Here is a 53,592-nt window from a genome sequence, read left to right on the forward strand (position 1 = left end):
AATGACTTATCGTTATGAAGGTTAAGAATTTTCCTTTAAGTATGGAATTCCTTTTCAGTATCATAACACGCAAGACATTACATATTCAACAAGATCCAAAACCTGGTATGGGAGTGTAGCATCTCTCTCTTCGAAAATGTTGGCTTGATTTTGACACTTTGACAACTGTCTGGTTTGCCAGTTGTTTTGTCATGGTCATGCATTCATCAGCTGAAGGCTGTTCAGATGTTGAGCGTTCTTACGGAGTCTTTGGGCCCCTTTCAAAATTACATGGCAGCAATATGCAAATCCACTGTGTATTTTTATGTATTTCATATGGTCAGTTATGGTAACGCAACAGATGCCGCAGAACAATGATAACGTGCATGAACGAGCAACACAAAAACTGAGGGATGAGGTGGATATTAAAATAAACGTAAAGGCAGATTTTTATGAAATTAAATTAGCAGCGCCCTACTGAAAGGTGCCAATGTAAGATGCCACAGAACAAGTGTATGAACATATGCACAAAACTGGAGCGATAACGAGGAAGTTTCAAAACTACCAACATTGGCCTAGTTACGCTCTCAAGAATGTCACACGCCAAACATCTGGTTTTTTTTGACCTACTGAAACTGGAATAGTTTTTTATGTTTGAAGACTCGGGACTGTTATATTGTGGGTACAGCTGCATCGGGTTTAATTGAGTTGTCGAGTAATTAGTGTGCCTTGATTTAAAGAATACTCAAGGATTTTTTTAGTGCCGACAGAAAGACAAGCCTGCTGCAAAAACACTCGTTATTAATATGGTAATGCGAAGCCCAACTTCACAATAAAATCCATCCACATAATACATAGCAATAGCCTTTGTGAGATTTTATTTTGAAGTTGGCCTTTACAGCATGTGGCCGCCTGTTTCTGAAATCATTGTTGCGGTTGACATGACTTATCTCCGTTACTGCAATTAACGCCCATTGAATACTGTTCAAACGCTGAATCTACACACTTACATTTGAAGGTGATAACCTGACAAAGTCAAAGTTCCGACTGATCTTCTTTATGAATAAGGATGAAGGGACGATGATGGAAAGGTGCCCGGAATGGAGGATGGAAGACGGACAGGCAAAATAGGGTCAAGTGGCCATCTCTGATTCCCAACCATATCCACGTATGCTTTTTTCACCAGCTCTTTGTCCACTTCTTGAGACAAGCTGTCCAGGACGTACATGTATATTACTGGTGTGTATATCCTATGCATGCCATATTATTGAAGGCTGATGAGCACATGCTGTATCCCTACTAGACAGTCATTAAAAGGTTTGTTCATGATGGACAGCAAGGGTTTATGATTTACACTTCTGACCTCTGGCCATAGATGTATTGATAGAAACGCTCAAACAAACCTGGAATCAGTACTTGTCAAGGCTCTGGATGCATAGAGGACAGCTGACCACTGCTTGTCATGTTGCTGCACCAGCACTGCTCCCAGGTCGTACTGTGATGTAATTGCCGAAATCCCGGCGCTCTTCTCTGGGTTGTAGAATTTTCACTCAGGCTACTGTGTCACAGTCTCTTTCAGTTTTTTTTTAAACATTGTCCCAGCTCGTGGGACCATAGCCGTTCATTCGTTTGTTCAAGGAGAATCGTGAGAGCTGCTGACTGTCTTGACAGTTGAGTGATGAACTTGGTGCTATTGCTGACCATCTCTAGGAACTGTCTGACCTGATCTTTGTTGCTTGTTTTTTCCATTTTGTTGATTGCTGAAGTTTTTCTCAGGTCAGGCCAAAGGTACCGCTAAGTGACTCAGTAACTCACATTTGTCTTTATTTAATTTCAGGTTCACCTCACCTCCTTCCTGTTTTGTCCAGCTCTTGTCCAAGTCTTTTCTTCTAATCGAGTTGCGTCTCAAACAATGATGTCATCCCTCATTGCCTTTACTCCAGGTATGTGCTCAAAAATCATGCGAATGGTCTTGTGGTAGACTTCTGGTGCTGACAAGATCCTGGCAGATGAAGAAACCTGCACGAGCCCTCCGTGAAATGTTCATTTTAGTATATGCCACGGGCCGCAAATGGCCCCTGAGCTGTAGTTTAGACACCACTCGTCTATATCGCGGACCCATACTTCACAGGCTAATTTTTTTATTGTGTGGTCTTAATGCAACATTGACATTCTGTTTTTAACACCATCTTGGAGAACACAGATCTAAAATGAAGGAGATATCATATTTTTGAAGGAAAAAAAAAATACAGCAAACATTCTGGAAACCGATAACCGTTTTCAATGTGACGTGTTAACCGCTGCAATGATTGGTGGGTTTGGCTTAATGCGTGAGAAAAGCATGAAGAACTCTTTGAATTATTCATTTATACTAAATTCAAAGGACAATCTGACCTGGTTTTGTATGATACTGCTGACAGATGTTATTTACAAATGTGATTAATTCTCAATAAATTACAATTCTCGCCTGCTGAATTCTCATTTATTCCATTTAAAAAACACACACACGGTAGTTCAACTTTATATTTAGGTTTTTATTCAAATGATAAAAACGTAACTTTTCTGTATTCTCCTTTTCATCTTTATTTAAGATACATGTTAAATTCTCTTACTTCATACATTCTGAACTGCTAAAAATGCATTACATATTCCTTATTATTTTTATTGTCCCAACAAAAGGTTCAATTAAAAAACAACAACTCATGATTGATACATAAGACGTTAGTGATGCGCTTCTGAATAAGAAATGAAGACATTGAAAATGTTCAAATGTAGCATGTTCCTCAAATTTTTCTAAGAATTTTAGATTTGAGAAGTTCTGTCCGTTACCGAGTAGACAATGTTAATGAGAAGTTTGCAGTGCAGACAAAGGAAACGAAAATGAGGAAGAGAAAACTACTGCGTGATCGTTTCATTAAGCGATTGTAGTGGTTTAATCAATCCACTCATATCCTATAGCCTAACGTTCATCCACATGAGGCTCATGGGCACCTGGAGCATATCCTGGCTGACTTTTGGGCAAGAGGCGGGATGCACCCTAGATTGGTCACCAGTTAGGTGGCGAATGCAAATAAAAGTTGCAGCGTCTTAGAGCTCATCTATAAATTTACTCTTGAGACATGGATGTCATTTTACTTTCAGTTCCTGAAAATGGCATTTTGTTAATTTTGCGGTATGGTTTCAGATCAGAATCAGACTCTAAAAAGTCAAATAGAATTGAACAAAAATGTTTTTTTAACAAAGAAATACATGAGACCGAAAAAGTACATCAATGGAGGCTGTTACAAAACCAGGAAAACGAGACAAATCAACAATGCTTGCAAAAAGCAAGGATACACTACCATAAATTGCTTATCATAAAAAGACAAGAAGGCAAACGGAACGAATTGTCTACTTTCATATATTTAACAATAAATAGGCACTATATGATCTTCTGGATCTATTTGCTTTAAGAAATTTCTCCATCCGGTGTACCCCTGAATACCCGGTCTCCTGCCTTAGGGCTCCATCAGTCACCTGAGCCAACCTGTGGTACAGAATGCGGAAGTTGGTCGCAATGATTCAACAAGAAAATTGTAACATGCAGAGTAGCTAGTTGCTCTTGGAAACCGCTAGTCACCATGACGACGGAGCAAAAAAAAAAAAAGGAAATGTCATGCACTGTTTGTGACTGATTGTTTAATGTGTTATTCTATACAGACCAATTGTAAGATACAGTAATTACACCTCTAAATGAAAATTTTCTGCTTTTTGTCATACATGATAGCAACTTTTGGAGACACCCTCAAAAACAAAGATAAAAAGAATGGCCTGCATGTTGTACACAATGTTGAGGTGTATTTTCTAGGCTTGGAAAAGGTGGTTTTGCAGTGCAGTTGGCAAGTCAAAATTTACATTTAGCACCTCATAAAAACACAGTGGAAAGCAAAATTGCGAATCACAGATTTTTAAGTTTTTCCCATAATTGAACCGACAAGATGATAAGATGACCAGCCCAAAAAGCTTTGCTGGGCTGCTTGCATGCATGTTAACATGGAGCAACGCACTTGTGCAGGGACATACTGGGCCAGAAATTCAGTCCGGGAATTTGAGTTGTGCAAAGCCAAAGGCTGGACATTTTTTGTTTTTGTGCCACATGTCGCAGCGCCGATTATCAACCAATGACTGGTGACATTTTTTGCAATACAATGTATAACACAACAGTCCACAGTGTGTGACCCTGACATACATCTCGACCCATCTGGTTATTCCTGCTCCATTCTCTTCCTTCTCCTTTTTTTCCCCCAATAATTCCGCCACATCTTTCTCTTCCTACTTTTCCAAGATCAGCGGCTTTTCCTCATCACCTTGGGGTCAGTCAATAACCCAACTGCTAGTGACTTTCACTGCTGATGTTACTAATAACAATTACATGTATCATGTATTATGTTCTTCCAAAAAGGTAATCCATCTAAGAATGGACAAGCATCACAAACTCACACGGATGCATACACACTCACACCCTGTGGGCCCTTTTTCATGCCAGGTGTGAGTCTAACTGGGTGCACGGGTAGAGGTTGTTTTTTTTTTTGTCAACGGGCACAGGTAGAAAGGACCGTTTGAATTTGTGCCTTTGTGCGAGGGAACACGGCGGACTTGTTCGCCATCCAATGCAAGTGGCTCCCTTCATTCCCGTTAGATTCTGCATGGAACACGCGGTCTTCATGACGTTTAAAAGAAACTCCATGATGATCTCCACTTGGGGACTTGTCCTGAATTTCCCAGTACCAATCAGGGTTCTTGTGAACTCAAGCAATACAATGTTTTGGCTCCGAAGTATGTCTTTCAAAGATTTTCCATGGCACACTTAAACGTAGCAGTACAGGTCCAGTGTGTTTAGGGGCCCCAAAAAGGGGGGATTCCATGTTGGTTCTATCTACTACCAAGATGGGCAACTTAAATGCTGAAGAATGCCACAATTTTTCATCAGTGCTACTGGGGAGCCACATTGGACCATGCACTTTCTACCAGATGTATGACTAAAATGTAATTTTAAATAAGGACAAAATACATGTATACGTGCAAAATACGTGCTCTTAGAATATTTCATTTTTGATAATGTGAAGATGCAATATATGACGAGTTGAAGTTGTGTTTATTTTAGTCTCCACACAAAGCTGAGCTCACAGAGCTAGCAAAAAAGCCACTGCCCTTCAACCCTTTGATCGATATTGTCCCTCTGATCCAAGAAGCATCACACTCCCACCCCTTCCTAAAAGATACAGGTCCCCGGAGAATGTCTATCCCATGTGGTTCACCACAAAACCACTTCAGACTTCATTCAAAGTCCCTAACTAATCAGGTAATCATAAACAATGTCAAGAAAAACTGTCAACGCAAACCACATGTTACGCGACATTCTAATTTTGCACTAATTTGTATTACACCGGATGGAAAGGTCTTTGTTACAGTACCAGCAATGTGCTATATCAATAAAGTTGTATGGTATTGTATTGTATTGCACAGGGTGGCATAAACAGCCAAAAAGGCTGCACTTATCAGGAGGCATGTCAGGGGCCAGTGGTGGGTCCGGAGCAGGTGCAGAAATGGAGATCACAGAGGGTGGGTGAGACACAGCATGATGAGAGGCAGCAGCCCAGGGGACTAACGCATCCAGGAGGGAGTCTCGTTGGACACGGAGTACAATGTCAATACAGGCCATTCTGATTCATATTCTAGATGTAGCCCCCAACAGCTTAGTGGAAGCTTTGAAACCCGTGTGGTAAAAATGGCGCCTCCAGCCAGCAGGAACCCTGGGGTGCGGTTGGCCAGTGGAGACGTCACAGAGGAGTGTGGCATTGGCGTTATAAAATGCGATGTCCTCCAGATGTATGGTGGACATATGGTTAGACTGAATGTCGCCCATCTCTGCCTCGTGAGTTCCCAAGAAAGGTCCGCCTTCCCATATAGAATTGAATCATGCCAGGAGGAGCGTTGCTTTTCCATCACTATTGTATGTATACATTGAGATTTAGAATACTTTTCTTTTATAATTTCATCTGGGTGGAATAACAAAAGTGTATCGAGTATTACATACAGCATCAGGTACATTCGAATGATCAATTTGATCCCAATTATTCTGTTCTGGCTCTGTTCAGTCATTTTTTGTGCTGTTTTATTCCAAGATGGGTTCAAAGTGTCTGTGTTCTTAAAAAAAAAAAATGGACAAGTAATGAAGATAAAATGAATACCGTATTTGTACGGCCATAGCCGCATCAAAGGGCGCAACACCTGGTGAGGGTGCTATTTCCGTATTTAATGCATATACTAGTATTTAATGCATATACAAGGCGCGCCGCACTACAAGGCGCTAGCCTGAGCAGCTGTTCGCGCGAGCTAGCTCAGCTGCTAGCGTTAGTTGATGCCAGCTCACCCGGACTCAATCCCCAGCTCACCCGGTGTCACGGTCGCCTTCCAGCCGAAGCTGGAAGGCGGAAGGTGGACTCTAAAAACGCTGACACGAAAAGATGATGTTGTGGCGGACATTAGGACCATGCCTCTCACCCAGCAGGCATCCCATTTGGGGGCGTATTCATGTGAATGTTTGTTGGCGCGAATTTGTGATTGTGCGTTATTCTGTTGTTGGCAGTCTTGGAATAAAGACGTGTTCACAGTCAGTCGTGTGTGCTCATTTCAACTGCCACATTGGTGACCCCGACGCTGAGTATGTTTCAAGTCGTAGATGAAGAGGTGTCTTCCTCGGCAATGCCGCCCCAACTCCCTCATCTTGTAGCCGTCACCGCTACCGTCAGGCTACCGGAGTTCTGGCAGAGCGATCCGGCTTCGTGGTTCCAGCATGTGGAAGCGCTTTTCCACCTTCGTGGAATCACCTCCGATGACCCGAAGTACTACATGGTCGTGGCGTCCCTCGACCAACTGACTACACGTCGTGTTATGCAGCTATTGCGAGCACCTCCACATGGCGGGAAATACGACGCGCTCAAACAGCTTCTGCTGAGGAGGTTCTGCTTGTCGGACTCAGAGAGGGCAGATAGGCTCCTTTCCCTGCCCGGTTTGGGCGATGGCACGGCGGTGGATCTCATGGACAATATGCTGTCGCTCTTGGGTTCGGATGAGGGCGGTTTTATTTTCCCGCACATTTTCCTGCGACAGCTACCATCTCCGGTGCGCGCAGTGTTGGCTAACTCCGCTTGTCTGGCGACCGGCGATCATCGAGGTTTGGCTGAGGAAGCGGATCGAGTTCTGCTGGCTACGAGACGGTTCGCCGTGCAAAGTGTGGCGGCCGATTCCACCCTTGGGACGACACCAGACGTGGATCCGTCAACGGTGGCCGCAGTGGTCGTTCGAAAGCGTCGTGGGAAGGTTCTCTGCTTCTTCCATCAGCGGTTTGGCGCCAGGGCTCGGCGTTGTGTTCCCCTCTGCACCTACGAAGCTCCGGGAAACTCCAACGCCGGCGTTCAGTAGTGGCTGTGGGCGCCGGCAAAGAGAGCGAGCTGCTTTTCCTTACAGACTCGTCCTCTGGAAGACGTTTCCTGGTGGACTGCGGGTCGCAAGTCAGCCTGCTTACACCCTCCGCCGTGGACAAGGCGGGCGGCGTTTGCGGACCACCCCTGTGTGCGGCTAACGGCTCGCCCATCATCAGCTTTGGTTCCAGGTCGGTGACTCTGTGCTTCCATGGACGTGATTCCCAGTGGAACTTTCTTGTTGCCGCAATCACGGTTCCCATTATCGGCGCGGATTTTCTGTGTGCACATGGACTGCTCGTTGATGTCGCAAACCGCCGTTTGATTGACGCTGTTTCTTTTGCTACTTTTCCGTGTGAGGCGGGGGGACTCGGGCCAGGATGGCCGAGTGGTCTAAGGCGCCGCGTTCAGGACCCAGTCTCCCCAGGAGGCCTGGGTTCGAATCTCGAATTTCCCCATTGTGGGACTAATAAAGGCAATATTAACGCATGCGAATTATTTGGCATCGGGTGACATTTATCAGCGCCTGCTGACAGTCTTTCCCTCCCTAACGACTCCAGCCTTTTCCACCGCATGCACTAAACACGGGGTGGAGCATTTCATACCCACGGTCGGCCCGCCAGTTTTTGCTCGCGCGCGTCGCCTCGACGCGGCCAAATTAGCGATAGCAAAAGGGGAGTTTGCTACAATGGAGCGTTTGGGGATTGTGAGGCGTTCTAACAGTCCGTGGGCCTCGCCTTTACACATGGTGCCTAAAAGGGATGGTTCCTGGCGGCCTTGTGGTGATTTTCGTCGCCTTAACAATGTGACTACGCATGACCGTTACCCCATTCCACACATTCAAGACTTTTCCACCCGTTTGGCGGGCACCACCATTTTTTCAAAAGTGGACTTGGTCCGTGGTTACCACCAGGTGCCTGTGCAGGCGGAAGATGTGCCCAAAACCGCGGTGATAACCCCGTTCGGTCTTTTTGAATTCTTGCGCATGCCTTTTGGACTGAAGGGGGCAGCACAGACTTTTCAAAGATTGATGGACTCTGTGTTGCGCAACCTCGACTTTGTGTTTGTATATCTTGACGATATTCTGGTGGCCAGTCCTTCACCAGAGGAACATCTGTCGCACTTAACAGAGGTTTTCAAGCGTCTTGATTCGCATGGTCTGATCGTTAACCCAGCGAAATGTCAATTTGGTCTGGCTGAGATTGATTTCTTAGGCCACCGGATTTCAGCACAGGGCGCGGTCCCCTTGCCCGCCAAGGTGAAGGCAGTGGTGGACTTCCCCCGCCCGGCCTCAGTTAAGGCGCTGCAGGAGTTTTTGGGCATGGTTAATTTTTATAACCGGTTTCTCCCGCGTGCGGCCCACCTCCTGCATCCTCTTTACAATGCCTTGAAAAATAAGAAAGCTAATGATACTGTCGAGTGGTCTGCACGGCGGGAACAGGCTTTTCGACAAACTAAGGACGCCCTGGCGAGTGCGACTCTCCTGGTCCACCCGATTGTGACTGCGCAAGTTGCCTTAACTACAGATGCTTCTGATATAGCTGTTGGGGCAGTGGTTGAGCAGCTCGTGGCAAATGTGTGGAAGCCTCTTGCGTTTTTCAGTCGTAAGCTGCGGAATAACGAACGCAAGTATAGTGTTTTCGACCGAGAGTTGTTGGATTTGTACCTTGCGACGCGCCACTTTCGCTTCCTTCTTGAAGGACGCCGTTTCACGGCTTACGTGGATCATAAGCCACTAACGTTTGCGATGTCAAAGGTTACTGAACCATGGTCGGCCCGTCAGCAGCGGCACTTGGCGGCCGTTTCAGAGTTTACGACGGACGTTCGGCACGTGGCCGGTAAGTGTAACCCTGTGGCTGATTGTTTATCGCGCGCGATCGTGTGTCCAGTCCAGCTCGGGGTTGATTTTTCGGAAATGGCTGCCGACCAGTCCGTTGATCCTGACATCCGCAACCTCAAGGCAGTGAGTACGGCTCTTAAGCTTGAGGAGGTGGTGTTGCGGGGCGGTCGCACTGCTCTCCTCTGCGATGTGTCCACGGGCCGCCCTCGTCCTGTAGTTCCGTTGGAATGGCGTCGCCGGATTTTTGATTCGATCCACTCCCTGTCACACCCTGGCATCCGGGCATCGGTCAAGCTGGTTGGGGCAAAGTTTGTCTGGCCCGGGCTTCGTAAGGACGTCAGGATGTGGGCAGCGGCCTGTGTAGCATGTCAGCGTGCCAAAGTCCACCGACACACCAGGTCGAGCCTTGAACCTTTTCCGATTCCGGCCAGGAGGTTCGACCATGTGCATGTGGACTTGGTAGGTCCCCTTCCCCCTTCGCAAGGTTTTACTCACCTACTCACTATGGTGGACCGGACGACTAGGTGGCCAGAGGCGGTTCCTCTGTCCTCCACGACCTCGGTGGATATAGCCCGTGCATTTCTGTCGTCCTGGGTCGCGCGTTTCGGCACGCCGTCCGATATCACCTCGGACAGGGGCCCCCAGTGTGTATCTGAGCTCTGGTCAGCCTTGGCAGTATCGTTGGGTGTGCGCGTGCACCGCACTACTGCCTACCATCCGCAGGCTAACGGTTTGTGCGAACGTTTTCACCGGTCACTTAAAGCTGCGCTGCGAGCTGCGTTATCGGACGGTAACTGGGTCGACCGTCTGCCATGGATTTTGCTCGGCTTACGTTCAGCGCCGAAGGAGGATCTTAACGCCGCTCCTGCTGAGTTGGTGCTCGGTCAGCCGCTTCGCGTACCTGGTGAATTTCTGCCAGACGGTTTGGACGCTCCGCCCTTTCCCTTTTTGTCGGGGGGGCCCCTGAGCCCTGCACCGGTTCACCACTGTGTTCCCAAGGTATTCGTGCCGTCCGCGCTTATGTCAGCCCGTTTTGTTTTTGTGCGCCACGATGCCCACCGCTCGCCCTTGCAGCCACCGTATGACGGCCCGTTTAGGGTGCTGGAGCGCGGCGATAAGAGTTTTGTGCTTGATATGGGTGGGCGAAGGGAGTGCGTCTCGGTAGATCGGCTAAAACCAGCTCATTTGGTTGCAGGCGATGTGCTGTTGCCGGCCCACGTCCCTCGCCGCGGTCGCCCTCCAAAGTCCACGCCCTCACTTCCGCGCGACGACGTTGTGTGTCGTGCTCCCGCTCCTGTCTCGCCTGACCCCCCTGCCCACCGGGTTTCAACTGCACCACTAAAGGATGGCCTGCGTAGTCGTTGTGGCAGGCCGGTGAAGCCCCCTGTGAGGTTTTCGTTCTGAGCGACCTTCTGGGTGTTCGGGGGGGGGCTGTGTGGCGGACATTAGGACCATGCCTCTCACCCAGCAGGCATCCCGTTTGGGGGCGTATTCATGTGAATGTTTGTTGGCGCGAATTTGTGATTGTGCGTTATTCTGTTGTTGGCAGTCTTGGAATAAAGACGTGTTCACAGTCAGTCGTGTGTGCTCATTTCAACTGCCACAATGTAATTGAAGAGCGTTTATTGTGACCGTCTATGACACAATCAATCAATCACTATAATCATATATTTAGTAAGGAATTTGAAAGTCTAGAGTTTATCTATAATTACAACCGTCGAAGGTCGACAAGAACGGAAAACGCTGGCGGACAACCCACACCAGGAAAACAATAACGAATAACAAAAAACGCTTGCAACGCAAGGAAACCGATGAACGGAAAATAGCTTACCACCAGAGGATAAGGATGAACCCAAACCACGAACGAGAACAAAAAGCGAGCCGAAGAATAGCTGGAGCAAAGTACAAAACACAAATACGCAATAGCTATACACGGAGTAACCAGGGCAAGGAATAAGTAGGTAGATCATGAGCATGAGCAAGGCAGGATAGGCAGGATAATAATCCGACGCGGACTGGTCCGCGACGGTGGTTTAAGTAGCCCGTAATCAAGGGCGATGATGCGATGCAGCTGTGCGGATCGTGGGAGCGTCTCTCTCTCCCGGCCAGGTGACGAGCGAACGGGAACGAGAGCGCGGAGGAGGAAACGCCCACTCAGCTGCAACAACAAACAGACGGACGGATCGTGACACCCGGACTCAATCCCCAGCTCATGAAACTATCAGGAATCACTGCCAATAACAGTGACTCTATCCAATCAAAGATGCCTTGGCAACAGTCTACTAGATGACTGTCAGGGGAGGCGGTTCACTGGTCACCTCACTCCTTAGAGTCACGGTTTCAAATCAAAACAAAAAAAAAACTCAGCATACAAGCAAACAATGAAACAAAGAAATAAGATTAACACAAAACATGTATCTCTCATGCCATCTATATACCCAAAAGAAATAAAAATAACACAAAAAGATTATAGCAATGGCTTCTTGGGAGCCACTCAGCCTTAGCCAATTACAGCAATGGCTTCTTGGGAGCAACTCAGACTCAGCCAATCACATGGCTGTTTAGAGAGATGTGCTGTTGTGCTTTGGGCTTTTTGCAGTCTGTTGTCTAAACCTGGGACGTTTTTTGCCTTGAAATTACATAAATGATAAGACAGACTACAACATTGTGGACAGCTGCCCTTTTGTCCAGCTTTCTCCTACACCATAGTCACATAATGTATAGTCATGGTCAATTAGAAGCAGAGATGACTCAGACATTGTTCAGCAGGGTGTGCTAACATGCACTCCGAACAGCCCAATGAGTAAAAGGGTTGATGGTCGCGAGTGATGCTTAGTCCATATAATGGGCGCAAGCGAATGATGCTTAGCGTCGTTTTACAAGGCGCTTTGTTTGTTTTGGGGAAGATTGGGGACTTTAAAGAGCGCCCTATGGCCCGAAAAATACGGTACAACTATGTATACCTGTGTGCGGTTCTCTCAGGTACTCCATCCCACACTCGATTACTGCCATTAAAAGATTCTCCGACATATCACTCATTTGCCAATTAAAGATTTAAAACATCTGTGGTGCCGAGTCATGCATTTGGGTCCAAAATGAAAATATAACACAGGGCATATTTAGCATTTTTATTGGTTAGGTCATCCAGCTACCTTACCTCCAAAAATTAAATTAAAATATTCCAATTTCATAAATAGTGTCTTTAAAGACAAAAGCAAAACTAAATGCAAGTCATTCACACATAAGGAGTTGGGGAAATACTTCAAATCACAAAAGAGAAGAAAATAAAAGCTACCACATTATAAACAACTAAATATATGAATCTTTGATAAACAGGTGCAACATGGGCCAAAAAAAAATCAAAGACACTGGCACACTTGTTTTTATTTCTCCAGGCTGGTGAGCAGGTAGTCCATCTTCCTGTGGTGTTTTCATTGGGGTTTCCCAGGGGTTTCTCCAGGGGCCAAGTGAGGGCTATGATTAGATGTCAGCAGGTAAGGTTGGCTCACTATCATGGCTGCTGCTTTTACAGGCCAAATGTGTTTTCGCCGCTGTAAGCCACATATAAAAACCCATCTTCGTCTTTCTCCTTTTCATAGAGCTGTCCCATTGTGATGCTGAAACAAGAAATAGACGCATAATCAATACCGTCAACTCCTCTGCTACGCACGACGTCTGTTAGGTTTAACAGTGGTAACTACATATCAAGGTTATTATAGTTAAATAGAACTAACAGAATAACTAAAACTAAAATTGAAGAAACTTTAAAAAATAAAATTAAAGAAAATAAAATTGTTTTAAAAACATAAAATAACTGAATTTACATCTATAATTATAGATCAATCATCTATAATGAATAAAGAGACATTGATAATGAATGTACAAAACTATAATTATTGCAAAAATGTCCATCCTTTTTCATCCTTGTCAAAATGATCATACATGAGCTTTCATTTTAAAAGCATTTATTTCAATATCGATTTACATCCATTCTAAAGAAGGATGGTCCAACAGTCATCGTCGTAGTTTCATTCCATAATACTTACGAACTTTATTTTTTCTTATCTTGCACTTGACAAATACTCCATAATATTTAAAATAAAATAATACTAAAACTAATGAAAACTAGAACAAAACAAAGCATTAAAAATGTTCCAGAATGTCTATAAATCTGACTTGAGTTTGTGTTCATGCCGTCCTGAGTTTGTCATCCTTGTGGGTGTGACTGGTGTATCACATTTTTTAATATTGGCTTTTGGGGCACAAATTCTTGTGCTCAACAGTTACACTAAACAATTCATGGCACTTCCATGTATAACTACGACAAATGACATCCATGCCATGTTTTTAAAATGAAGACTATGAAATGTATTAGCCATCCAGTTCCTTTTAATATCAAAGAATGAGCACTGTGAAAGTGCAACTACCATTTGTCTTGTGTGTGGTGAGGACTGTGTCTGTTGAATAAACCCAAATGCAAAAATATGCCACTATCTTGCAGGTTTCTTATTCAAATACCAAATATAAAGCACAAATCATGTGTGACTTTCCCAAAAATAAATAGAAAGTTTAATTTGCATACCATACAACTGTTTCTATCTGAATAAGTCAACTGTTTTGTTCAAATCTGATGAATAAACAGAATTAGCTGGGTCCAAGATCTGTAGTAGATCTGTCAAATATTGTTGTTCTAACCTGGACTGGGGGACTGTCTTGTCCACAAACAGGAAAATGGCCTTCTCCGAGGGCAGCTGGATGCGTTTCCTGATGATCCACATGAACTGAGCCACTGTGATGTCAGAGGGGACCAGGTACTTTCTCTTGTCAATGTCCACTATCTGGGACCCAGACACTTTCTCCACAATCACCTGCCGCACAGTGCACAGGAGGCAAACAGTCCGGGTTACAACAAAGAACTGTTGTAAGAACAAAAAAGTGTTGAGGAAAACTTCACTTACCGGGACCCTGTCAGGGTATTTGTTGCGGATTTTGGCAGATTCTATGCATCGATGTTCTGCAGGATCAAGTAATATTTGTGTTATTTTTTTAGAACTAAAGCTGACACAAGAAATACTTCATCTTTGGTGTAATGAAGTTTAGAATATAGATTAGCCATTGATTCAACAGACTCATGACATTATTATAATACACATTAGTATGGTAGTGGAGATGGGGAACAGATCTTGTGTTGTACTTAATCATAAATAGGTAAAAAGAAAAGAAAGGCCACACATTACATATAATTTGGAAACTGACGGGAACAACTATTTGTAGCAAAAATATACTATACTGTACTGTATTTATGATAGCAAGGCTTTCCAGCATGTAGGAAGAATGGATTATGGGTAATGTAGTTTTCATATAGCTACTTCAACATATTTAATTTAAAAAAATATTAACAAGTTTGCGGATAAAATAATAACTTGTCTTTCTTTTCGGCCGCCGATCAGAGGCGAGCGTCACGTTATTCAACGGTGAAACCGAAACTATTTACGTAATTTTCATCTATCAGAAGTTGTTATGCAAATTTCTAAAGGCCACCCCCTGTAGGCCTCTTCAGGATCTGCCAAAACAACCGTCTCCTCCCAGCTCACAACGCTGCGCCCCGATTTCTAGGAGATGTACAATGCTGACTGTTCTGATAGAGTCGATATAATCAAATCAAGCTTTTGCCAATGGTGCAGAATCGAAGGCTTGATAGTCCAGGGGCTCTTCGTGTCACCACCATTAGCCCAAGTGCAATGCTAAAATCGTCGTGTGCGTATGAACAAAGACAGGACGCTTTCCTCGCAAATACCGGTTCACAACAACGCCATGCATTGGAGGAAGTATAGTACATTAACACACAATGCATTTTTGGGGTGGGGTTGAAGTGACAACAGTATTTAAGGTGCATGTCCAATTGAAGGGGTAAGCTAAGCCTCCCAAGCTAGTCAAGCCATTTGAGGACAGGCCATCTGTAAACCCTCCATCCTTTAAAACGCTTTATCAAATAAGTCATCCGAATCCACATTCAATTCGCACACAATATGGAATTTATTTTCAATAAACCATCTGAATCGACATTTGAATGATATTCCCGTGTCTTGTGTCATATTAACGACACCTCCCTCCTCCCTTACCCAGAGAATGATCCTCTTTGAACATCCATTTCATGGTTGACGTTTTCGGGCTCTCTCGGCTCGGTACAGATGATTGTAAGAGTCACGCGAGGTTAGATCTGAGAGTAAAATTTCGTTCTCGGACGGTATCGTTTAAATTGCAAGTGGAAATAGACGTAAAGTAGGTCCTCCGTCGTCTCTTTAAAGACAACACTTCAGAAAAACAACAAACAAGCACCGCCCCCACACTGTCAGCCAACAGGGAGCCGCCTTTACGATGACGTCATTGTCGACTTGTTTGATTCGGCTTTAGTTTTTGGAGGAGGGCTTCGAATGGGCGAATATTGCAAGCTTAGTCACCAGATAATAAACGTAAAATTAACGTTTTTTTCGATTACAGTTACATTTAACTCTATTTTTTAAGTAAAAAATACGTTTGACATGAAATACGTATGTCATAAATTCTTACTTCTTTGGCTCCAAGCAACTTTCTTGCGTCATCATTCTATCGTCGTCAAATGTCCCTCTGGTGATTCGCTGCTAAATTTAGATAAGTTAAAAAACGGACCATTACCACCGTCACAGCTAGATTCAGTGTAGGCCTTCATTTATTTTCGTATTATTATTGTGTTCATTTACCCGCAAAGCAAATGCCCTTTGTTGGCATTCTCATAGTGAGTCTTTCAAAATATTTCAATTTTGATCTTTTCACATTTTCTGATTACATAAAAGTGCAAATGTATTTGTTGTAGCCGAAAAATCGCAGAAAGCACAAATAGTAGGACTGGATATGTAAGGTTAAATGTGTTTGGCAGTTTAAGGTGGAAGCACCCAGATCCACTAAACCACAGGTGTCAAACTCGAGGCCCGAGGGTCAAATCTGGCCCTCCATGCCGTTATGGGAGGTCTGCAAGTGCTTTCCACATGTTTTAAAAAAATAACCATACAAAACCACATGCTGGGGCAATTATTTAGTATTGTAATATACACTTCACAGTATGCTTTGTGTTTAAATAGTAGATAAGGCACAATATAAGTGCACTCCATTTGTTTCTGTTCACATTGATATGAATGTAGGTTGTTCTGGGTAGGTCTGGTGATTGATGGTTGTGACCTCAGCAAAGATGAGGAAGTGAAGATGAAATAGTAGATGAACTTTTCAGGTGGAAGTCTTGTCAGCCATTGTGTGGAATGAATGAATGAACGTGCACTCTTTTACTGCTCACTTAATGAAGCGTCTAAAGAGCATCAGTGACTAAGTCATCTTTAACCACATATGAGGGCGTTACATTATTATAGGGTTATTATTAGGTAAGGGACATGACCAGTTTGTGAACAAATACAGTGCAGCTCAGTGACTAGCTAGCGGACATCAGGGCTAATCCTGTTTTTTTTTGTTTTGTTTTTTTTAACTAGAGCAGCACAAAAGCAACTTCAGTCAGCATTTAAACAATACAATATTTGTGTTTTTATGGCACATTAATTGGACAATTCAAACTGTTACTGTAGCACTTGTCTCCAGCTTTGATTTCCTAAAAAGAAAACAATTACTGTTGCACTATCCTAAAAAAAGCTTCAAATTTGTCATTAAATATGTCATGTCATGTCATTATCCAGACCACTTATCCTGTACAGGGTCGCGGGAGGGTGCTGGAGCCTATCCCAGCTGACTACGGGCGAAAGGCGCACTACACCCTGAACTGGTCGCCAGCCAGTCGCAGGGCAGACATAGACACCGTTACTGAGTGGGAACTGAACCCACGCTGCCCGCACACGACTCAGTGACTCATTAAATATTTTCTTGTTTAAATATATATATATATTACATTTTTTTTCTTATACCGAATGTGAATTAATTTGTAAACTAAAAAGCAACACATTAGCGTTGCATTACTCCACTAACATTTGATGCATTTGTTCATGTGGGTTCATTGTTCTAAGTGGCCTACAGAGGGCGCCCTAACTATGAACTACTAAAAGAAAACAACAATGTAAAAGCTATATAATTGAAAAAAAGTTTAAAAATTACATGAAACATTACACAGACATACAAACAGCATTAAGTTGAGTATGAAGATTGAAATATGGTGATAACTATTTTTTTATTAATAATTAATTCATGAAATATATTCCAAAACATATAGTATAGTACAATAGCAGTTCAGTACAATACAATACAACTTTATTTCTATAGCGAATTTCACATTAGATGGAGCTGTAACTTTAGCCTTTGGCTGAACATGAGACTGTCGCTGTTCTGTTCTTCTGGTATCTATTGGTTATGTGTTTTCATTTGTGTTCTAATGTGCGGCAAATTTATATTACACCAAATGGAAAGTACATTGTTACAGCTCCAGGTGTTGTGAAATGCGCTCTATAAATAACATTGTATTGTATTGTATTGTAGCAAAGGACTTTACGTACAGAATAATATAAAACATTGATTAGGGCAATTCTGGTACTCTATTTTAATTTCACATTTTGTTTACATTTATTTTATAGCTATTTGTGCGTGAATGCAGGTACTGACAAGCTCTTCATCTGTGAGTTGTGCTTTGGTCTGGTTGTCAGGGGGAAGTAGTTTGCCAAGATGGTGCCCTGTGGTGATCCCGTACGCATTGGACTTCTGCTCCTCCTTCACCTTTTGCTGGAGCAAGAACCCCTTTTCAAAGCTGAGGTCAAACCATTCACAAGGGGCAAAAGTCAAACACTTTTCAGTCAGCAGTCCTTTGAGACGCGCACGCCACTCTTTTAGCATTGCAGTTCGAACTACAGCAGAGCAGTGAGCTGGACTCCAGAAAATCTGAGGAGCAAGGATCTGAAATCCACAGAAGTGCAGAGTGCCATTCTGGGGGGAAAAATAACAACAAAAGACACAAATGTGAAGTGAAGGAGAAACAGTGTTTTCTGTTTCCTGTTTGCCATGTGTCTGTTTCCCAACAGTAATTGAGACAACCCACCCATTTTAAATGAGAATTTTTGTAAACATTAAATAAAGTTGACAAAATAATTTCCTGTGGCACTTCAAAGGATGTGTCACAAAACAATCTGATGCCAGGTACCCCAAATGGAAAAAGCATTTGCGAAATGGCATGTAGAGTATATTTGTTTTGTTGGTATGTGAGTAGCCATAACAACAAATGATCCTCACCTGTAGAGGCCACAGTGCGACGTTAATGTCTCCATTGATGCCATCGGGACGAAACATCGATTCTATAGCTCCAGTTGTAAAGGATAGCATTGCTTTCTTGTTCTTAGGGGAAATGTGAAATCACATATATTAGTAGTTGTGCTGATGGCAAGGACCTGATCTCCCAAGCACTCTTGTAAATGAGTTCATAATTTATTTTCATTTTAAACATGGACAAGTGGAGTATACTGATCTGCTGATATTGTCATTATAGCCTCTGTATACTCTTTAAAAAAGTTGAGCACAGATAAATTTGAGCATAGATGCTAGTTTGTAACAATAATAATATAATAAAGAAATATATATCCAGGATACTGTATTTCAGATATACCGATTGCTTTTCAATTCTGAGTCATTTGCATTTAAGATTTTCAGGTGGCACGTCCGCCTCACAGTTCAGTTCAGTTCACTTCAGTTCACAGGTCAAAATCCAGCCTTCCTGTGTGCAGTTTGTATGTTCTCACCACCCTGTGTGGCTTCTCTGCGGGTACTCCGGTTTTCCCCCACATTCCAAAAACATGCATGGCAGGTTAATTAAAGACTCTAAATTGTCCACAGGTGTGAATGTGAGTGAAATTGTTGTTTGTCTCGATGTACCCTGCAATTGGCTGGGGACCAGTCAATCGTGCACCTTGTATCTCACCCAAACTCAATTGAGATAGACTCCATCATGTGACCCTTGAGTGGATGAGCGGTACAAAGAATGGATGGATGGATGTGTATTCATCGTACAGTACTACTCAGGCAGTTGTAGTACATGTGTCATTATCACAATTCTATGAGACAAACCTTGAAAATACCGTTGTTGTACATCTTTTCCAGGGAGAAAGCAAAGCCCTGAGTCAGCACTCGGTCCATCCATCCCTTCATGATGGCAGGTACACTGAACCAGTATAACGGAAACTGCAAAAAGATGTATTTTTCATTGAACAAGTTCCCTTACCTTTTGCATAATGCTCAAATAAGACATGTTTTTAATTTTCACAATTTTAAACAGTTCCTAGGTGTGGTATGCTTTTGTTAAAACAACCCAAGATCATTAAAATATTCTCACCATTATTGGCATGGTTAAGATGCTTTCTAAAGCTTCCAATATTTTTTTTCTAAAAAATATAGGACCATATTTGATATAATCTCTAATTATTCAGAGATATGTTGATTGAAGGCCCAAGGTTCGTATGTTTATGGTACATGGATCCGTTTTTTTCTGCTAGTTTCAGTGGGATTTAAGATACATAGAAAACTTTTAAAACCAAGCGCTTGCAATTAAATTAGCATTTATCACTTTGTGAATTAAACTGAAATTTCTTGGTGAATCTGCAAAGAGAAACAAAACCACAGTTAGCCTAATTGTATTAACAAAAACCCATTGTTCTTCCTTGCTCGTAGCATTTCATATTAACCTTTGACCAAGCTTGTTGGACTAATTTCACCACCACAAGTGACTCCTGACCTGGAAGATGATGAGCTCAGCCTCTTTTACTTTGCGTTGTTCGGCCACAATGTCGTCACTTAGGCGACCCTCCATCCAGGCATGCATTGTCTCCTCTCCATACTGAAAAAGCTCTTTGTTTTTTAAATCACCTGGACAAGATTGTCAGTATTGAATTGATAAATCAAGTGACGTGTTTAATTTCTGATGGCAGCAATTATTGTATTTGAATGTGTCTATAATGGCTTGAAAGGTATTCATGAGTCTGAAACATTTTCCCATTTTGTGACCTTACTATCACAAACGCAAATATATTTTAATTTTAGATTGTATGTGATATACCAACACAAAGTAGCACATAATTGTGAAGCGCAGCAAAAATGATGTACAGTTTTGAAAAATGTAGAACAATTTTAACAGCATCACAAAAACCAAGAAACTCACCAGAAAAGTCAGGGACATTTTTTTTGGAGAGGTTTAAAGCAAGGTTAGATTATGAAACAAAATATCTGATGATTTGAACATCTCAAGAAGCACCATTCAATCGATTATCAACACATGGAAAACAGTATGGTAAAAATGCAAACCGACCAAGACATGGTGGTCTACCTAAATTAACAGAGAAAGGGAGGAGAGCACTGGTCAGAGAAGCAGCCGAGAGGCCCATGGTCACTCTGGAAGACCTACAGACATCCACAACTCAGTTAGCGGGAGCACAGTACAACCAGAAACCATTCACGCCACAAATCTGGCCTCTTATACAAGAGTGGCAAGAAGGAAGCCATTGGCGAAGAAAGGCCTAAAAGTATTTTTTGCCATGTAAGGGACACTGTGAACTAGTCGAAGATGATTAGCTCTGATTAGACCAAAATTGAATTTTTTTGAAACGCGCTATGTGTGGCAGAAAACTAACACTGTTCATCACCCTTAACACAGCAACACCACTGTCATTGATGGTTGTAGTAAAATGGTGCTGTGGGGTTGCTTTTTGTGAAGTTGGTCAGAGTTGATTGGAAGTTAGATGGGGCTAAATGCAGGGCAATCCTGAAAGGAAACCTGTTTGGGTGCTGCAAAAGACTTGAGACTGAGAAGGGAAGACAAAGACCCTAAACATAAAGCCAGAGCTACAATGAAACAGGGATAGCTTCAGGATTTTTTTTCTTTCCTGGGGCTACAAGTGGGCAAAAAAAATCAATGAAAAATATATTTTAGAATTTCAAGTAAAATGCCGGAGGGTCTTAATTTTATCCATACAGATTTCTGATTCGGATATATCCCCCACCCACCAACCCTGGTGTGGTGCCATCTTTGCACGGGAATAGTTTACGTTAAAGAATATTTTGTTGGAATGGTCCAGTCAAAGTCCGAACTTAAATCCCATTGAGCATTTGTGTGAAAGACGTGAGCTTGAACTAGTTTGCGAACAATTGGATATATTTCAGTGTCTATATGTGCAAAGCTGGTTTCGACCAAATCCCATACGACTTGCAGCTGCAATTACAACAAAAAATGGCTCGACAAACTATTGAGACAGGGGGACTAAATACAAAGGCACACCACATTTTTATTTAATTAAAATTTTGAAATAATTTCTGTTCCACCCAACTATTATATTCTACTTTGTGTTGGTTGATCACAAAAAATCTCAATAAAAACACCAAAAACTGCTTGTAAGTTGGTAAAATGTGAACAAAGTTCAATGGGTTTGAAGACATTTTCAAGCCACCCTTCGTGCAAACTGTGTGGAAACGAAATGAGAAGCAGTATCTCAACCCTTAAAAACCTGGTCTTTGAGACCTGAAGATGACTATTTCTTGCTGCAGATGAGAATAAACTGCAAATAGTTGGGCAGATGTTTTTCTGCATCTCAATTTCTGATCACCCCTCACAACCTCAATTCAATGGCACAGCACCGTTTGCACGCCCCATCTTTTTGCCTGGTTCCCGTGTAAGCGTGGTCTGCTTTTTTGTGTGGTGAAAAACAGTACAGTAAAATGATGCACAGTGGAAAGTAGTACAGTGTATTAAATACGTCAGCTCACCAATTACATCACTTTTTGTGGCACTGGCTTTGAAGTTCATAGCATAAAGATCTGACACGATGACCCGGTAGCCTTGCTTTGATAGTTCCTTAGTAGCCTCGTCCCGGACAGCTTCGTTGAATGAGCCCACGCTTTGGTGAGCATACACGATCAGTACTGTTTTTTGAGCTGTGGCACACATAAATGGGGTTTAATAGCAAATATCCTTCCAACCATCCATCTTGAACAACGATTTTCCTGTTCAGGGTCAAGGCAAGGTAGTCTATCCCAGCTTTCATTGTTGTCATATTGTGCGTTTATGCATGTTGCTCATGTCATGTCATTATCCACACCGCTTATCCTGTACAGGGTCGCGGGAGGGTGCCGGGGCCTATCCCAGGTGACTACGGGCGAAAGACGCACTACACCCTGAACTGGTCGCCAGCCAGTCACAGGACAAGACATAGACACAGTCACTGAGTGGGAATTGAACCCACGCTGCCCGCACACAACTCGGGGGGGGTGTACCACTACACCATCAGTGACTGTTGCTCCTGTGTGTTCTTTATATCCACAATCTATCTTGGTTTCATGGTTGTCACTAAGTCATTAAGACGCACCTTTCTCTGGCTAGTATTGAGGTTAGGCAAATGAAGTAAGGTGCCGGTGCCGGTACTCAATGGACTCGGGCTGCCAGATTGTATCGGGGTCCTTCGATTACCTGCGCACCTTCTGATGATGTCATGCTTTAATCACGTATTTCTCAAATATATTTCTTTGCGTCTGTGATTTTTCTTTTTTTACCCCTGGCTGTTTTATTGGCATATTCTGATTCACTAAATAAAAAAAATGCATTAGTCACATTGCAACACAGTTCCTACATCACTTCCGCCTACAAGAAGAGGCAGCTGTCCTTGTGAAACGTTTACGTTCCTCCTGTCGAACTTGCAGCAATGTCGTGGTTCACTTGGGGTGCAAGATTTTATGAATATAATGTCTGTATATAGTGTGAAATATTCCTCAATAAAACATTTCCATGTTTTCCCTCGTACCAGTAACCACAATCTTATTCCCAAAACCATGCAACATTGACGCAATTCAGTAGGCATGCAGGACACCTAAGGATGATCCTCGCAAAAGTAGCAGTAAATGCACTTTATATAATTTTTTTTATTATTATTTAGTAACTCAGAACACCCAAACACAACAACCAGGGGTAACAAACATGGAGGTAAAGAAATTTATTCCAAAAATGATAATATAAAGTGTGATGTCATGTGCAGGCATGCAGGCCACCAAAGGACCCCCATACTATCTTGCAACCTGATCTCATCTAGTACCCACACCGGAATACCGTTTTGCATGCTGGCTTGCCGCTTGCCATTCCTGCATTGTTCCTGCCCCATCTAGATTTCTCATTCTAGTAGAACTTGAGGTCTGTGTTGTTAAAATGGACTATTATTTTTGTGGTTCCGTTTTACTTGTCATCGGGGTACCAGAAGAACTTAACGTTTTTGATACACCAAATAGCTCTTTGGCCCACTCTGCTGTTAGTTTTCTTTCTCTGAGGCACCGTTTGCCATCGTATGTAAGTGAGTAGTACCGGTTTTGAGGTACTGTTCTTTTGTTTGCTTGTACTAACTTGTTGGAATAAATCCTATGCCACTGCTCTTGAACACTTTCATCTGTATGGTGGTCTATTCTCTGGCTGAAAGGCCACCCGATATAATTTGCCTTCATCTTACCATAAGAGAAGATCAGAACATTTGTGACACCAACAACATGCGTAATGTATTGCTTAAGTGTGTTGAAAAGAATTGAGAAGAGGGCCATGAAAAAAAGGAAGTGCTCATTAAATTGCAATATTGAGAGGGGAAAAAAAATGTAATTTTCAAAATCATTCATCCTTGGACTAGTCGCCGTCAATTTATAGGGCACATTTGAGGCAGAGAACCATTCACACTCCTATTTAGCAGAGTGAGAAATGAACACTGTCAAAAAGGGGGAGTGATATTTACTTGAAAAAATCTTGTCAACTTTTTTCACTCAGACATTCTAAGAAAATTTTACAATAAGAGTTTTTGAGGAAGTTTCACTAGTTTATTGAATTTAAAAAAAGACACTCGCAGGAAGTTCGACTTTACTTTTTCACATAGTTCATTTCATACACAAGGTTACTCAATGTGATTGAGGATTGAACCGACAACCCCCAGATTTGGAGACGGCTGCGCTAAATCTGGCATAAGGCTCTGCGACTTGCTGAGGATCAAAAGGAGGCAAAAAAAAGGTCGCTTAGGATTCCAAAGTTTGCACTTGACACCAATAATATACTAACTGACCGTATCGGTGGCATGGCTCAGGTGTAGAGTGGCCATCTCCCATCCTTGAGGTAATAGGCTCGATCCTCTGCAGCTTTGAGCGCTGTTGTGTAAGATGTGTGTACAAAACAAAGTGGGTCCAACCTTGGAGAAACTTTTTAAATGTAACGAACTTGTGAAATGTGTTCAAAAACTCTTCTGGTAAAAGTTACTTAGAATTTCTGAGTGAAAAAAAAAAACTTGACTAGGATTTTTCAAGTAAATAGCACTCCCCATTTTTTACAGTGTACTTACTATGACCGCACAGAGGTCAAATAAGGGAACCACTACATCGCCAGTGACCTATTGTAAATGGTTAACTGAAATCAATCATAAAATTACACTTTTTTTAAGACACCCATTTGGGTAGAGCAACGTGGAAAATATTTCGAGTGGTGCTGGGAATTTTGCGTATCTTTGGAGATCTTAGATACAATGCGCAAACAACAAATTATATACTATAGGGACAGCCTTAATGTAATACGTCACATTCATTGAGGTTATCGTTTGCAGAACTGCACAATAGAGACAATTAAGAGAGGGTAAAGTACATGAAACGGCAAAGTTTTATGGCTAATTCTTTGTATGATACATCGCATTACTAGGATACCACAAACTGCTGTCACAATCATAAATATCTGCACTGTCGCTTTCTAAACTTGCAGGCTTACTTGTTGTGAGTTTAGAAAAGCAGAGGTGGCAAATGCAGGTCCATAAAGTAAAAACTCCACAGCAGCTCATTTACCTGCCACTTAGTAGAAGTACCTGTTTTTACTTTGTGGACCTGGATTTGAGACCACTGTATAATAGTGAAACAAAGTAGGCTGGGCCCAATTTTTCAAAGTATTAACTCTTTAGGTTTGTTTCCTCTCACAGGAATCAGACTGGAGAAACAAGAACATTCCTTTGTGGATGCAACCCATGATCTGCAGCTGAATATCACGCTGCTCATGCTGGGCACCAAAGTTGTTGTTGTTTTTTTTTTAATTCAAGACAACCACAATGATTTGGGTTATTATATAAAAAAATATGTATATCTTAAAAAATGCCAGTAAAAATTTTCCTTGTCAAAAATGAACAAGACAAAACACGAAGTTTGCACAAATGGGTAATTTAAACTGCTAAAGCTGATGCTGCACAGCATTGGCCTCCACTATCACTGCCTGACAGAAACGTGCCCAGTAATTCTCAGTTTAAATCTCAAGTGCTTCCATAACACATAATGTAAACAAAAAAATGTGTTACAGTACATATCAGTTTCATCATTTTAAAATGACCAATGTAACTAACATTTTAGGCTTCAGTGTTTGGAAGAATGAGTTCACATAATGAAGAGACTTTGCTCCAGACAAATGTAATGTTGACTTACGTTCAACCTTTTCTGTCGCAAAGATCAAAGAGTCTTCTGTAGCTGGCTGCGGTTCATCTTCTAAATTCTGCTCCTTGGAGACCACTTCCATGATGTGTCTGCTGGATTAGTTTACACAGCAGGTCAGCTTCTTGTGGCTTTTATACACCCTGTAGCCTGCTTTGCGTGAGAAACGTGGTTAGATTGGACATGAGGTGGGTGGAGCAAACATATCCCCGACGAAGATATGAGCGCAAGGGGAAAAAAAAGGGTTGCCACACTGCAAGACCGGTTTAGTTTTTTTTTTTTAAGGCAGTGTGCGTGTGTGTGCAATTATTCAGACTGTAGAATCACTGGTGCAGGTGAATAAGATTGGTTTCACTTGGCCTGGAAAAGAATGTATGGGACACTTTCAAGGGATTATCCAACAGACATTCGACAGTCATGTGGCCCAAAACCCTTTAATCCGACTTAATTCCACTTTCTTAGAAGTAAAAAGTGAAGAGGGGCGTGCATTTGTTAAAGTTGAAGCAATTCAGTCAAGTCCCATTCTATAATGTCACCGGTGACTAGTTTCTGCGTGAACAGACAGACAGGCTGCTTTTAAATTGGCTATACTGCAGCTTTCTGTCGTACAAGTGTTTCGCCTATAAATTATATAAATGAAAATGTTTGGATTCCATCACAGCAATTTTAGTTTACTAGAATTTAATCAAAGTGTGTGAGTTAAGATCCAAAAAGCCTTTTTAATACTTGTGAAAATATTTTTGTATTATAGTTATTTATTGTTTTAGTTTGTTCACATGCTTGGATTAGTTTAATATTCTACCAAATAACATTCTATTGTAATCTTTTTGAAATACATAGTAACATTATTTTAGCGTTGTTAAATCAAATTGAAATACTAATTGAAATTGTCTTTTTGTTTGTTAGTGTAGTATGGAACATATGAAATCTTCAGAAATATAAAATGTGTACCTTTAAAGTGCCGGTAAAAAAAAGTTGTGTTTCTGATTTGTCAATTAAGTAATGTGGGAAGCTGTGTCAATCATAGTGTAAGAATTTTTTTCTGATCATTTTGGCTTTCTAATGTGTGTGAGGTGTATCTGGAATATCAAGAATGTGAAAATGTACTTTTTGTCACAATCTTTGCTGTGTTGGTGTTACTCAGACACCGTTAACCAAAGGGTTCCTGTCAGACTGTCAGACGCTGCCTTTGGCTTCACAGGCTGGAATGTGGCAAGAATGTGACTTGCTTACATCTTACATCTGCTGATCAAGCCTTGAATCATTCCGTAACAAAACATTGCTCAAACAGCCCCTCTAAAAGAAATGTATGGAACCCTATAGAGGACAATGACATTATAGTCGTTCATTTTCATTTCTCATTCTATAAAAGGCCCAAAAATATTGCGACAAATTCTAAAGTACCGTAATTTCCGGACTAGAAGCCGCTACTTTTTTCCCAAACTTTCAACCCTGCGGCTTATTCAGTGATGAGGCCAATTTATGTAATTTTTCGAACGGCCGCCAGGGGCGCTCGGGTAGAAAAGATAAGATTAAGACCGGTGGAATATATGCGTCGAGGAAGACTGCAACTTCTTGTCTTGTGCATAAATTAAATTAGCGTGAACATACCCTCATCATGGAAAATGCAAAAAGAAAGGCATATGACGCAGCTTTCAAGCTAAAAGCAATCGAGCAGTCCGATAAAGAAGGAAACAGAGCTGCTGCACGTAAACTTGGCATAAACGAATCGATAGTGAGACGCTGGAAACGGCAGCAATAGAACTGGAGCAATGTAAAACGACGAAAAAAGCTTTCAAAGGTTATACAGGCAGGTGTCCCGAACTGGAAAACATTCTAGAAGATTGGGTGAACACACAGAGAGCAGATGGCCGAGGTGTTTCGACTGTGCAGATCAGACTGAAAGCAAAAACAATCGCCACCAAAAAGAAAATTCCGGATTTCAAAGACGGCTTACCGTGATTTTTACCAGTATGTTCTTTTACCAGACCTGTTATACTGTGTTGCTAGCGTGTTGCTACCATGTTGCTACCGTTTTACTGCTGCCTCACAGGCACCATTTGGGAAGAAAGTTATATTATTATTATTGTTAAGATATATTATTAAAAGTTTGAAAACAGTCTCTGTGTACCGTCTTTCTTTGTAAGTATGTTTACATGTTTTAATGTGGGCACGTGCGGCCTATATGCAGGTGCGGCTTGTGTGTGTACAACATCGGGCTCCTCTTAAAAATGTAGTGGGTGCGGCTTATAATCAGGTGCGCGCTATAGTCCGGAAATTGCGGTATATAAAAATGGCAAACTCCCTGCTAATTTTAGCACATGGCTTCAAAAGACTTTTTGGTAACACTTTATTTGAAGTTTGTTCATAAGACTGTCATAATCATTGACACCTGTAATGAACATGAATGAAGTGGCATTTGATAAATTATACAAGACAATTTGATTTATTTCACAAGTCACTTTTGATGCAAAAAATCTGTCATTAAGCGTCATTTGGTAAATTATGTAACTTTTGACACATTGGTCAATGCCAACTTTCTCCAGGTTATCATTTCCGAACTTCCTGGTACACAGAACACCTTACCACATGGTGGTTGAAGGTTTCGTCATGTATACCACGTTTTGGGCACATTATGGCCGGATACATATACATACATACATACCGTATTTTCGCAGCCATAAGGCGCACTTTAAAGAAGGAGCGCCCATTATGTGGACCAAGTGCACCGCTGGGCTGACTGCGAACAGTAACTGCCTGCACACTGCTTATAAAGAGAGAAGGCGGGCGTGGCTAACGACAGCAGGCGGACGTGAGAGGGGAGATGGGCGTGAATGACAACGTAAAGGCACGCCCCCAGTGCAAAGCAGCCCCCAATGCCCCTATATGCTCTGTTGAAAAAGAAAAGGTTTGACGCGCTGTTTCAGGTGCTTACGACGCACTGTGTAGTTCATGTTCTTTTGCTCAAACATCGTCTTTATGGAACCCGAAACATTTCCAAACGACAGATGTCGAATTTCTTTTTGGGACAAGCGCGACAGGAACAATTTCAACTAACGTTATTTCGTCTGCAGCCGTGTCAGCCGCTTCAGGATTTGAATCGCCAGCTATGAACTTGTTTTCTGTTTACATTCTTCTACAGCGCATGAGTCACGTGACTACATGCGCTGTAGCCGTCTTAAAGAGGCATGAACATCGCCGCAGACATAAAATTTTTCTTTTTCTTTTTTTTTTTAGACACCGAATTTACCGACATGGGCAAAATTATGTCGTCATTGTAATACATTTCGGTAACGGTAAATTTTCGGTTTATCGCCCAGCCCTAACCAACAGTCTCTCTCTCTCTTTCTCTCACTCGCACTCCCCCTCCCCCTCTCTTTCTCTCTCCCTCCCTCCCTCCCTCCCTCCATTTCTCTCTCTCTCTATATATATATATATATATATAAGTGCTGTCAAGTGATTAATTTTTTTAACTAATCACAAAAAAATTAGATGATTAATCATGATTAATCACATTTTTCAACTACAATTTTTTGCGAAGCTTGGAACAGATATTTACTTGAATAATATCTCGGAATTGATGCAAAATCAACAAATATGAAGTATATTTAATTCAAAGACTGTTCTAATAGGTTTAATTGATTCTTGAATATGCTCTAAATGGAGACATATTTACAGGCATTTTTCTTCGAGACATTTCTCAAAAGGGCCCACAAGCGCCACACTCCAGCAGTGTTGGTTTGCAAGGCCCAGTGGCATAACTTGCAAAAGATGTACAGCTAATATGGCGCAATATTTGCAAAGTATGCAGATTATTTTTTAAGTAAATCAAACTGAGTTAATTAAGTTAAAATATTTAACTGAGCTAAAAAAAAATATTAATTACCTGAGTTAATGTTTTGATTATGACAGCCCTAATATATATATATATATATATATATATATATATATATGTGGCATTATTTTAAACATTTATGGAACAGAATGTCAATTTTTTAATTTAGCAGGTTTATATTTACGGAATGTTAAACATTGATTAGACAAAAAGCATTTATTAAATAAAACTAGAAGCACCATGCACAGTAATGACTGGGATTGAAGTGATGGTGTTTTCTAATTATTATATTATTCTCATTTGCTAAATTTATATTCGTTTAAATGTATGAACTCTGTTGACATTTTCAGTCGTAGATCTCAAACTTGCACACAAAGTATTTTCATGACCTACACTCACATTCACAGCAAACATATTCAGTCTGCCCATTACAAACTGATTACAAACCAAACAGCACTTAATGGACACAAATACGATAAAGCACATTTTCCATATATGTCGTAGAGAGGCAGCCATACCATATTGGGCACTGGAGGGGGTCACAAGTGACAACATTGCTTGCAAAAGCACACACACACACAATTGCATACAGACAAGATAACAGGAGACTCCCCGCTGGAGAAGACCAGCCTTGGAATGCCAGTCCTGGGAACCAGACGGGAATTAACCTTCCAGGCAGGGCCCTGAGTCGTCACACGACAATGTAGACAACGTGAATTGCTCAAACGCAAGGCCCTAACATCCTCCGCACTTACCCCGAGATTGTTCTTCATCTATATTTTTTTCTTTTGTATTTCCGCACCTGATCAGTCTTTTTGAGGCCCTACGCGGCTGCGTAATTAGCGTATAGGCAGAGGTGGCCCTGCTTCCAGTCGATAACCAACCTGGAGAGGACCTTTCCATGGATGTGCACCCGTGCCGTGGGAGCGAGCGAGGACGACCTATTTCAACCTACATTATCATTGTCATGGAAACCTGGCTAGAGAAATCATATAAAATGGGAGGGTGGGCTGAAAGCGCGATCTTTCCAAAAGTACAATTAGTCGTGAGGTTAAGAAAAAGCCGCCCAGATATCTGTCTTTGTACTATTTCCTAAACCCCAGCGAATTTAATATAATACAATATAAAACTATCGGAACAAAACTTGGATTAGTTGTTGAGTCTTTATTTGATATCTTTCTTGAATATGAAAAACAAACACGCATTGAGTACATTTAGTTAACTAAGGGTTTATTACTATTTGGCCAACTAGTTCCAACAATATATATAGTTTGCATGTTCGTCCCCGTGCCTGCGTGGGCGTTCTCCACGTACTCCGGTTTCCTCCCACATTCCAGAAACATGCATGGTAAGTTAATTGAACACTAAATTGTGCCAAGGTGTGAGCGCCTATGGCTGTTTGTCTTTTTGTGCCCTGCGATTGGGTGGCAAGCAGTTCAGGGTGTATATAAATTAAATAAACTATTATCTTAAATATGATCATGATTTCTTGATCATGTTAGGCCAGCAGAGAAGACCTTGAAGCCACTGCTTGTCACCAACCTTTCTCTTTACAGTAGGTTTTGAGCAAGATGTGGCTGGACTGGTTATACAATACAATACAAAGAAATTTTATTTATATAGCGCATTTCACAACAGCTGGAGCTGTAACACAGCGCGATCCATGTGCCGACATATAAATGAGTAATTAGAGCACAATTTAAAACACATGAACACATTTACAATAGATACCAGACAGTCTCATGTTGAGTCGAAAGCTAAAGAATAAAAATGTGTCTTCAAACAGGTTTTTAAAATGGACAGAGAGGGGGGTTGCCTAACATTTAATGGAAGCTCATTCCATAGGGAAGGACCGGAAACAGAAAAGGCACGATCGCCCCTGAGGCTGCACTTCGTCCTCGGCACCTCTAGCAGCATTTGGTCCACAGATTTGAAGATGAACAGAAGTATCTTAACGCAAACTCTAAAGTGCCCTGGAAGCCAGTGAAGAGAGGCTAAGATTGGGGTGATGTGATCTGTCTTTCAAGCTCCATATAAAAGACCAGCAGCATTTTGCACCAGTTGGAGGCGCTTGGGGGGGAGGACTGGCTGACTCCAAAGTAAAGTGCATTACAGTAATCTAACCTAGATGTCACGAATGCATGGATTACTGTTTCTAAGTGCTGTTGATAGGGTATCTTTTCCTTCTATTTGGTGTCACTTCAGAATTACGTTTCGCCAAAAGCTGTCATGAGCTAAAGCTATAGTGACCCACAAGGGATTAAAAAAAACAAACAAACTCACACACACTTAAGATGCCCAGGGCAACGACACAATAAAATTTATGGAGGGCTGAAGGTAGGGGCTTGACTGGCAAAAAAGGGTCAAGTGGCCAGCTCTGATAATGACCTAAGAACAATTAACCTGACGAAAAGCCTCTCAGAACACATTGTGTTTGCGTATCTGTCATGATTTGTATTTGTTTTGGAGTTGGTATTAAGTTTCATGTGTTCCTTGTTTAGTGTTTGTCTTGTGCTCTGATTGTGTCCACCTGTCATCTCACTCCCTAGTGTGAACCAATCAGCTCCCTCCAACCCTTTTTTGTCTTGTCCAGGTGCTCCTCGTTGTCTCGTTACTGTGTTTGTATTTAGTTCATTGGTTGCTTTTATTTCGTGTTGGTCCATTGTCGTAGTCACTGTCGTTGTCCCTGTCGCTCGTCCCTGTCGCTGTCGTCGTCTTTGTTGTCTGATGTTCATGTCCCTGGTTTAATACCTGTCTCACAGTCCAGTTTAGTTTTGTCAAGTCATTGTGTTTTGTTCGTGCCTGTTCGTTTGTAGTTTTTGATATTTTAGTTTTTCCAAGTTCTAGGTTTGCCTATTGTTTTGTTTAATAAAAATCCTTTGCGTTTCCCACTCCTCGCTTCCCTGCATTTGGGTCCTCCTCAACCTCAACCACAACCCGTTACGTGACAGTATCTTGGTGACTTATTAAAGATAACAGACACGACATGACAAAAACGGCACATAAGATGCTCATTTCCTTATTCTATTTTAATGTTTTTAGAGGTTGAAGTGGGTCCAAGTAGAGATGACCACATAGATTTTAGGGCGGTTGGTGCTGTTAGACATTTACACATTATTAGAGATGTAGTTATGACTTTGAATGGCCAAATGGTGATGCATCCCTTGACTGACTCCCACAAAGACATGGAGGGATGGAAATATTAATTATCAGGAGGCGTTTTTAAAGTCTTTAGTTTTGTATTTATTTTTCCTAAAATAATTGATAACATTTAAAATGCTAGCCAATATATTTTTTCTGATGAAAAAAAAATACTTGAGCTTGTTGTTGAAAAGTGGACCATCCCGGTTGGACGATCCCTTTAATTAATATACTTTACTAAATGAATTACGATGTTACATATATTATTGTCATATTATTATCCATCCATCCATCATCTGTACCGCTTCTCCTCACTAGGGGGTGCTGGAGCCTACCCCAGCTATCTTCGGGCAGTAGGCGGGGGACACCCTGAACTGGTTGCCAACCAATTGCAGTATATTATTATTATTATTGTTATTATTATGAGAACCTGACGTGCAAGAGGAAAAAACAAAGACAGATTCACAAAAACCATCCTAGACCCCAGTTTTAGAGTCATACAGGATTTTTTTCCTCCTCAACTGGCACACATGTATAGCATACTGTAATGCAATCCATTTTATATCATTTCCACATTGAAAGCTCAAATTCTCCTTCACAATCAAAAGGCATATGGGTTTGATAATGAGCATGATTGAAGGTAATGCTGCATGTAAAAAGTCTATCAATAGTGCATATACACTATCTTGCTGCTGGGTCAGTTCTAGGCTCTAATTGAGTGGGGTAACATATGGAGTTGAGCCAGAGACCAGAGAGTTTAAGTATAAGAAAATGCTTTACTTAAGTAGGGAAAAAGAACACAAAACAATTGTAACAATTTTACAAACAGCCTACAGATAACAACAATATTTTCTTCTAAATTCTGACTATTTTTCTCTCCTCCACTCATTTCCAAATCAGAGGTAATTTATCCTTTGTAATTCACCCTAGTAAGATGATTTATTAAATTTAGATGGTTTAGTTATGTTGGACCGGTCCTTTAATATCCAAATCGAAGTCTAATTTGATTTTTGCAGAATTTTCTTCCTGAATTTACTCTTTGTTTATCTTTTCCTTCAAATGAGAAAACTGGTCATATCATTGAAAACCCAAAATACAGAAAAACATATGTCCAAACCACAACAATGAAAAGTATGATAACAAAATGCAAATATGTCACTTCTATTCAGTTCAATACGTTCCAACTAGGGGTGGGAAGATACGGGTACCTCACGATTCGATATTGTGGCCCACGATAATGATAATATCACAATACACAATGTCTACGATATTCAATATATCATTAGAAATCTCTTCAACAATATATCACGAGATATCTTATTGAAAAAGAAAAAAATGGCCATAAAAATGAAAACAACAAATATTTTTTTTTCAATGCCAATACGTGTACAAAGTACAAAGAAAGGTGCATTTGTAAAGTACCTCACTGCCACTGAGTCTTAACACTGTAGCTACGGCTGGACGAATTAAAGTGCACAAACATTAATAACATGTAAACCAAGACACTGCACTGCTTTCTGAACCTGAAATGTCAGTGTCAACTGTCATTAAAGTGCTTTACGTTAACCCGCCCAGTGGACACATCAAGGCATATTCTTCTTGAGGAACACTAACTGAACAACATGCTCAGACGTAAGAGCACACAAAAGGGAAACTTTGCTTTAAAAGCAGTCGTGATTGTTGGCTGTCTTGGTTCGCCTTTTTTTTTTTATCACCTGCGAGTAGTAACCGTGATAGCGAACGTGGTCGCTTTGCAGATTCGTAGTGTTGATGTTGTTTTACCTTCTTAAATATGCACGGTGACGACGAGGTAAATCCATTATGTGCGTTGTTTTGAAATATCGATACTTGCCGCTAGGCTATCGATTATTTATTGCAACAGAGTTACCAACAATTTATTACAAAATCGATTTTTTTTTTTCCCACCCCTAGTTCCAACACGTGTGTTCAGCGTTCAGTATGTTCCAACAATCATACCACACTGGCAGAAAGTTCATCAATGAGTCCTGAATCCTTGTGCAGCGGGTGCTCCAGCAGCACGATGAAGAGGAAATTTGTCTTTCGAAACAAAGTTCGCGGGTCTGTCTCGCCATCTTGAATCCTGAGTATGTGCACAGCTCCTTCGCGCACATACAAAGTCCTCCTCGATTTAAACTTCCAACGGGACGGATAATAAGCAAAAAAAAAAACCTGACCTGTACAACAGGTCACAAGAAAAATAAATCAATTTGTCCATATAAATCAAAATAACAAAACAGTGCGCTGAGTATACATCAGCTGCACACAGCTACGATGGTAACGTCTAGCTAACATTCACCCATGTAGCATTACAACCAATTTATGGTAAGAGAACTTCAAACTTACCAAATCGGCCATAGATTGATTAAATAAGTCTTTTGTTAATCATCAACCCTATAGAATGTTTTCAAGTTTCCAAAGTGTTTTAAGTATTTGTTCCTATCTCTCTCTGTTCGTCTTCTTTGCTCTCTGCTCCGTGCGTGTATAACTGACACAGTGCCACAGCTCGACATCGCTTCAGTTTCAAAACAACGATGAACTCTACAGGCTGTTACACAAACAAAATGAAGTAACAGCACTTTTAGCACAAACACAAAGTTTCCAGTTGCTACCACGCAGAGAAGTGCCTCATTTTAATGGAGACCCTCTACAATTTCGGACCTTTATGAGAACCTTTGAACGTTGTGTGGATGCAAAGGTGCAAAAGGAGGACTGCTTATTCTATTTGGAACAATACACTGGGGGCCAGGCTAAAGAAATGGTTCACAGCTGCCAACACCTACCACCGGACCGAGCCTATGATGCAGCCAAAACCCTACTTAATAAACATTTTGGAAATTAATTGAAAATCACAGCCGCCTATGTGAATAAAATAACACAATGGCCTACTGTTAAGGCAGAGGATAAAAAGGGGCTACAAGACTATGCATTGTGCTTGGCCGAATGCTGCAATGCAATGAAAGAACTCCGATATTTGGATGAACTCAATATGCCAGCAAACATGAAACTAATAACACAGAAGCCTCCTTATAAGCTCAGAGAGCGTTGGAGAGAAAGGGCTTGCAGCACCTATGAAACCCAAGGTTATAGGGCAGGTTTCAAGGACATTGTAAGATTTGTTGAATATCAAGTTAAGTTCATTTCCGATCCAATCTTTGGTCATATCCAAAACACCACAATTGGCACAAACAGAAGCAACAAAACTCATGCAAGCAAGGCATACTTGCAACAAAAATCACAATCCAAGAGAAACACTTTTGCAACTGCCGTTCTTATGTCTAATGAAGAAGCTGCGGGTGCAAACAACAGAAATGTACAAACTCAAACACAAAGTGCACTGCCTACAACTGATAACGATCACTGTTTGTATTGTACACGACGACACGCACTGGTTCAATGTTCTGAATTGAAAAAGAAACCTCATAGAGAGAAGCTGGAATTTCTCAAGGCGAAAGGAGTGTACTTTGGATGCCTGCACACAGGGCACATGAGCAAGGACTGCAGTTACTGCATATCGTGCAAAATATGCAACCCCAATCACCCCAGTGTTCTCCATATTGAAAAAAGGGAAAGAAGGGAAGAGGAAAAGCGGCCAAAGGAACAGCCACAGGGAGCACCAGTGAGTGGCACAAGTGTTTCCACGCGTGGACATACAGGGGTAGTAATAGCATTCTGTCAATCATACCCGTCAATGTCAAATCTACAAAAGGAAACAAAGGGGTTCAAATATACGCTTTTTTGGATCCAGGGAGTACTGATACTTTCTGCTCCAAAAGTGTAAAGGAAAAACTAAACCTTAAAGGTAAAAGAACCAATATTTATATACGAACTATGACCCACAACACCACTATGCCAAGCTACATGATTGAAGGCTTGGAAATATAATAATAATAATAATAATAATAATATTCCCTTTATTAGTCCCACAATGGGGAAATTCGAGATTCGAACCCTGGCCTCCTGGGGAGACTGGGTCCTGAACGCGGCGCCTTAGACCACTCGGCCATCCTGGCAGCCATAATAATATTCCCTTTATTAGTCCCACAATGGGGAAATTCGAGATTCGAACCCAGGCCTCCTGGGGAGACTGGGTCCTGAACGCGGCGCCTTAGACCACTCGGCCATCCTGGCAGCCACACATGTGGTCTGAAGAACAACCATTATTATCAGCTTCCCATCACATTCACACAGAAACAAATGCCAGTGTCGGTAGACAATTTAATCAGCAAAAAGGAGCTAAAGAAATGGTCTTATCTTAAGGATGCGCACATTCCTCGTATCGGCGCTAATGTTGATTTGTTGATTGGCACAAACGCCTCAAAGGTAATGGAACCCTGGGAGGTGATCAACAGTCGCGGCGAGGGACCGTATGCTGCCACAACTCTTCTTGGTTGGGTGATTAATGGACCTCTACAAGGAAATAGTGCAACACAGAGTGAGAATGGCCACCCTCTGGCACTGGTTAATAGGATCAGTGTTGACCGACTCCAACAATTGTTGATAAATCAATACAATCAGGAATTCAATGACACATCTTACAATGACAAAGAGGAGATGTCAGTAAATGAAAGGAGATTCATTGAAATAATGGAAAGTTCTGTCCAATTTAAAGATGGTCATTGCATGACAAAACTGCCTTTTAAGGATCAAAATGTAAAAATGCCAAATAATATTTCTGTTGCCAAGCAATGTGTTGTATCACTCAAAAGAAGACTTCAGAAGGAAAAAAGTTTTTACAAGGAATATTCAACTTTCTTATCTGATGTCATTGGAAACTGGTACGCAGAAAGGGTTCCAGAGGAACAATTAGAGCGTGCTGAAGGGAAAATTTGGTATCTCCCTCACCATGGAGTTTATCATCCTCAGAAGGGTAACCTTCGCGTGGTGTTTGACTGCGGGGTAGAATTTAAAGGTACCTCGCTAAATAGACAGCTCCTACAAGGCCCAAATCTGACCAGCTCATTGTTAGGGGTTCTGACACGATTCAGACAGGAACCCGTAGCGATCATGGCTGACGTGCAATCAATGTTTCATCAGGTAAAAGTGGATACGGAACATTTAGATTTTTTGAGATTTTTATGGTGGGCCAGAAGGAAACTTGGAGCAGGAGTTTGTACAATATCGCATGACTGTTCACCTGTTTGGAGCAGTGTCCTCTCCTAGTAATGTACACAGATAATGTACACAACTTTCCAGTAGAAGTGACGGACACAGTCAAAATAAATTTTTACGTGGATGATCTACTGAAAAACATACCATCGGAAGTAGAGGCTATGATTATGGTCCAAAACCTCAAAGCTATCTGCCGCAACGGAGGTTTCAACATGACAAAATGGCTCAGCAACAGCCATGAAGTGTTGTCAGGTATTTCTGAAGAAGAGAGGTCAAAGAATAATAAGGAATTAGATTTGGATAGGGATAAACTGCCTGATGAACGGGCTCTTGGGCTACAGTGGTGTATTGAGACTGATACCTTTGAATTCAAGTTCAACATTAAAAACAATACGCACACAAGGCGTGGTTTGTTATCAAAGATACATTCAGTTTACGACCCTTTGGGATTATTGGCTCCATTCACCATCCCGGCAAAAATGATCTTGCAGGACTTGTGTCGTTTGAAGTGTGGTTGGGATGAGCCAATACCTCAATTCCTTCAACAAAAATGCCAGAAGTGGTTGGAACACCTTGAAAAGGTGGAAAGCTTCAAAATCAATCGATGTTTCAAGCCTCAAGACTTTGGTCCCATAACATCTGCTCAAATGCATCACTTTTCGGATGCTAGTGAGACTGCATACTTCACTGTTATTTACATCAAGTTGCAAAAGGACAAGAACAGAGTTCACACTGCTTTCTTACTAGGCAAGGCCAGAGTTGCTCCGTTAAAACAAGTGACTATTCCCCGCTTAGAACTAACAGCAGCAGTTCTCTCTGTTAAAGTGGATAAGATGCTGCTTTCGGAGCTGCAACTGCCTTTGACAGAATCACAATTTTGGACAGATAGCACGTCAGTGACAAAATATATAAAAAGGACAAAAGGTTCCAAACATTTGTGGCAAATAGAATAGCAACGATTAGAGAATCCTCAAACTTTTCGCAGTGGAGATACGTTCCTACGACACAGAACCCAGCAGATTATGCCTCTAGGGGGCTAAAGATGGACCCCTTAATTTAAGGAAAATGGATTGAAAGTCCCAAATTTCTGTGGGAGGCAGAAAGTGTATGGCCATTGTACCCAGTGGACACGGAGCCTGTTGATGACCTGGAAGTCAAAAGGAACTATGTTGTGAATGCAGCCGTTACTGAGGTTCCTGAAAATGCCACTAAGAAATTGATCACACACTTTTCCAGTTGGAAAAGGTTGAAGATTGCGGTAGGTTGGCTTCTAAAGTTCAAGAGGATTTTGATGACTGTAAGTCAAAAGAGGAAGCAGCTGATTTCTGTAAGGTTGGCAATCCCGGCGGTGCCGAGATTGCAGAGGTGGACTCGTTAAGAGCAGACAGGGACAAGCCAGAGAGGGTTGCAAGGAATTTATTATTCCGGCAAAGATCAAAGGTAACAAAGGAACAGCAACGAAGTGCCGATGGCGAAACCGAAAGTGCTGGTGGACAACTCACACCAGGGAAAAAACGCGATGAACAGAAAACGCTTGCAAAAGGCAAGAAAACAAGAACGAACGTAAATCGCTTACCGCGGAAGGGTAAGGAATGCCAATCGGGATGCAAACACGGCCAATAAGGGTTAAGGCTAGAGACGGAGTCGAAGAACGGGCAAGAGGTCGAAAAACACGTGGAGCACAAAACAATGGCAAGAATAATCGCTGGGTACATGGACGTGAGCAGGAGAATAATCCGACGCTGAACCGTCAGCGCGGAGGGTTTAAGAAGAGGCGGTAATCATGACATGATCAGGATCAGGTGCGTGGCTGGTGGGCGCGCCTCTCCAGGCGTGGCGGCATGCCCGGGGAAGAGCGCTGGAGAAACGCCCCCAAGTCAGCTGGGAAAACATAAACAAAGAACACGTGAGGCATGGCAAGAGCAAACGGGTCATGACAGTACCCCCCCCTTTAATGGACGCCTCCTGGCGGATCACCCGGCTTGCGCGGGTGTGCGGCGCTGAAATCCCGGATGAGATCGGTACAAAGGATCCAGGAGCGGGGGATCCACTGGCGCTCCTCCGGTCCGTAGCCCTCCCAGTCGACCAGATACTGGAAGCCCCTGCCCCTGCGCCTGGAGTCCAAGATCGCCCGCACCGTGTACACCGGACCCCCAGGGACCGGCAGAAGCGCTTCCAGACCCGCGATACGAATTGCGGGCCTCGGTCGGACACCACATCGATCGGCAGTCCGTGGAGCCTGAAAACATGAAGGACAAGGAGATTTGCAGTCTCAAGGGCTGACGGAAGCTTAGGCAAGGCGATGAAGTGAGCGGACTTGGAGAAGCGGTCGACGATGGTGAGTATGACCGACTTGCCCCTTGAGACGGGCAGGCCTGTGATGAAGTCCAGGGCTATGTGAGACCAGGGTCGTGGCGGTATCGGCAAGGGGTGTAATAGTCCCGCTGGCGGTTGGTGCGAGGCCTTACTTGAAGCGCAGGAAGGGCAGGCCTTGACAAAGTCGGTGACATCCTTCGTCATCTCCGGCCACCAGAAGCGTTGGGCAACGAGACCGAGGGTGTGGCGAACGCCGGGATGACACGCCACTCGGGAGGAGTGCCCCCACTTGAGCACCTCAGGGCGCAACCGGACCGGCACATATAACCGGCCCTCGGGACAGCCGGATGGGGCGCCAGCCTCGTCCTGGGCTTCCTGGACCCGCTGCTCGACCTCCCACTGAACGGCCCCTACCAGGCGGTGGTCGGGGACCACGTTATCGGGACCCGGCTCCTCCTCGACCGGGTCATGAATTCGTGACAGGGCATCGGGCTTAGTGTTCCTGGCCCCCGGTCGGTAAGTCAGCGTGTACTCGAATCGACTGAGGAACAAGGCCCATCGGGCTTGTCTGGGGTTGAGTCTCTTGATGGTTCGGATGTAGGCCAGGTTCTTGTGGTCGGTGTACACGGTGAACGGCTCGCGGGCGCCCTCCAGCCAGTGTCTCCATTCCTGTAGGGCGAGGACGACTGCCAACAGTTCCCGGTTTCCCACATCGTAGTTGGCCTCGGCCGGGGTGAGGCGGCGGGAGAAGAAGGCGCAAGGTGGAGCTTCTGGTCGACTGGAGACAGCACCGCCCCCACTCCTGAATCGGATGCGTCGACCTCTACGAAAAAAGACAACTCGGGGTCAGGATGGCGCAACACGGGCGGACTTATGAACGCGCGCTTGAGATCGCCAAAGGCCGCTTCCGCCTCTGGACCCCACGCGAAACGGGTCTTGACGGACGTGAGGCGAGTAAGGGGCAATGCGCGGCGGCTATAATCCTTGATGAAGCGCCGGTAAAAATTGGCGAATCCCAGAAAGCGCTGTAGCTGCTTACGGGTAGAAGGCGTTGGCCACTCTAACACGGCGCGCGTCTTGGCCGGATCGGCCTTGATTTGTCCTTTCTCTACGACGAACCCCAAAAACTGAACCGAGCTCGTGTGAAATTCGCATTTCTCAGCCTTGACGTAGAGTCGATTCTCTAATAGGCGTTGCAGTATAGCCCGGACGTGTCGGTGGTGCTCCTCTATCGACCGCGAGAAAATTAAAATGTCGTCAAGATACACAAAGCAGCAGATGTTGAGCATGTCGCGCAGCACGTCATTGATAAGGCTCTGAAACACTGCGGGTGCGTTGGTCAGTCCGAATGGCATGACCAGGTATTCGAAGTGCCCGAGGGGGGTCTTGAACGCGGTCTTCCACTCGTCTACCTCCCGAATTCTTACCAGGTTGTATGCGGATCGCAGGTCGAGTTTCGAAAAGACTGCAGCCGTTTGCAGGGGAGCGAAGGCGGAGTCGAGTAACGGAAGCGGGTAACGATTCTTAACTGTGCTCGCGTTCAGCCCCTTATAATCCACGCACGGACGTAAGGTCTTATCCTTCTTTGGCACGAAGAAAAAACCCGATCCTACCGGGGACTTGGACGGCCTAATTAACCCCGCCGCGAGGGACTCGGAAATATACTTCTTCATGGCCTCCTGCTCCGGCTGGGAGATCTTATACAGGCGGGCGGCCGGTAATGGGGAGCCCGGAACGAGCTCGATCGCGCAGTTGTAAGGACGGTGGGGCGGCAAGGACTGGGCCCTGTCCTTACTAAAAACGGCGCGGAGATCATGGTATATCGGCGGCACACCGTCAAGGCAAATCTTCTCGGGTGGAGCGACCCGAGGACTTACCCCCCCCTCGGCCGAGCGCAGGCAATGCGCGTAACAGTGAGGGCTCCAATTCTCGATGGACAGCCTACCCCAGTTAATCGCCGGTTGGTAGAACTTTAACCAGGGGAGCCCGAGAACGATCGGAGCTGCACGCGAGGGCATAACAAAGAAAGACCGCATTTCCACGTGATTGCCCGACAATCTTAACGTAAGGGGCTGCGTAACAAGTCTTACGTCGGCCAGAAGCCGCCCGTCTAAATCGCAAACCCGCTCGGACTTCTCGAGCTCCCGAACCTCGCAACCTAATTTTACGATCATCCCGGGATCGATAAAGCAGTCATCGACCCCTGAATCCACCAAAGCCCGAATTCGAAAACTACCCCCCACCCCTACTATCTTGCCGTCCACCTCAAGTCTCTTTGGGGTCTGATAGTCTCTGGAATCCGGATTCTCAGGTTCCGGAACCTCCTCGCGGGGCTCCGGGTGGTCGGGATGGACGGTAGTGGACTTAGAGTGTTCGTGGGGCCGGTCGGGTAGCGGCCGGTTCGGCGGACGTGTAGGGCAGGATGAGAGCCGGTGGCCCGGTGAACCGCAGTAGAAGCAGGCACCGGTCTGGAATCTCCGCTGTCGTTCAGACCTGTCGAGCCGACCACCGCCTAGCTGCATGGGTTCGTCGACGATGCGGGGAACTGGCACCAGCTGTCGCTCCAACTCGCGGCGCGACTGCTCCACCCCCTTCTCCCGGTGCCTCTCGCGCAGGCGGTTGTCGAGGCGAATGGCCAACCCGATGAGCTCCTCCAGGGACGCCGCATCCTCGCGGACGGCGAGCTCGTCCTTGAGTGCCGAGCTGAGTCCACGGCGGAACAATGTTCGTAGGGCACAGTCATTGAAACCGCTCTCGGCGGCGCGAATGCGGAAGGCGATCGAGTAATCGGCCACAGAACGGTCGCCTTGGGTGCAGTCGAGCAATTCACCCCCCGCCTCCTTCCCCTGAGTCGGGTGGTGAAACACGCGCTCGAATTCCGCCAAGAACGCCAGGAACGACGACCGGAGGTCCGGTCGGGCATTGCTCACGGCCATGGCCCACGCGCTAGCTGGACCAGTCAAAAGGCTCATCACAAACGGCACCCTGGAACTGTCGTAGGCGTAGGTAAGTGGCTGCTGATCTAGGATTAAGCGGCATTGGTGAATGAACTGGCCGCATTGGCCAGGCTCGCCCCCGTAGCGGGCGGGGTGTGGCAAATTTGGCTCCCGCACGAGAGGTACAGGTGGGGAGGGACCGGTTGTAGTAACCGGCGGGACGGTACCCGGAACGGCGCCGGGCTGTAGACTACCAAGGTGCGCGTCCAGTTGTGCCAGGCGGTGGGACAGCTGGCCGACGGCGCTGCGAAGCTCGGCGAGCTCCGTCTACTGCTGTCCCACCATCTGTCCTTGGCTGGCCACAGCTCTAAATAGCCTCTCCGAGTCTGCAGAGTCCATGGTCGGATTATTCTGTAAGGTTGGCAATCCCGGCGCTGCCGAGATTGCCGAGGTGGACTCGTTAAGAGCAGACCGGGACAAGCCAGAGAGGGTTGCAAGGAATTTATTATTCCGGCAAAGATCAAAGGTAACAAAGGAACAGCAACGAAGTGCCGATGGCGAAACCGAAAGTGCTGGTGGACAACTCACACCAGGGAAAAAACGCGATGAACAGAAAACGCTTGCAAAAGGCAAGAAAACAAGAACGAACGTAAATCGCTTACCGCGGAAGGGTAAGGAATGCCAATCGGGATGCAAACACGGCCAATAAGGGTTAAGGCTAGAGACGGAGTCGAAGAACGGGCAAGAGGTCGAAAAACACGTGGAGCACAAAACAATGGCAAGAATAATCGCTGGGTACATGGACGTGAGCAGGAGAATAATCCGACGCTGAACCGTCAGCGCGGAGGGTTTAAGAAGAGGAGGTAATCATGACATGATCAGGATCAGGTGCGTGGCTGGTGGGCGCGCCTCTCCAGGCGTGGCGGCATGCCCGGGGAAGAGCGCTGGAGAAACGCCCCCAAGTCAGCTGGGAAAACATAAACAAAGAACACGTGAGGCATGGCAAGAGCAAACGGGTCATGACAATTTCTGAAAGAACTGGTTCGTATGATAGTCAATTGACAGATGTCAATTTGAAAATGCAGGAATTGAAGGCCACTTTGGGAGACCAAAGACTGTAGATGACCTATTGGAAGCTGAAATGTCCATTATTCGCTTCAGCCAGAATGAAAGATTCGCTGTTGAGATTGCTGCGCTCAAATCTGGATGTAAAGTGAAAAGAGTGAGTTCAATCTACAAACTTGACCCACTATATGAAAATGGTGTTCTGAGAGTTGGAGGACGATTAAATAGATCTTCCATGCCAGAGGAAACAAAGCACCCATTCCTTCTAGCCAAAGACCAACACATCTCAACACTCTTACTGCGACATGTTCATGAGCGGTTGGGCCATAGTGGCAAGAATCATGTACTATCCAAGCTGAGGAAAAGATATTGGATCACAAATGCTGATTCAGCTGCAAGAAAGGTAATAGGAAAATGCTACGTTTGTAGAATTTTGAGAGGAAAAGTGGGTGGACAAAAGATGGCAGATCTTCCAGCTGAAAGAATTGTTCCAAATCTCCTACCATTTAGACATGCTGGCGTGGATTATTTTGGTCCAATAGAGGTGAAGCGGGGACGTTCTACCCTAAAGCGTTACAGAGTTATTTTCACTGGCATGTCCAGTAGAGCAGTTCACCTGGAGGTCGCATATACGCTTGACACAGATTCCTGTATTAACGCATTACGAAGACTTATCTGCTGCAGAGGACAAGTCTCTATCATAAGATCAGACAATGAAACCAATGTTGTAGGAACCGAAAAGGAGCTCAGGCAAGCATTGGACTCACTGGATCACGACAAAGTCCAAAGAGCAATGGCGCAGGAAGGGATCAGATGGATTTTCAACCCTCCTGCCGCATCACATCATGGCGGCATTTGGGAACGTATCATAAGGTCGATCAGGAAGGTTCTTAATACTGTACTTCGACAAGAATGTTTGGACGATGAAGGATTCCACATGGTGTTATGCGAAGCGGAGGCCATATTAAACGTCGTCCCATAACGAAGTTGTCCAATGATCCCAACGACCTCGAGCCGTTAACACCAAACCATATTTTGTTAATGAAAGGAAAGCCAGTGTTGCCCCCTGGACTGGGAAGAAAGATATGTATATAAGATGAGGATGGAGACAAAGTCAGTATTTAGCTGATCTTTTCTGGAAAAGGTGGATGCATGAGTACTTACCCTTACTACAAGAAAGACAAAAATGGAATAGAGAAAAAAGAAATTTCTTACCTGGAGACATTGTTGTTGTTGTTGATTCAACAGCTCCTCGTGGATCTTGGATACTTGGAAAGATTTTAGAGACATTTCATGATAAAAAGGCACTGGTCCGTTCTGTATGTCTTCAAACCAAGACCAGTGTGCTCGATAGACCAGTGACAAAGATACGTCTTCTCTGTGAGGCAACTGAGTAACCATGAACACATTATATATATGTTTCAAGATACCCAGTACATGGTTTACATTATAAGAATGATTATTTGTGCTTAGTTATTTATTTTTGTTTGTAATGCTTTATTTTAATTTAACTTTAATGGCTCATTGTGTTTGAAGATTGTAAATTGGTTTGCCTTCTGTCAAGCCCAATTCGAGGCCGGTGTGTAAGAGCCATTTATTACGTTAAAGTATGTTTGCTTTTAAACCTCCCACCACTTGGGTGCGGTGTGGCGTCAATTAGCCACAGGTCTATATAATCAATGGGATAACGAGACCCAGGTGTTACTATTGGAGAGGCAAAAAGCTTTAGACCGTGTTAAGGGGTGAAAGGTGATGTGAGGTGACTTGACGGACAATTGGACCAAGTACATCGACATAGACTTTATTTTGGAAAAGTTGGAAAGGACACGCGTCAAAACAAAACAAGCCAGTAGCAACCATAGTGACTGGTTTTTGATAGGCAAAAGGGTCACTACAGTCAGGTTCGATTGGGGCATCTGATTTGTTCGTGATCACAGGCTGCACACTTTGTATAGCATTCACTTGAGCTATTACACTCTTTGGGGAGATGGTGATATCATGATCTGATTCATTTTTAAGAATCACTGGTATGCAGCCAGGAAATTTAGCTGGGAGACTCGCTAACCCATTTGTCACTATGATGCCACCTGGTAAGGAGGAGGTTCTTGGGGGTTCAACCAAATCCACTTGCCGGGATCTGACACCCTTGCAACTGACTGATCCGGCCATCACTTTCGTCTGACCAGGGCTAATGGTCTCAGGGCATTTGCTAGACAATCTAACAACTGCAAGACTGCGGTCAACAATGTCTCACTTCATAGGGTAGTGATTGGAAATTCTGAAGTGAGGAGCTTGAATTCAACTCATAAAGGATGTCAACCGTGTTGGCGCCTATTAAGACTGAGGATGAAGTTAAGCGCATGTCAGGGACAATCAAGGCTAAAGTAGACCCTTGAATCTCTAAACTCAGCGCACTCTTGGGAAATGTGATGTTTACTTCGATATATCCTAAGTATGGGACATCTTGGCCGTTAGCAGCTTCAACTTCAAGCAAGTCATTCAAAGGTTTAATCGGCAAGTGCGACAGATTCTGGTCATAGATTGACTTTGGAATTGTAGTAACCTGTGAACCAGAGTCTAAGAGGCTACGGCACTCTATCCCTGCTAAAACTACTTGTGCTGTAGTTTTGGCACCGATGAGACCTTTAGGAATGGCTACTGTCTGTCTCTTTGGATGTGAGCACGCTAGCAAGGCATGCAATTTATTCTTGGGACGTTTTGTCTGTGTCGCAGTCGCCATTTGTCCCTCATTGGTGACTGATATCAGTTTAAATGGTCAGGTGGTGAGGAGGTATTTTTCATTTCCCATTCCAACTGTCTCTTAGTGAGCAGTTTCCTTTTTGAGGCTACAAGAGAAGGATTGGGGTCCGCTTCACATTGTGTTCTAATGTGTCCATCTTCACCACATCTGAAACAGTACCAGGGTTTTGGTTTGTTTTTGTGATTATTGCTTGCATTGTGGCTATTAGGAAGCGTTTGTTGTGCTGTAGCATCTTCAGTTGAGGGCTTGCTAGAAACTTCTCGGGTAAAAGGTTTCTTTGAGTGAGCTTTGTTGTCCTTTTGTGTGATTCGTAGGAGTTGGGACTGCAAATTAGCAATTTGTTTTTTGAGGTCCTTAATTTCAGAATTAGGTTCACTGTGTTGTTGAATTGATGTGCATTCTTCAGCGCATTGGACATAAGCGCCCTGGAACTGCAAAGACACCTTCTGCTTTGAAGCACCAAAATACTGTTTCATGCGACAAGCCTTGGAGTCACGTTTGTCCTCTTCGTTGTGAAGCAGCAAAAGAAGCTCTGCAAAGGTCGGTGGGCTTGGTTTCTTTTGTTCCAGCTTCAGTTCAGATATGAGCGTGTCGTTCCAGCAGCCTCTGCAAAATTGTTTCAGGAGCTGGCATTCCATGTCAATTGCTTTTTACACCAACTGACCGGTACAAGATCGAAGGCTCATCTTCGGATATGCTGCCATGGATATTACGGCCCTGGATGAGGACCCACTCCACTGAAGTCATCTTCCTGCAGCACTTCATTCAATTGACTCTTATATTATCTCATCTATTATTGCATAGCATCATTGCATGTGTCAAATGTTGCCCAGTTGGCATCCATTGCAGCCTGGTCATCTTGGAAGGGGGATTCCCCCATCTGTGGTCCCTTCTCAAGGTTTCTCACTTTTCCCCTAATGAGGTTTTGTGAGTTTTTCCTTGCCCTCCTGGGGGTTAAGATCGGGGATGTCGATTGTGGCTATGTAAAGCCCTTTGAGACTGTCTGTGATTAAGGGCTATACAAATAAAATTGACTTGACTTGACTTGACTTTTACACTGCCTCTGCTGAGGGTGGTGTTCAGCATCACTTGCAGTCTTTGAAGATAGGCTGAGGGTTTTTCACCATGATTCTGTAGTGTGTTCAGACATTTGGCATATAGGTCATCCCCATCTTCGACTGTACCATATGATGAATCTAGAATGTCCAAATACATAGATGGTGATGAATTTGGGGTCAAATGCCTCACGATATCAACAGCAGGTGACAGAAGGCTGTCGAGTATCTTTCTTGATTTGTATAGAACGTTCTCTTGTGTGTCTCCCAGCAACAGCTCTGCATTAGAGCGCCATGTTTCATAATCCACTTTATTGTTCGGACGGGGACAGCATCTAGAAAAGGGTCTAAGTTTCAACGAAAGATGCGCTTATGTTGCAGAATCCTCATGCTTAACTATATGTTCAATAACAACCTTTTGCACTTCAGGTGGATAAACATCTGCGAGGGTCAAAATAGGTTGTGCTTTTTTCTTGGATTGTTGTTCAGATGATGCTGGGTCAACACCTGGAATGTGAATATGTGGGGAAAGAGCGCTGGGCTGAGGGCTCGCTTGTGCCGCAATCTCAGAAGCATGTCCTTGAACATCTTCATGACGATTTGTGTTTTCCTCTTGGTCCTCCGGGTCATTTTGGTTAACTGTCTCACTAAAAAGTCACCCGCCGTCCACCTGAATGACTACCGTCCTGTTGCTCTCACACCAGTCATCATGAAGTGCTTCGAGAGGCTGGTTCTCCAGCACATCAGAGACTGCCTTCCTCCCACTCTGGACCCCTACCAGTTTGCATACCGGGCTAACAGATCCACCGAGGACGCCATCGACACTGCTCTGCATGTTGTGCTGGGCCACCTGGAACAACAGCAGAGCTATGCAAGGATGCTCTTTGTGGACTACAGCTCGGCATTCAACACGATCATCCCAGACATCCTGGTGGCCAAACTGGACATTCTCGGCCTCCCTGCCCTCACACGCATCTGGATTAAGGACTTTCTGACCAACAGACCCCAGACTGTGTTGCTCGGCCCCTACACGTCCTCCACCCGCATGCTGAGCACCGGTTCCCCTCAAGGATGCGTGCTGAGCCCTCTCCTATACGCCCTCTACACCTACGACTGCAGCCCAGCCCACGGCAACAACACCATCGTCAAGTTTGCTGACGACACGACAGTGGTCGGTCTGATCTCGGAAGGTGACGAGACAGCCTACAGAGAGGAGGTAGAGAGGCTGATGGCTTGGTGCGAGGACAACAGACTGCAACTCAACACTGCAAAAACAAAGGAGATCGTCGTCGGCTTCAGGAGGAACAAGACGGTACCGTCCCCCCTCTGCATCGAAGGCGTGCGTGTGGAGAGGGTCCACACGTTCAAGTTCCTGGGAGTACAGATCTCCGATGACCTTTCTTGGACTCACAACACCACAGCAGTGGTAAAGAAGGTCCACCAGCGTCTGCACTTCCTGAGAGTCCTCAGGAAATTCAACCTCGGCAGGAAGCTGCTGCTGGCCTTCTACCACTCGTCCATCGAGAGCCTGTTGACGTACTGTGTCTCCACCTGGTACAGCGGCTGCACTGAGGCGGACAGAGTGAGGCTCCAGAGGACAGTCAAAACAGCGCCAAGGATTATTGGCTGCCCTCTCCCCTCACTGTCGGACATCTACACCGCCCGGTGCCTCAGCAGGGCTCTCAACATCGTCAAAGACAATACCCACCCAAACTCCCACCTGTTCGACCTGATGCCCTCTGGCAGGCGCTACACATGCATTAAATCGAGGACAAATAGACTGAGAAACAGTTTCTTTCCGAGAGCCATCTCTATTCTGAACTCTCACACACACACGAGACCACCCTTACCTTGCAGAACAGCATCGTGATGTGTTTTTATATACCCTTCAGTATTATTTTCCATTGCACTCTCTTATATATCTAATTTATATAATTGTCTGTATTATTGTTGTATTGCACTGGAGAGGGGAGCTCTCTAATCTCGTTGCACTCTTGAGTACAATGACAATAAAGGGATTTCTAAAAAAAATACATTTCTAACGCGAGAGAGCTCACCTCTCAGCACATATGCAAAATCCTTGCCACTCAGCTTTGCAATTTCTTTCAGCTCTGTAAGGTACAAGTCTGTTGCTGTCTGGCTAACTGAAGGTGTATAGATGCTTGCTAATGCCTTGATATGGTAGGTAACATTTGACTGAGTCTTGCTAGTAAGCTGATATGGCAGTGAAGATGAGAGCGCCTCTGCAGCTGGACCAAATGTATCCTCTACAATAGCCTGTAAACTTGGTTCAGAATAGGACAAGTCTATTGGGATTATTCTTTGAATTGAACCATATTGTCTCAGAAAGTCATAAACCTCTTCATCTTTCTCTGTGCCTGTTAAGCCACTAACTAGAAGTGAGTTTGGAATTTTAACAACTTTTGACTGAATTAGTTCCATCACTGATTTGACGAAGATATTGCTATTTGGTCTCTGGTTGCTAACTCCTATAAGTGTTGACCACTCCTGGCCAGCTCGCCAATTTGTAAAAAGTCCATCAATAGTGCATATAAACTATCTTGCTTCTGGGTCAGTTCTAGGCTCTAACGGAGTGGGGTAACATGTGGAGTTGAGCCAGAGACCAGAGAGTTTGAGTAAAAGAAAATGCTTTACTTAAGTAGGAAAAAAGAACACAAAACAATTGTAACAATTAACAAACTGCCTACAGATAACAATATTTTCTTCTAAATTCTGACTATGTTACTCTCATCTCCACTCATTTCCAAATCAGAGGTAATTTATCCTATGTAATTCACCCTAGTTCGATGATTTATTAAATTTAGATGGATTTAGTTATGTTGGACCAGTCCTTAAATATCCAAATCGAAGTTTAATTTGATTTTTGTTAATTTTTCTTCCTGAATTTACTCTTTGTTTTTCTTTTCCTTCAAATGAGAAAACTGGTCATATCATTGAAAACTCCAAAATACAGAAAAACATGTCCAAACCACAACAATGAAAAGTATGATAATAAAATGCAAATATGTCACTTCTATTAAAAGTTCAATACGTTCCAACACGTGTCTTCAGCGTTCAGTATGTTCCAACAATCCTCCCACACTGGCAGAAAGTTCATCAAATAGTGTTAAACTGCCTTTACCCCCTCAGATGACCACTTTTGTTTGTGTGTTTTCGCACCTGAATTCTGCTCTTCCCAAGGCTGGTGTTTTTTTTTCAAATCACTGAAGCTCCCTCTGCTGAGCCTTGCTTCTGTACAAGCCTCTGCTTTGAAGCACATTGCTTCTTCGAATTATTATGTTCCCCTCCTGCTGGAGCAGCTAGATCGTCATCTTGAGATGATGAGCTTTCTTCCATTACATCAGATTGGTCATTGGGGCTAATCATGATTTGATCTAGGCTTTTCCCTTCGAATTCACGTTGTCTGCCCTGTTCACAGACCATCAATACATTGCTTATTTTTGCCAATTGCAAAGTCCCTTCGGGGAGGCAATAGGATTTTCGGTGTACTCTAATGTCATGCCCTAGAAATTCTGCCAAAAGAACTTGTTCACAGTCGTTCAGATTCAGTACTCTTGAAAGAGTGGCCACTTGTTTTCTTGGTTTTGTGGACGTCAGAGTTTTAGGTTTTACGACCCCACAGTTATTAGCCAACTCCTGGATGCAGTCAAACCCACAAAGCCATGTTTTAAAACCTGGTCTGGCAAACAAATAGATGTTTTTACCAATGTCACACGAGCTTCTCTCCTCTACAAGTAGCGCCAGAGACTGGATCATTGCAGGAGTAAGAATAATAGGCACATTTCTGCCAAGCATCCCATGAATTTCCACATGTTCCAAATGCTGGCAAAGCTTTTTTTCCAATCCTGTCAGTCCTTTACCAATATTTTCATGAAATGTTGACTTGTCCCGGGTGATAAATGCTGCCAGTCGCATCTTTGAGATCTCACCTGCGTGCTTTCTGTTAAAAAAGATGTTCTGTGCCAATATCACCTTAGCAAGATTGCTCCAATTCCTTGAGTGTTTTTCATCCAATAACTGTAATATTGTTTCTGCTTGTCAGCCATGTGTATTGCATTTTTTTCACATCTTCTGCTAATAGAATGAGCTTGGGTTTGTTCCATTTCTTCTCCTCAAGTGTACTGTATGCAACAGAAGAGATCATTTCACTCCAGTTTAGAGTGTATATACGTCTAAATTCTTGGACAACTTGGCGCTTTTTATGGTTTTGCGATGAAAGGGCTTCAGCCTTCACGATGTCTGCAACTCTCTGGATGCTTGGCCATGGCTTTATAGCGAGTGAGGGTTTCTCAAATGTATTTATCTTATCATCAAAGCCAGATAATAATTTCACAGCTCGAATTATATGGTCAAAGTGCTGTGGATTAATATAATCCTCCATTGTTTTCAGAGGGGTCACTGTCCTTTTTAAAATCAAAATTCTCCCCAGTCCTCGCATAATTTCGCAGATGTTGTCATGTTGGGAAGCAGTTTCACGTAGCCTGTTGTACATCATCTCTCCAACCTTCATGATGTATTTATCTCCTTTTATTGCAAGGGTTCTTGGGGAACTGGGATGCATCTCTCACAATCCACTTTTCCAGGGTCTTACCCGTGCGTATATAACTGACACAGTGCCACAGCTAGACATCGCATCAGATCTTAAAGGGACAGTACTAACTTTTGAATAGGTGATTTAACGGATGTTTAAATCGTCTTTTTATCATACTATTTTAATTAATCAACAAACCAAACGTTAGATTTCAACGGTTTTAACTTGTGCATTTTTATAACTTTTAGAATTTATCTTTATCATTTCTTGTTGGTTACATGCATCTATTGGCGACACCTAGTGACAAATATATAACACTGACACGCTAGAGCAGGGGTATTCAATTAAAAGTCACAGAGGTCCACTACTGACATTTCTTCCAATTAAGAGGTCCGAACCAAAGTCCAACTTCCCTTATTGTTTAGGCTATGTTCACATTTTTATATAGTTTCAATATTTAGAGTCATTTCGAATGGAGCACACTTATATACTAAATATTTAGCAATGTTCCCATTCAACACATTTCCCAGTCAAATAAATAAAAGGGGTGTATTTCACATTAAACAAACTGTAAAAGAGGCTCCAGGTTAAAGGATCTTAGGGCGCCACTTCCAGAAAAAAAAGTTAAATATCTCCTGCAGAAATAAATCAAATGCTGAGCATTGAGTTAACGTCTTTGCCTTTTATTTCTGAAATCAAAGAGTTGTCCGCCTAAAAAAAGCAAAGGCTTAATTTTCCAAGTAAAACAGGTCAACATGTTCAGTAAACAAGCAATAAAATGGCTGTCCTAATGAAAAACAAATTGAAACTGAGCTTTGACACCACCTTTTCTTTTGATAATTTTTTAACTTCTCTTAATGTGAAAAATGACTTTGTGACGGAGTCAGTGGCATTGGAATTTGGATGATTATTTCACTTTTTTATGTTTCCCCCAAATCCATGAACGATACTTTTAGTTTAAATTAAAAAATCTGTTACACTGCACTCAAAGTTCAATGTTTTTGTGTGCTCTCACCTCAGACTTCAGCGGATAACTGCGGAAT

The 53,592-nt window shown here is 43.4% G+C and overlaps 2 protein-coding genes across 3 annotated transcripts; both read right to left on the reverse strand.

The window, feature by feature from the left end:
* Nucleotides 1-12,396: 12,396 nt before the first annotated feature.
* gabarapl2 (GABA(A) receptor-associated protein like 2) lies at nucleotides 12,397-15,634 on the reverse strand. Its single transcript, XM_088297020.1, has 4 exons — nucleotides 15,405-15,634; nucleotides 14,241-14,296; nucleotides 13,978-14,150; nucleotides 12,397-12,899 (listed from the first exon to the last, which is right to left on the reverse strand). The coding sequence occupies exons 1-4, from the start codon at nucleotides 15,436-15,438 to the stop codon at nucleotides 12,809-12,811; spliced, it is 354 nt and encodes a 117-aa protein (XP_088153146.1). The 5' UTR covers nucleotides 15,439-15,634; the 3' UTR covers nucleotides 12,397-12,808.
* Nucleotides 15,635-17,466: 1,832 nt separating this feature from the next.
* On the reverse strand, nucleotides 17,467-25,942 carry nqo1 (NAD(P)H dehydrogenase, quinone 1). Of its 2 annotated transcripts, none has more exons than XM_088296985.1 (6): nucleotides 25,753-25,942; nucleotides 22,048-22,215; nucleotides 20,027-20,157; nucleotides 19,363-19,476; nucleotides 18,535-18,636; nucleotides 17,467-18,231 (listed from the first exon to the last, which is right to left on the reverse strand). In XM_088296985.1, the coding sequence occupies exons 1-6, from the start codon at nucleotides 25,841-25,843 to the stop codon at nucleotides 17,875-17,877; spliced, it is 963 nt and encodes a 320-aa protein (XP_088153111.1). In that variant the 5' UTR covers nucleotides 25,844-25,942; the 3' UTR covers nucleotides 17,467-17,874. The 2 variants fall into 2 exon arrangements, with proteins under 2 accessions (XP_088153111.1, XP_088153112.1); XM_088296986.1 differs by lacking the exon at nucleotides 25,753-25,942 and adding an exon at nucleotides 25,055-25,166.
* Between the last annotated feature and the right edge of the window lie 27,650 nt (nucleotides 25,943-53,592).

Source organism: Idiotropiscis lumnitzeri, chromosome 5, assembly GCF_059441095.1.
Source record: "Idiotropiscis lumnitzeri isolate Australia: NSW breed Sydney's pygmy pipehorse chromosome 5, RoL_Ilum_1.0, whole genome shotgun sequence".
In the NCBI taxonomy this organism is placed as follows: Eukaryota; Metazoa; Chordata; class Actinopteri; order Syngnathiformes; family Syngnathidae; genus Idiotropiscis; species Idiotropiscis lumnitzeri.

What these genes read in the sequence shown, in the direction of transcription:
- gabarapl2 (XM_088297020.1), bottom strand. Translation starts at nt 15,438, where the DNA reads ATGAAATGGATGTTCAAAGAGGATCATTCTCTGG. An exon ending in CAAAGAGGATCATTCTCTGG is followed by an intron (nt 14,297 to 15,404) that starts GTAAGGGAGGAG and finishes TTGATCCTGCAG; the next exon opens with AACATCGATGCATAGAATCT. An exon ending in AATACCCTGACAGGGTCCCG is followed by an intron (nt 14,151 to 14,240) that starts GTAAGTGAAGTT and finishes ACTGTGCGGCAG; the next exon opens with GTGATTGTGGAGAAAGTGTC.
- nqo1 (XM_088296985.1), bottom strand. Translation starts at nt 25,843, where the DNA reads ATGGAAGTGGTCTCCAAGGAGCAGAATTTAGAAGATGAACCGCAGCCA. An exon ending in CACAAAAAGTGATGTAATTG is followed by an intron (nt 20,158 to 22,047) that starts GTGAGCTGACGT and finishes AATCTTGTCCAG; the next exon opens with GTGATTTAAAAAACAAAGAG. An exon ending in ACAACAACGGTATTTTCAAG is followed by an intron (nt 18,637 to 19,362) that starts GTTTGTCTCATA and finishes ATTTCCCCTAAG; the next exon opens with AACAAGAAAGCAATGCTATC.